Source organism: Athene noctua, chromosome 2 (genome assembly GCF_965140245.1).
Source record: "Athene noctua chromosome 2, bAthNoc1.hap1.1, whole genome shotgun sequence".
Taxonomy (NCBI): Eukaryota; Metazoa; Chordata; class Aves; order Strigiformes; family Strigidae; genus Athene; species Athene noctua.
The window spans coordinates 79,356,980-79,426,033 of record NC_134038.1 but is presented as its reverse complement, the minus strand read 5'-3'; the positions used below and the strand labels follow the sequence as shown (position 1 = coordinate 79,426,033).

Below are 69,054 nucleotides of genomic sequence, written 5' to 3'. Positions count from 1 at the left end.
GTTAAAAAAAAAAAAAAGAAAAAAAAAAAGGACTGTATTTGTCTTCTGGAATATCCCATTCCTAATAACTGTAGTATCATTTGAGGCATACAGTTCTTTACCTAAGACACTTCCATCAACTTCAAGTGAATCTTTTAGAGAGTTAGATATTTGTGTCATTAGATTAGAATGTTTTTGGTTTTGATATTTTTGCATACTCTCCTTGTTCTCATTGGTAATAGAGGGTGTGGTGTGAAACATATTACCATTGTCAAGCAACTGCTTATAGGTCCTTCTGAGGACATGTTGGTTCTCGTGTCTTTAAAAATCTGTGAAAATATCCTTACAGATGACACCAGTTAGGGATTATCCTCAATATTTAGCAGGAGCAATCTTACTTTTCCAGAAGACTTTTTTTTTTTTACCTTCCAGATGTGATTGGAGGTTATGATTGCCAACCAAATTAAATTGAACTCCTTAGGGCAGGGTTCAGTTCTACTTCATTTAAAACTGTGAGCTTTGCCAAAAAAGAAAACGTGTCTGTTGTGGAGAATGTTCCACATAGTCACCACAGATACTTTCTATGTTTCTGCCTGTGCTTCTGCTGCACTGACTAGGAGAGAAATACAGAAGGACTTAGATTTTTAATGACTTGTCATTACTTTTTCTGAAACATTTGCAGCAAAAGGAAAAAGGATGGCCAGGGAGAAGTGAGCTATGGTCTAAAGGTCAGAGTTACTACAGGTTGATCAGAGTCAGTGACCTCTATTTTATGAGGTTGTCTGATTTCTGTAGAAACTTTCACTTCACTGTAGCTTGCACACTGAGAATTTGGGCATAAACCCCAGTTTTTGCTTGCTTTCTGATGGCAATAACGTATTTGCTGTGTTTATGACCTTCAATGAGAGGTCAGTGAATATAGTGAAGAAACCACTGATGTCTAAAGAAGAGATTAAAATGCTTGTTTCAGTGAAGTAGATTTTCAGCTGGCTGACTGAAATGGAAAATCAAACACATTTACTACTCAAAATCTACATTTTCTTGACTCCTCTTATTGGATCAATTAAATATTTTGTTATACTCATTTTTTTAAATGCAGTCATGATGTCAGATGGGCCTCTGCCAGGGCCTCAGCCCTGGTGCTAAAGGTGCTAAAGAAAGAGTCATCTCACAAGGATGATGAAACACACAGAAATGGTAGTGCATGGCATTTCTTTCCCACAACCTTGCCCTCAGAGGGTCTGAAGAGTACCTGAGCAGCTCAGCCCAACGTCCCCGTTCAGCTCCTGAGAACAGTCTGTTTGGAATCCATCCTTTGCAAAGCAGAACATCTGGGAAAGTGTCTACCTTAGAAGTGTCTGTCTAGTTTATCCATACTTTAGAAGAGTCTTCTGAGAGCCTGTATTTTCTGATTCATTATCAGATGAATCCTGAGAACACAAATTGCTGCCAGAAACCTGTACAAAATTTTCCAGTCAGGACTTTCATATTCAGGTTAGCAAATGGGGTTTCCCTTCTTTTTCATTTTTCCCTGGATCCTCAAGTTTGATTCCCTTCCTCCTTTCTCCTCTTCTGTCACTGATTTTCTACCAGGAGGGAAAGCAGAGGTCTTCCAAGTTATTTATAACCTCTTGAGGATATGCATTATCTCTGCTTTCCTTACATACTCCTGGTCCCCCGAGTCAGTTCCTGATCCTGCTTCTGTGGAAGGGCAGGGGAGAATTTTATACAGGAAAGGGCAGGAGGTTCTCCGGGAGGCCTGAACCTCACAGTAGCTTCAAGGAAAGCAAAGGCTCATGGGCAACTCCCTTTTCCTCCTTCAATCTCACTCCTGATGGGGATAAGCTGAAGCTGGGCAAATAAACTTTCTCCTCTGTACCAGGGTCCTATTGTTCAGGGGTGTGGGAAGAACAGCCAGGAGCTGTACAGATGCAAAGCATGGTAGAAAGGATTATGGTGAATAGCATGGCCAAGATGAGTCTGGCAAGTCAGGAGGGGTGTGTGTACAGGTGACTGAGAGGAGAGGGGGAGAGAGACTAGATGAAGTCAGGAACTGGTAATAGGCAGAGGCAAGTGTCACAGCCATCTTCAAGATGAAGAAAGAGAATCCAGGGAGCTACAGGTCAGTCAGCCCAATCTCAGTCCACAGGAGGATTATAGAACGTGCAGTGAAAGAGCCTGATGGCAACAGAGACCTGGAGGCCAGGAGCAGGAGCACAAGCAGATCCAGAGAGGTGGCAGCTCTATGGGTGCCACAAGAGGTCACCTCTGCTCCAGCCCCAGAAGGTGGTTTAGCAACTTTGAGAAGAGGGTGGCAGAGGAGATGGAGCATCTCTAGGGCCAGCAGTGGGCCAGCCAGGCAGGGACCGAGGTAGTTATGCACCCAGCTGGAGCCATCTGGAAATCTGATGGGCGGTGAAACGAGCAGTTGCTGATGTTGGGAAACACATTGCCTCGCATGCTGCCACCTGATTAAGCCTATTACCTGAGAGGCCCCAGGGCATTTCCAGGTGTCTGAAGCCTTCAACATCAGAAGCAGCATCCTGCACAGCTGCCCTGCACCTTGCCAGCACTGGCAGCATCAGCAGCAACAGCAAGAGTGAGTCACCAGGGGCTTCTGATCTACTGTCCTGCTTCAGGCTGCCCTATCTTGCTGTATCTTCACCAGGTTAACCCTGGATCACATCCCACGACTGCCAGAACCCCTTGAGCTGGGTCAGTCATTACCTGTGCTCACCCGGGGCTGGAGGTGGTTGGGGAGAAAGATCTGGAGATTTAGCACTTCCTCCAGGAGCACCAGGATGATGTGCCAGTGTCTGGTGGTCTCTGCCTCCAGTCAGCTGCAGAAAGTGCGACTCCTTGAGTCCCAGCCAGGAGCAGTCCCAGCTCCCGCCCCAGGGACTGGGCCTCGTCTCTCTGCACAGGGTGAGGTGGGAAGAACACTCTAGGAGTATCTAACCTTACCTTAACGATGAGAGCCCAGGGTAGGGGTCACTCTCACCCCAATAACATTCAATGATTTTTTAGTTCAAGTCTAGGAAATTCTGTGCAAAATACTACCTGCTAAAATGTCCTTGTTGGCAGTATCAAGCAGTCCAAAGTCAAGAGGAAAGAGAGAGGCTTTAGTTCCCCACCAGGAAGGAGGCAGGGGGCAGGGATGGGGTGTGGGAGTGCTTCAGCACTGACACACCAAATGGTTTCACGTGAGGAGCCTGTTGTATGAGCCTGGCCATAAAGGATTGGATCTAGTCTGGCAGCATGTCAGCACAGTCCTACTGAGCAGCATGATGTGTGTGTGAATTGATGTGTTCTCACCAGCAGCCTTTATCTTGCGATTATAGGAGAAAGTCCAAGTAGGTCAAGAGAGGAGGGACCCAGAGCTATCTAGTTTTTCTGAGCAATGGGGTTCTGTGTATGTAGGTGAATTGGAAATCTGTACAGCAAAGAGAGTTTGCACTTTGTTTTCTGCTTTAGGTTTTCTCACTGCAGTCCAAAATTGGGTTTTGAAAATGCATGCTTATGTTAAATATGTTGATGTATTTATGTTAATAGATCTTTCATGATTATATACGAAATGTTCTTGGACCTGTAGTATACTTCGGATTAGCTTGTAGATTTTGGATGGAGAATCAATTCCAGATCAGCTATCATGACCAAAAAAGGGTTGAATTTAGATTGCCTCTGAAAGATGCATGAGAAGAAAGAATTAAAGACCTCTTTCTGGTTTTGGAAACTCATAATATACAGAGCAACAAACCATTTAGTAAAATCTAATTACAGTTCAGTGACTCTAACATCTATTTTTCCATCACACTTTCCCTACCTGTTATATTCCAATTGCTATATCGATCTCTGTCAATTTCTCAAAGGTATTGACTAATGTCCTACACTTTAGTATCTCATATAATCACAGACACTCAATAACATTCTTTGCCTACTCATTTTCAGTTATTTAATATGACCATATTTTAATGAAAGTTGGAAGCTGGAAGATACAAATTTTCACTCACCTGGATGTCCATCCTAAATCCATTGTACTTACAAAATTGCCACATGTATTTAGTGTTGCGTTCCATGGACAAATCAAAGTCATGCCTGGAGTCCAGGGAATAAAGTGAGTGGGGCCTTGGGAAAGTGGTGTGCATTGTAGGACTGGGACGTGTATTGGCTTGGCTCTTCAGAAGTTGGCTTGAGCTTGGCTTCTTCAGCATCTCAGTCATGTTCTTTTTTTTAAAAAAAAAAAAAAATCTGGAGACAGCAAGCTGGAAAAAACATACATTTCTTGTTTTCAGAAAAAAAAAAATTCTTTGTAAAATTTATATTTAAGATAAATGGAAAGCCATTTAGTATAAGAGAAAAGAAAGTTACAAGTGTGATAAGGAGGTTATAATTGTTAGCTTTCAGCTGCGGTTGGGAGATCACAGAAAGAAGAGTTCCTCAAAAAGATACTGTATCCAAAGAATATGAAGAATTCCTAAGAGCCTTTGAAGTCTGCAGATTCTCTGGGAGGTTTCCAGGAGTAAGCAACATGACTGCAGTAGTTCAGCTGCCTGAAAGATTAACATAAACACATCAAAAATTACTCCGAACTGTACCCAGGTGAAACGTGCAGAATCTAGTTTGCATTTAGGGAAACCAGTTGTTTCCCAAACTTCACAAAACCTTTTTATCTCATCAAAGCAGAAAACATAAAACAAGGCTTTTAACCAACCTATATTAAAAAAGCATCTTGAATGGTAATGAAGAGCCTTAATTACAAATGGCAAGGCAGGAGTCTGTTGTTTAGTTTCTGGCTTTCTATTTGCTTAATTCACAAGTTCACTGAGGAATGTGCAGTTTCATTGCTGTTCTTCTGAGTCATGCCATGCTCACTGTTTGCTTTCAACTAACATAATATGTAGTTGTCCCTGGGAATTCATCTAGCTCTCAGAGCTTTAAGTATGAAAATATTGGCATTTATGTCTTTTCTCACAGGAAAGAACTTATTATGATTGTTGCATAATATACGGAAATGGTGGTGCTCAGCTAAATTGTGGGTTTTGACTCTGAGGAATTGAAATGAGCTGGCTATGTTTTTTTCTAGGATAAATATGTCAGAAAAATCGACATGATCAAAATTCAGTTTTGGTGCCACTTCTGAAGAAATTTCAAGGGAAGAGATCATCAGCAGGCACCAATTTCTGCTTAAAACCAGAGAGGGAATGTTGGAATATCTGAGTATACTGGTATCGGGCTGGAACAAGTGGAATCAGGCTTCTGGTTTCTGCTCACGTGAAAATATAAGTGGCTGAACGAAGGCAGGATCTCTCAGAGAAGACAGAGGGTAAGAAGTATCCATGTCGATATGGCAGTCTCTTCATGAATGCGGTGGTGGAGCCGTAGCTTGGATATGGATTTCTGACCTAGCGTATTTATTTTAAATCTTCAAGGCCACACTGAGGATATATGTCTTGGATAGAAAGTCCTGGGTTCTTCTTTCAGGACCAGCCTATCTAAGACTTCCTCCACTGGTATGATTTCTATCTCCTTTATATGACAGTTTTATTTTTTTACGGACGTCCAGACAAATACTATCCTATTAATGTCAATCTATCACTCTCTCATGAGAAAGATTATGTGATGGTAGAGACAAACTGTGAATTCCTTCTGTGGAGAAGATGGCTAATTTCCCTTTTTTCCCTCCACCTCTTTATCCAGATAACAAGCTGGAAGATCATCCGCACGCTGTGGAACTTGTTTTTTGTTTGTATCTGGGCTTATGGGAAGGTTTGCTCTAGGAGGAAAGGAAACCCACTGGAGTCTGGCTTGGTGAAAGCACTCAAAAAAATGGATCTCAGCTTCCCAAGCAAACTTAGAAGCAAGCCGGGAGATCTGGGGAAGCTAATAAGCTGTGGTACAGACTGTTGGTCTCTTTGATGAGAGGCAGGTGACTGGGTATTTGATTCCAGCTTGCTGGGGAAGCGCTTCAGGTTTGAGTTGTTTTTTCCTCCTGAACCAGGAGAACAGGCTGTAACGAACAGACAAGCTTGGCCTGAGGTCTGAGCAGCTGCTCAAGAGAGGGCTCTAGAAGGGGCCTATTCCATGGTGGCTGCTGTGTCAAGTGCAGACAGGCCATCATCTCTACAGCTTCCTGGGGAAAAAAAGGAAAATCAAAGCACCTTAGAGAGGAACCTTGTGAAGGCTCAAATAAGGTGGCCCTAAGCTTTTTGCCTTACAGCCCATAACTTGTCAGGTCTTTGAGATCTCGTTGTGGGTCTGTCAGGCAACTGAGGTCCATTTCAGACCAGAAGGAAGCAGTATGCTGGAAACTGTCAGGAGTGGAGGTGCTAATATCAGCCCTTAAGAGCAAATCTCATAAAGCCTTAAAGTTTTCTGCTTAAGCTCATGCTTCTTCCTTGCTGAAACCTTCAGTCTGAAACTTACTAGTTTACAAACTAGCTGTGGAAGAGCGAGCTTGGAAGTTCACTCTTCGTTGGCATGGCTGCTTCCGCACAAATAGCCTTTGCAAAACTTTTAACTGTCCAGGTGGGCAGCGGCAGATGTCCAGGTGGGCACGGGGAGACATCTTCCACACCTCCACCTTTGACGGCCTACGCAGTAGATGTCCTCTCTGAACCAGGTAGGATGGGCAGTGACAGCAGTCTGGCTGGCCTCCTTGACCCAAGCATTCCCTTCCACACGTAATGCATGTGGCATGTGTGTATGCCTGTGCCTGCCCTGGGCAGCATGGGGGCAACAGACATGGCATGGCCTGGCCCCTTCCCTGCCTGGACCCTTTCTCTTGAGACCCTCCAGTATGTGTTTACTCCACCATACGCTCAGGGACCCTTAGAAACTGATTTTGTTAAACTAGCACAGACTGTAGGGTAGGTATACTCACTCCCAGCATAGACTCAACTATTTGCAGGATTACACTGAAATGTAATTTCTTTCTGCTAGGCCAAAGTTCATTATTTTGCTTTAGAAAAAGAGTAAGAACAGGTGCTCTCTGCAAATATATTTAATAAAGTACCTTGACTGTTCTGAATTGATTTATGTGTGGTAATTACCTTGTAATATAATTAGAAGCTCTTATGTTTACTTTTCCTTAAACTTGCTGCTTTGATGTTGCACTTGGGAGTCTGTATTTCTTTGTGGGATACAGTCCAAAGCTGCCTGGATCCAGTCCAAGATTAGTAATGCGTAGACATGTTTGCAAAACAGCCCTTTTAAAGTCGAGCAAACATGGGAAGAATGGGTTTTTTTCCTGGCACTCAGTTTAAAATTTTGGAGTTTAAAACACTGATTCAGCGTAATATTTTTTTCCAGAATTGTTGATTGATCAGTGACAGTAGCAAACATTTCCCCCTTTTCCAGTTAGGAAGAAACCCCTAAATGTTCATCTAGAAGATGTTTAGCCTACAGGTCTTATCATATGTAAGTGGAAAGTTTGGGGTCCTCTTGGCTTTAAAAAAGATCTCTTGGAAAATCTCAGCCAAATCAAATTGTTCAAGTGCACACTGGGAATTTACAGAGGAAAAGCCAGATTTCTACTCATGCAAGTTTCCTCTTCTGAAAAGTGGGGTAAATTCTACTGGTACAAGGTGCAGCTTTTTGTTGAAGGCAACTTACTTGTAGTGAAGAATGAAATTGTGTTTATATCTTAGTGCAAACACAGCCTCAATTACAAACAAACAAAATTACCCCCTTCCAGCTGATTAATGCCCAAAAGTTCCTGAAAAAAAAAAAAAAAAAAAAAAAAGCATTAGGTGAGTTTTGTTTGACAGGACAACTCATACCAAGAAAAAGAAAAAAAAAATGACCAAAGAAAAAAGAAATAGAACTTGTGCCCTGAGGCAAAACAGACCAAATATATGTATTTTTAAATCAACATTTTACGGGGAAAATTCTGCATACAAAATTCAGCTTTCAATGACTAAATATGTGGAATGAATTAATCCTTGAAGGTAAGAGTCTGAATAGTGTATAACTGAAAGGAAAAGCACTTTTTAGTCATTTCTGGATTCCAAATTTTTGTAGTTTTAGAGAAGACAAAATATTTGGTAAGAAAATATAATAGAGATATTCTTAAGTCATGCAGAAAATAGATGTTCAGGTTTTTAGATAAGGAAATAAGCCCTTAATCCATGCAATTATCCATGTAATCGTAATTTCCATGTGATCTTAATTCTGTTGCCTTGCTCATGTCTCTATTTATAGTGTTCAGTGCAACAACAATGATGCCTCTGATCCTGGGTACCAATTTTTGAGACATTGCTCCAAAATTTACTATTTTCCCTATATCTTACTATTAATTCATTATTATTTGTAATATTTGGAATCATGTGCCTTGTACTGAAATTCAACAAAAAGTGTTTTTTAATAAAGTGATGAGCTACTGAATAACCTAGAAACACCTGGACAGTGTTAGGTAATTTTAATATGCCTCTTTGCATGTCATCTGCATCATTAAAATAGTTTTCCAGTTATTGCTTTGGAGTAATTAAAGTTATACTCCACCCTTTTTCTATAAAGTTCACAAAACACACCCTCTGAAATCGCACAAGCTCTTTCAGCAAAAATAGGTAATCTGAGACTAAGCATTCACAGTTTATTTTAGGTAAAAATTAATCCAAACCAGTCATGAGAAACCCAGAAGCTGTTGAGTCAACCAGTTCTACATGCCAACAAGCAAATCAGCAACATACCTACTGAAAACATTTTTTTTTGCAGATCATCCTTCTGTCCCTGTGGTCAGAGCCCTACTTTTTGGGGAGAAAAACAGTTGTATGCTCCAAGAGCTGATCCTTGCCTACTCAGAGGGAAGACGGGACACTCGGAAGGACATTAAAAGGGACAACCAGAAGCCAGTTGACACTGGTGGCTTCGAATAACTTACGGAGATGTAATGCAAAGGATGGGAAGATGAGAGAGCAGAGAGGAAGTGGAAAGCCAGGAAAAGGGGCGGATGCAAGGGGGAGATAGCCAAAGGGGAGAGATGATGGCAGATTCAGTCTGTTATTTTTTAGCAGCAAGTAAAAGCACAGGGGAGTGGGAGCATGGAGAGAGATGCAAAGATTACTAACAAAGAAGCAGCAGTAGCCCTGGCCTGGGTTCTGGTGCTCTGTGAGGAACAGCGGGTGCTTTGCTCAGTGCAGGGAACACCAGCGCTGCACCAGATGAAGCAGATAAGGTCACTCCCACACAGGAGAAACTTCGGATCCTTTCTTCTTAGACACGGCGGAAAACATGGGAAAGAGCAGGGATATGGCTCAGTACTAACTAAATCAGAGAATTCCTGGAGATTTCTTTCAATGCTCCAGGCAAAGGCAGCCATGAACTCCAGAGTACAATGCTAGGTAAATGACAAAGAACAAATTGTAAGTGTGAGACTAGTTTTTCACTGATGACAGTGAAAGTAGCTGTACATGTAAACCTCCTGCCAGGCCTTGACAGGCAATAACAAGAGCTGGCTCAGTTTCCAAGGGTCTTATTCAAACACTGACTAGAGACTGAAGCCAGAAACATGGAAAATGAAATCTGATTTGTTAAACTTTATTTCCTCACTCCCAAGGGACGACTCTGTAGATAAGTTTAAGTACACAGCCTTTCACTGGATGAAGGGAGAGAAATCGGAATAACATACAGAAACAAAAGTCACAAACCCAGCTGCAAATTACAAGCCCACTAGTTAGGTTCTCTCTTTTCAGTGAATTTGTGTGAGAGGGACTAGCTGTGCTCCCCTCCTGTAGCCACCCATGTCCCAAGGGATGCCTCTTGCTCTCATGTCATGTGCTGGGTACTCACTGGCATTACAGCTGGCCCTGCAGAGCTGCGCTGTTCTGACCCCATCCCACCATGTCTCTCTGCTAACCCTTCCCAGAGAGCCTCTCTGCTGGTTTCTCACCAGGTACCCTCAGCGGTGGTAACCCCTTAACAAGGCTGCTATCGTTGGCAGGAGCGGTGCAACACAAGAGGGGAGCCTCACCACCCCTCTTGCCTTGTCTGCAGCTTCTAGGCTGTGAGTGGAGCACTCATCGTAGGTGCTTTAAACAGGTTTTTCACAACATAAATAAAACATTTGTAACGATTTCAAGTTTCTGACAAGTCTGTTGCTACCAGCAGCACTCCAAATACTGTACCAGGTGATAGCAAATTGGGCATGTTTAAGCCTGTCCATTGGCCTCTCCATTGGACTCTCACTTCTGCACTAGATGCCAGCAGAGTACTTGCCTTTCTTCCAGTAGTTGTCTGGGAGAAAATATCTTTCTATTTTGCCTCAGGACAGCAGGCTTGCATTTCCTAGGATCTTGTTACTTATGCTAACATACAGCTAAAAATGCAGCCAACAGCTGTGAGGATTTACTCAGGGGTTTTACTCCACGCCCATTTCTATACAACCAGGAGGAGCAATTGGAGGAGTATTGGTGCAAATCTTCAGGAATAAAAAAAAAACAAACCAAAAAAACCCGTATGTGTCTTTCAGGTGAAGGAGAAATTTGACCACTGTGTGTTTGAACAAGTGAATCTGTTGTGCTCATCCTAACCCTTGGCTGTCTTCCTTTTTTTAAAAAAAAATACCCCAAAACCTAAAAATAGAGATATTCACAGCAGCCTTAAAAAAATAAATATATAAGTTGCTTGAGACTGTAGGAAATATATATGTTCAATAAACTCCATAATCCTGAGTTCATTACAGAAGAGATTATATTTTATGGAGGAAGAGACAGTCTCGTCAAGTATGGGAGATCTAAATGATTCAGGGTTTGCAGTTCAAACATAATCATAATGTGCAGGCAAAGGCTTGCATTACAGCAGAGCGAGTCCTTTGCTCTCCTTTCACCCTAACCACCCCCAATTAGGGATTTTGGACATGAAGACAGGATTTACAGTCATGAGATGCATGTGGGATCAGATGTCTGGTTCTGCTGGCCCAATCTGTACCACAGGGAACCACACCTTGGACAGACACAAGTCCTGGGGGGGGCAAGGTAGGAAGACAGTCTTGCGGATCTGAGTACAGCAGGCCCACCCAGGTCGGGTTAGGCAAGCTCAAGCAAGATGCTATTAATATCAAAGTATAAACCAGATCTTTTCAGTGAAGTCTGCCCACTCCCTCCCTTGCAACACAAGTAATCTTTTTAATGGTTTCTTATACAATCCTGATGTGCAAAGCTACTGACAGGTAAGACAGGACAAACATCCTATGTCTGGTCATGACAAACCTTAATTCTGAGCTGTGTGTAGCTCCCACAGCACTCAGAGGTAGGACTCACCTTTCCTGACTGATGATGCACTCAGCACAGGAATCTACACCTGCACTAGGTGGGTAGGCTGCCATTAAACTCCAGGATCAGCACAGTTGGTGGCAGCTAGGGGACTATCCATTTCATTCTAAAGAAGACACCCATAGAGCGTGAATCATACCCTAAATCTTGATGACAATTGTGGGAGTGTAGACACCTTGCTGACATACAGACATCCTCATTGTAAATGTCTGAGGTTAGGTGAACTGAATCAAACCATCACCTGTTTCATATAGTCCTTAGATTACACAGTGGTCACTGCCACACAGAGTACTGCTGAGGATCTACAGAGTGACTGTGGGATTTATTTGTCATATACACTTAGGATCAAGATGTCTTTGATCTTTGACTTGAAATGACATTGCCATTTTCTTTGAGCTCTTTTGTCTCTCTCATTCCTCCCCCCTCAAAATGCACACACACCATGTGCACACACAGAGAAAATTAAAACTATAGTAGGCATCAGCCTGAGGGCTAGGCTAATGTTCCTTGTATATAAGGCCAGTATGAAAATAGGAATGGAAAATTTCAACAAGTCACCATCAATAACAACCAGCTCAGACTCAAATGTTTATAACTTGCTGAAAGCAAGTCTAATCAAACATAACCTGGAACACTTTTGGACTTGTTGAGAATACTTGTGGGTGTGGCTGTAATATGTTTAAACTGTGTGCTAGGGAGACTTCTATAATTTTTTTATGCTGCAAGTTTTCCAGGACAGATTCGTCGTAATTTGACAGAAAGTTCATTGAAGACATTTATTATGGACAGTAATAGTGCATGAATATACTATAAGAAAATGCATCTTTGAATCTAACAATGCATCAGCAAATGCACCACTGATGCTAAATGTCTCATCTCTAAATGCTGAGGTCCAAAGATATTGCAGTGTCTTAAATGGCTGTATCACACACATCATTTGCTTTACAGTGTACAAGTCTGGAGGGGAAATTTTCCCAGAAAACTTAAGTGTGCTGACAATAAGATTCAGCAGCCTTGTTTCAACTTCTCTATTTTGTTAGGAATCACACATATTTAGCGAGATGAAAAAAAAAAAGTGCAGTATAGTGTTTATGTGCATCTTGCTTTCTAAACTCCTTAAATAATAAATAAATAAAGGGTAGAGCAAAAAAAGGCAACTGATGTGGAGCCTGTTGCACCCTGCCTCTCTGCCTGATCTGTCGCCACGCCTTCCGGTAGGGATGACTCCTGTGCTAAGCCTCTCCTCCTCACCTCCCAATCCCAAAGTCTGCAGAAGAGGTGAAGAGGACCTGGAAACTGGATGGGCAGCAGCAGGAGCAAAACTGTCAGCAGAACTGGTTTTCTTCTTTTTGTGTTCAGAGAAATCTAGCTGGTATCTCACTGAGCAGAAGCAGCGAGCTGGGCTAAAACAGGATCCTGTACTCCAGGTATGTGATGGCAAACTGGTCCACAAAGACTGAATTGGCAGCAGAGAAAGGCTAACTACTTTTAACTGTTTTGAAAGGGAGAAATCTGAAATTGCTAAGCAATTAAATATAGCTCTTTGAAAAGGTATGAAATATTCAGAAAAAAAATACACCTTTAAAGAGAGACTTTTATTTTGGTTTCAGTAAAAAAATGCACAAAGACAAGTTTTAGGGAGCAGATAAGGTGGAGATAAAGGGTGTCAACTTTGGAAAAGACTAGATTTCATTTTGAGTCTTTGCTGCAAGCTGTGGCACAGCAATAGTTCTAAGGACACTGATAACCATTTTATGTCCATCAGTAGCAAGATCACATTAAAGGACCATAAGAATTTCTTTTGCCCTTATGGTAATGAATTCCCATTCTTTTCCTTCTTTGGTCCATTGGAACACTTACCATTGAAATAAATCATTGCTGGAGTTTAAAATGTTATCACTGGATCCAGGAAAAGGGCAGAGATGTCACATCTTGGCACCACTAGTCCAAGGTCCTGCCAAACAGCACAGCACGTTGAGATCACGTGCTCATACTCACTTTCTGAGAAATGGGGATTATCCTTAGGACTGTCTTTGTCCCTGTTTAACCTTGATTGTTGTTTAAAGACTTTTAGCCTCACCTTGCAAGTAGGGATTTGGTTTTTTCTATTGAAAATTAAGACTCAGCATGATTAAACCATGTAATTTGTTGCTTCCTAAAAATGTAGTAGTTCAGGTCTGTCCTACCACCAAGGGAGCCCACCTTTACCTTGTGATAATTGTAAATAACTCTCCTCAGTTTTTATGTTACCTGCATGAAAGCTGAATGGCTTACAGTATCAAGACATCCAAGGAAGAGCAGGACCACTGGTGAGAAGGAGAAGCTATAAGAAGTACTTTTCTTAATGAGCAGGATGACAGCAGACTCGTGGATATCAGTCTTTTTTCCCTGTTAGCAGCAGTCAGTTTTTCCCCTGTTCCTAGCTTCCCACCAGGCCCTGTATCTCCTCTGTGTTGGAACTCAGCGATGAGGAGCAGGGCGTAAAGGCGAGATGCTGCCTGCTTGGAACCATGTCATGGGGAAAGCAGGAAAAGGAAAAGTGTCATGGCGAAGTTGGTGGGAAGAGGGAATGAGGTGAGACAGGACAGGTAGGAAATATCCTGGCTCATTGCTTTGCCACACCATGTTGCGTGGGACAAAGCAGGCGGGAACAAATAAAGCTTCTGACTGAACAGGATCCCATCAAAGACTTCTAAGCAGTTCAGGTGTGGCTGACTATTTACTAACGTTCTCCACAGCCTGATGCCTGGAGGAGAGCCAGTTGGCTAGTATGAATCAAGATAGGCCAAAGAAATGATTTCTGGGCAGCATCCAACAGATAGGGAGTAGGCTGTTTTACAACTATTGCAAAGCTTAATGCCTCCTAAACACTACTTCCGTGAAGGGGACATCATAGGTTGTGCACTTCTGAACAAAAGACCTTAGTGGATGGAGTAAGACTGTGGCTGCTATCTCAGAAGCCACTGATGTTAGCTGTCTTTGGGAGCGCCTGTGAATTCTCCAGGCAGCCTCTTGCAATTCAACAAGCTCATTCATCTTAGGTTAAAAAAAAAAAAGAGGTAGGAAGCACTTTTGCATGAACAGACATCTCTCAAGCATTTGCAGGACTGTTAGGGGGGGCTTAAACTAGGAGATACTCTCCCATGCATGTTACAACTTCCACTTTCATATGATGCCAAAATGGAGATTTTACTTCTGAAGATCAGACAATATGCTTCCTAGCACCAACCCTGACATTCAGATGTTGAGAACAATTAGCAAACGTAATCAGCTCTCAGTTATCAGCACAGGGGATTACTCATGATGTGAGATCATCCGCTTCATGGCTATTTCTGAAGCTGCTTGATTCTATTGGTAAAACTACACTTGCCCAGTTCCTGTATCTCTACACCACACTCTATCAGCCAGGGGTTATGGTTGTAATCAAGCATATTTGTTCAAACTCAGTGCTGGCCCTGCCAGATCTGGTGACAGCAGCCCCAAGGTTGGGAGAGGATGAGGAAGAATAGTGTCTCTGTGCTATACATTGGGAAGGCTGATTATCTTGGGTATAAGGTAGTTTAAATGCATATAAAATTATTGAGCCTGTGTGAATCATGCAAGCTGGGAGTATAGTGTAGGCATAAGCAAGCGGTGAGTCTCTGTGGCATCGACTTTCTGTTCTTCATTCTGCTGGCACCATGGTTCCAAATGGTGTCCATATTGTCCAGGTGAAATTTCCAATTACTCAGTGAAACCTAGTTCTCTGCTGCTGTGGAAGAGAGTTGAGGAAGGTATACATTTTCACTAGAATTTGCTACTCTTGCCTGATGACTAGACAGTTTCCTGAAGTACATGTTACAACCCAAACAAAAGTAATAGGCTGATGTAGAAATGATGAAATGGAGACAGTCATAATGTATATACAGGTGTGTGTGCTGTGTCCCCAAGGACAGTTTCAAAGTCAGCAGAGGACAAGGAAATGCTACGATTAATACTGCCCCTGCAGACTTAATTGGATACCTTGTATAGACACATTATAACACTACTTTTAATTACAGGATCACATTCCACTTTTTGCACAGAGTCCATTCCAAGGTCCTGACACAGAGAGTCAGAACAAAGTTTGAGTTTAATCTCTGTAGCACAGCTTCTGTCTCATTGTCTGTAATTGCTATTTTTGGAGAAGGGACAAAACCAAACACTTTCAAGTATTTTGAATGAGATTTCAATGTCTGCTGCTTTTTTTTTTCCCAATCCCTTTCAAGGGCATATGCATCCAAGGCATTGGAATCTAATTTACATATTCATACTGCAGCCCTTCACCTACTGTGCCTGATATATCAGCTCCCAAAACAGCTGTGATGCTGCTACTGAAAGCACAGATCATTTAGCAGGCAGAAGCACTGAGAGAAGCACCCAACACTGTAGTTTTCTGCAGCGGCTGAGTGCTGTGGTCCTCACCCATCTCATAATTCAGAGAAACCAGCGTGCGCTATCTTGTGAAGACACACATAATGGCCCCATGCCTGGGGAGAGAGTGAGATCTGAAGCCATACTGCTTCACGCCAGTGCTGACAGAGCGGCATGAGAGAAAAACAAATGTGACATAAGAGTCAGGATCTACATGTGCAGGTTGCTTGTAATTTTATACTTTTGCTTTTGGTATTTCTCTTCATTTTCAGCTTAATAACACATAATGGACAAGAGCCATTCTGCACTGGAACATTGGTTTTGCTTTTTTCTACTTTTTCCTTTCAGACAAGGATGTCAATGTTATTTACAAAAGTTATTGAACTTGTATTTGCCTTTATTTGCCCTTAATAATTTGTTAACAAATTATTTTGACTTTCTTTCTCTCTCTTTTTTTTTTTTTTTTTCCCCTTCATTTTTTAGGTTTCCAAATGGCTGATCCTTTTCTGTATGATAGTGGAGAAAGAACTCAATATGGGTGCCTTGGACATGAAGTACAAATTGAGCACATCAAGGCATATGTTTGTAGACCATCTTTTTTCACAGACAAAGCTGTGATTGTTATTCATGATATATTTGGATGGCTGTTCCCAGACATTAGATACATAGTCGATTTGATTGCAGGTCATGGATACATGTAAGCAACTGTCTTTCCTCTATTCCTCTTAAATGCACTAATAGATCACCAGGCCCAAAGCTAAGCATGGCATATGATGTTTCCATACACAGAGGGCAGCCATATAATTTCAGTCAGCGAATAAGAACATAGAGGGACAAAATGGTCCCATGAGGCCACCAAAGCTACAGAAATTGTCCCATCAAAAATGGCTACCTGAGCACAAAGCCACAAGGACACTTGCCAGTGTTTGTACTCATGTGGCAGTGTGGGTGATTAAAAGATAAATGTTGGTACCTATTGTTAAATTGTATAAGATTTTCAGAACCAAACCTTTTGAATAGTTGCTTTAGCATTTACTAGCAAAGAGATATATATGTGTTTATATAGAATCAGGAGGGTTGCTTAATCCCTTTACTTCTGTATTAAGTATGTATAAGGAAATAATGAGAGCTTATCTGTGTTTTTTTTTTTCCATTACCAGAACAGGATGAGTAGAGTATGATTCAGATAGTTACCATGTAGAGGTCTACTCTGGAGTAGAAAAGACATTAGGAGACATTTAGACATCCACAGATTCTCCCTGCCTGTATGTGGAAGTTGACTTGATTCCGTGTCTCACACAGAACAATCTGCCCAGACTTCTTCAAGGGGACAGACCCCTGGAAAACGACTGATCACTGGGCTGACTTTGCTGACTGGATGAAAGATCATGATCCTACGAAAGTAGACAAGTAAGATACATATTTATAGTTAAACTTTAAAGAACATCCAGCAAACAATAGGAATTTGTATGAAACGTTAAAAGTGGCACCTCACAGCAGGGCAAGCTGGCTGCACATGCACAATTGCTTATTCTGGGCGGTTCTTCTGTGGTTCTGGGCACTGCCTTGGCTGGGATTTAGACAGGATCATCACTCTGCTTATCGTTCCCCATCTTGTTTTCCTGGGCCCTTTTCAAACTGTTTTATACTGGCCACAGAGGCTCATAGCGAGTGTTTCACAGGCTATGAAACACACAGCACTCTCACCCACAAGTGCTGATTCTGCCTCCAGTTCCTCAGGATAATGAGGAAAACTCTTCAACAGCTGCTCAAGTTATCTGCCAGTTGTCACTTACCCATCTTGCTTTCTGCTTTGTAGATAATGATAGGTGCAGATGGTATTCCTCTGAGCAGCACTAGATCAAAATTTGCAAGACTGCCCAGAACTTAAGAGACATCTGATCAACTATACTGTTTTTTCTCAGTGTGAAGTAGAGGATCCACTGTCTGTAGAGCCTAGCAGTGCCTGTAACAGGACTTTCCTGAATTTTGTGATGCATTACTGTTTCTTCAGCATCTATAATAGCACCACAGCCTAAAACTTCAGAAGATGATAGTGAGGCAGTGACACCCTATTACTCAGCTATCATCTTGTAAGCCACAGGTATTCTGATCCTTTCAAGAGGTCCAGGGGTCACAGCCTAACTTCAACATCTCTCAGCAAAGCTTTTGACAATATAGTTGCAGAAGTTGTGACTGATTTTCTTGAAAAGACGAATGACTAACACCTGTAAAAAATCCTACTCCAAAGAGTAAGCAGATACGTGGGCACTGTCTTAAACAATTAAGACCTCAAGGACGTGCCTGTGCCGTCTTTTGAGGGTTCACTTATATCTGGCCTACATTAAAAGCAATTTTCATGTTTTTTGCATTATACCTCATGCAATAGCCATTTTTTTAAACATAGCTACTGACAATTTAATTTTGAGTAATTGCTACTTTATTATAGTATTATTGCATGTGGGCTTGGTAGGATATTTAATATTAACTCATGCAACAAGAATGACATACTCAAGATAAATCTAAATAGGTGGACTCTGTAGAGATAGCACAGTGAAGCTTATCTATTCCTACAATCCATAATGCAGGATGTTGTTCTACTTGCAGATATGTCTTGTCTTTAGTTGTCCTGTCCTAGACAAAGTGACTCAATTAAAAATTTGCTTATTTTGAAAACAAAGGAGCAGGTCACAAATCAGGTAAGGATTTAAGTACCTACACCTGTACTTCCCTAAACTAGGACCAGAGACGTTAACTCCCATTTAAGAATAGAGGCCACTGCTTTGAGCTGAAATGTGTTTTTTAAGTATTCTCTGTTTTAAACAACTGGGGGTGCAGATGCAGAAAAATTCATGTATCTCTTTTAATTTAGTTCTTAAAATTGTGAAGTACTGATTCTGCAATAGATTCCTTAGTTTACTTTTGTTTATATGTCTTAGGGAAGCTGATGTTGTCTTGAAGTATCTAAAGGAACAATGCGGTGCAAAGAAGATTGGTATCGTTGGGTTTTCCTGGGGTGGAATGGCAGTACATCACTTGATGCTGAAAAATCCTCAATTAACCGCTGGGGTGTCCCTCTATGGTAGTGTAGAACACATGGAAATTATATGGGCTCACATGGCTATGTGTAGTTTGTAAGTCTAGTTATTTCTTTGTGACAATTTCTGTAAATACTCAACTCAAAGGTGAGTTGCAGATTTTAATTATGATTATTTCAGCAATATGCTATATTGGTATCAAAATTTAAGAATGGTGGAAACCAGAAAAAAAATTGTTTCCTTTTGCACAGTAATTTTCCATTCTTTCTTTAGTGCTTGGAGAGTGGGGAAATACATTTTTCCAAATGCTTTTTTCTCTATCCAAATAGAAAATGTCCTGGTCTAAAAAATGTACATAATTAGTAAACCTAAATAGAAAGTTTGTCTTTATTTGCCATTTATTTTGCAAGAATGTTAACCTCACTAACAGACTGTTTCTCAAAAACATTATAGGAATTATTAGGGACTCTGAAGAAAGATACAATTTACTAAATCCCACATTTTTCATTTTTGGTGAGAAAGATCACACTATTTCTTATGATCAGGTAAGCTGTTGTACTGGAAATGCTTTTTCTTTTCCCATAGTTCTTTTATCCCACACAGAAATACTAGCTTGTTAGAAACTGGTTTTGGATATGAAAAATCAGACAGGATGGGTTGTTTTGCTTACATTTCAACTTCCCCCACGTTTTGCTTAGGTTCCTTTGAAAGCTTCCTTTCTGAGGTGAGAAATGCAGTAAAGAGCAGTCTCTGAGTGGCCAGACAAGCAGAGTGTGAAACTGGGCAGGGAGATCCAACTGCTATAAGCCAAACATCTCAAAAACTTGGATACTACTGATATGGATGAGAGAACAGGTAGTTAAACCACTGAATTTGGACACTGAATGGAAAAAGTAATTTCAGTTTAGTAACTGAACTTCCCGATGATGTGGATCAATGACTAATTCATTTTGGTACAGGAAGACAAAATGAACTTTCAGAAGAGTGAACATGAATTTTAACTAAGATGATGACAACTTGTGGACTCTGTTTTGACTCCTGGCTGCCATCTATATTCTGATATATGTGTATCTGAGAGGTTGGATAAATAAATGGGTAGGAAACTGGTGCCCTCTTCTGTGCATAAATTCTTTCTCTTCAGTGACAAGGGTAACTACCACCTCTAGCATAGTTTGCGCGTAGGAGTAGGGTCTAACTGGGGAACTGGCAGTGTGCTCTGGGAATGAGGGAGCCAATCAGTATTAACTTCTTTGTTATTCAGCATGTTGATCTGTACCTCAGGTATGTGTCTCCTCCTCACAGGAAAACAAATCCTTCACTCTGTGCCCTCTTTTTATGGTGAAAGTGTCTTTTTCCCAGGGGTGCAATTTTCATAAATACACTTTTTTTCCATAGTGCACTACACATTGAAACTATATATTTTTCTCCGGAAGCTTTCTCTATGAGCTACCTGTGCAGATTGTGTAAGAAAAATCCCTGTGTTAAAAAAAATTAAAATCCTCAAATACATCGTTTTCTGCAGTGAGCAATAAAGGGCACTGTGGGGAAAAAAACAAAGTGAACACAAAATAAATCACAATACTGTCTAATCTGCACAATGGGTAGAACTGAGTTTGCAGGGGCAAAATAAGTGTTCATTCTCCTATCTACTGACTTTTTAATGGAAATGAGCACCAAAATGTGTCTACACATGTATACAGGTATGTAATCATATGATTAGTACTCTGTGTAAGCACGTGTGTACTTATCATCAAAAGATTGTCCAGGAGCAGTGTCTTTTTGTTATACAGTAAACAAAAAAACCACCCTGTGTTTTCTTAAACTCTGTTACTAAGCCTATCAAAATATTTTGGACTGAGAGTCACTGATGTTTAGGGAATACGTTCTCTCAGGATCAGAGCTTAAAATTAAGTTACAAGCCTAAGTCTCTGAATAGAAATGCACCTGTTCCTTTATAGGAATGAAATTTACCAAATCATCTTTGCAGTAACTGTTGAGGTTCTTACTCATCCATACTTTCAAAAAATATTTCAGTCTTATATTCTAAAGAGGGGTTTTCTCATCTGTTGAGTGACAAAACCTGCTTCAAGTGTGCCAATCAAGAAAAGACAAAGATGGAGCAATATGAGAAATGGCAAGTTTGGCAAATTTAAAAAGAACAACCCACACCATAATAGAAATATGCTTTCTTTTACAGATCACCTTATTGGAGGAGAAGTTGAAACAATACTGTAAAGTTGCATATAAACTTAAAGTTTATCCTGGACAAGTTCATGGATTTGCACAATTGAAGCCAGAAGATATGAAACCTGATGATAAACCTTATATTGAAGAAGCTAGAAGGGATATGATTGATTGGATCAAAATGTTTACTTGACAAAAACATAAAGTAACACTAGGCTTCAAGATCAGTGTATGATTTAATTCGAGAGAACAGCCAAGGGAAGACTATTTGGTTTTGAAAATTGTCACGAAGAAAAATAGGACCATTTTAATTTATAGTTCTTAATTATTTTTTTACAAGATTTACACAAGATTGTGGAATCAAAGTTGGACTGAGGGATGATTAAGCATTAAAAAGTTGTTTGAATTTATCTTGCTTTGTATTTGCTTCATTATTCTATATTATCCCATCAATAGTAATGATATTGTTTATCCATTTGTCTATGCTAGTGAGTATGACTTCATCCTGACTTTAGCTGAGTAGTTTAATGCTTTATTTTGGTATGATGATTGGTGGTCATAGGTGTTAACACAGTGACACCCTGGCTTTGCATATAGACATTTTTTTATTAACTACAAGGCATTTGTCTCAGATATACTGCTGTACCAAGCAGAATTTCGCATGCATGAAATGAACATTTGAGTATGTTCAGTAGGAAAAAATGATGTTGTTAGGCGTCAGCCTCTGGGTATTGCCTTGACAATGGTAAGAAAGGCACTTCTAGTATTCCTTCATCAACATCAAGTTAAAACATAACCAGTCCCTCCTGACTGCAGAAGTAACACAGGCATGAACCCTGTGGAAACAGTGAGTTTATTGTCCTGGTCCAAACTGTGGTGATGAGGCATCAGGATGACAAACAGGTACCCCCACTCAGTCTTGATGATATTGTTTGCTTTACATCATACCCCTTGTTCTGACTGTTTGTTTGTGGGTTTTTTTGTTGGTTTTTTTGTTTTTTTTTTTTTAATTTCATTGCCTTGGTAATGACTTGGCAACTTGTGTTTACTGAGAGATTCTTTAAGGGACCCATGTACCTTTTAATTTTCTACATCTGTCAGTTTCTCACACTGTTGCCTTGTTAATGTAGCCATAAATCAAGGCTAGCGATCTGCACAGATATTACTTTCCTTTTGATATCAGGAACGGTTGACCGTTTCACACATTGCTATCCTACCTGTGTAACTATACAGTGTCAGTATGCTGGTTGCCTGCATACCTTAACAGGCGATGTCAAACAACACGGCTGTGAGAAGTCATGCAGATAGAGGCACTGCACAGACTGCACGTTACTCAGCTCTCAGGCCCGCCAGTCAGTCTCTGTGTGGCCAGTCAGCGTGGCTGTACTTGCCTTTTGGGCAGTCATATCAATAGACTATGGAGCTATAGACTGTGGGCAGCCATGTCAATGTATGGCTATAATGTATGGCTATGGTGATGTTCAAGGGTTAGGATGAAACTTGAAATGGGAAGCAGAAGCATTGTGTTACAGCCAAGAGAGATGTCCCGTTGTGAGCAAATGGGTACCTCCAGTGCCTGCCTTTCTTGCTGGGGTGCTGTGCTTCTGCAAAGCTGGCAACAGCGGCCTCGTGCTCCACAACCACCATCTTGCTCCAAGCACCACCCTGCTGAAATAAATTTCTTCTGACACCAAGACAGAAGGATAAAAGAAAAATACGTGTGTGGGTTGGTTTTGTTTTGTTTTTTGGGTTGGTTTTTGTTTTTTTCTTTTTTTTTAAGTGCCTCCCTGGATGTGCTTTGCGGCTCTAGACCAGGTTTTAGGTGGTCCTGGCGGGACCTGAGGAAGTCCTACCAATTCCCACCACCACCTTTTTCACTCGCTGGCCTCGCCTCTCCCCCAGGAGGCCGGGGCCGCCGCCTCCAGCGCTCTTTGCTGGCAGCCATTAGCGCACCGAGCTCCGGGAGCGGAGCCCAGGCCGCCCAGAGCCACCCGTAACCCTCCGGCCGGGACCGCTCCACCGGCTCCACCCGGGAGGGCCCGCCTCGTCCCGGGAGCGGGAAGCCGCTGTTCGCCCAGCGGGGGAGAGGCACCTGCGGGCGGGCACTGGCGGCTGCCCAGGGCCCTCCCCGCCCCGGGTCCCGGCAGCCGGCGCCGCCCGCTGCACCCCCGGTAACGGCTGCGCCCTCCGGGGCGGGGGAGGCGCCCGCGGAGGGGCGCGGGTCGGGCCCCTCGGGGCGAGAACGACGCTGCAGAGCGGGAACGGGGCGGGCGGGGGCCGGAGGGACCCCGGGCTGCTGCCGCCTTCGCCTTCGGCGGGGGAGGTGGAGGGGGCCCTGTGAGGGGGGTGCGGGGAAGGCGAGGGGGCAGCAGGCGTCAGGGGAAGTGCTGAGCTCAGAGGAGGGGAGCGTGTTTGACAACCAAGCTCTGGAGCAACCTGTCCTGAGAAGTGGTGGCATCGTCTTCTTAGGAGAGTTTCAAAACCCCCCAGGGTGAAGCCTTGAGCAGCACGGTCTGGCTTAGAAGCTGCCCTGGCCCATGGTGAGAGGTTGGATGAGGTGACTTGTAGAGGCACCTTCAACCCTAAACCTCCTCTGACCCCCCAACATCCCCATGCTGACCTGGTGCTCTCTGCATGATAACCCAAGGCTGTGTTAGCCCCATGTCCCCAGATGGCCGTACCAGGTCACTGGTATTTTGTGTAGTCAAACATCCAGGTCCTGATGCTGCAGGAGCGCTCCAGGCCCCTGGCACCACTCCTGTGTCCTCATGTGCCTTCATGACCTCAGAAAAATCCTCCAAGTACTGTAGGTTTATGAAGGCAGCACCATACATACCGTCACTTTTGTGGTGGATGAGGGGTGAGTATGATGAGGCTTTTGTGAATCAGGAAAATACAAATCTGAGGGAGGTGGGAGAGCCATATTGGCTGTAGCTTGTCCTGAACTGAAAGATGCCAGTTGTGTTGTTGGTGTGAAAAACCCATCTGAAGCAGGCTAGAGACATGCATTGCATGTGCGACAGCTTTCTCCTGTTTGTTTTCCCAGATACTACACAGCTTCTTAAAAATAAACATTCGGGGGGGAGGCGGGAGCCTCCTTAGATGAAGCTAACGAGCTGGGTGTTGGTAGCTGTGGGCTAGCATGTGTGGGACCGAGCTGCAAGTTGTGTAAACACCTTTTGTAGAAGAGGTGTGAAAGCCTGCCTGTACTCTTCTCGAGTTGTGCTGAGTCTGGGACCTCAGGGCTGGCACAGTGTCTCCAGCCATGCTGGGTATCCAGGGTCTCCTGCCGTTTGCAGCACATGGCCATGGGTGCCATGGCTTCTGGGGCTCCTGATAAATTGTTTCCAGGCTTGGTTGGTCGAGCTTGGTGGTAGTGGATGCCCTGACCTCATTCTGGTTCATTCTCCTCTGCCCTCATTCCCTCTCCTCACTGTGCTGGTAAGGAGTTTGCAGGCAGCACGTGAACTTTGCTCCAGGTTTTTAAAAGCCATATTGAAGCAGGTTTCCTCACAACTGCAGAAAGGTGAGGATGCTTTGCCTCGAGAGAAAGAAAGGAGCCATTTTCTGCGCATAACCCCGAGCTGCACACCCGTGACATAACTCCAGTTTAGGTGAGATCTGATGCAGATCGCTGTCATAGCCGGCTTTTCAGCACTGCATTTAAAAAGCGTTGTGATTAACAGCTTCACAGCCATACTCACTCCAGGAAATGTCCACAAGATGGGGCCCCTCTCCGTGATTGTCTTGAAGAAGACTTTTAGGGGGTTTAGCTCTAATTACAACAACCAACGCCTTTTTATGGTCCGTGTGAAATCCTGCTGTAAAGGTGAGAGAAACTGTGAGAGGAAACCTCGTTCCCTACAAAGTGGGAAGCTGTAGCCAGCAAACCTTCTGAATGTTGTCTCAGCGTGCAGCAAGGCACTGCAGCCAGCCAGAGTATATGATAAAAGGTGGAGTGTCACCTCCTCCTTCGGACTCTAGTTACTCAGAGGGAGCCCTGGTTGTGATACAATATTGTCACACCCTGCATTTTATTTTGTACTACCTAATGTTTATCAGTTTATCTCCTGTACATGGCAAAATCAGATTGCCTTGGGATATCATTAAAACTTGATAAGCCAATGAGTTGGAAGAAGCATGATTTGAATTGTACCCTGAGGGTATTCTGTTTATGCTTGCTCATCATGAGTAAGATTTTTTTTCTCATATAAACAAATATAAATAGAGGTATACTGAGCTGCTTAAGGGAATTGTAACTGATAAACAGTACAAGGTCCAAAATGCTGAGTTAATCTCCTGCAGTTGTTATTTAAACTTGATTGGCTACATAGTGCAAAATCACATTAAAATGAATCAGCAAACAATAGAGAGGGGATGTATCTTAGGCAACCCAGATATATATTACTGAAGAAGTAGCATTCAAAGAATAGCAACTAGTAGATCTGAACTTCTGCCATCCAAGCACTGCTAGCGTTCATTAAAGGTAGGAGAAGCCTCTGCTATAGTAGGGACTATTGTGGAGACTGATTTTTCCAGTTTTGTGTCTGGCACTCCTGTCACTTGAGGATCAGAGTTCTGGATGAGGAAACAGGGAGCTGCTACTTTGATGACATGCCATAGAGGAAGCAGGAAAAGGGCTGATGAGGTGTTTCTGAGCAATGGGAAGAATAAGCAGAGGGATGGAGAAGGAGGCAGGGAAATCTTTCAGCCTAGAGCTCTTTTCAGACTTTTAACCTATTGCTGTGTTAATGGTGTAGCCCCAGGCTCACCACCGTGGGTGGGAGAATAGCACAGATGCTCTTGTGCTATGGCCCAAATATTAGAAGTTCACAGGTCAGACTCTGCCTAAACTGGATCTTACCAAAACTGTTTTGCTATTTGGCTTTATTTTACAGAGGGGTCTTATGTGATAGCCTAGATCTTGAGGCTGGGAAGGGTAAATCAAGGCAATGAAAATGCCAGATCTGGGCTGTAAATATGTCATGTGTGGGCTTGATAAAATGTGACAAAGTGTCTAAAACTGTGAGACTGTAAATTATAGCGAGTATTTTTTTTTTAAAAAATACAAGGCATGCAGCATTTTAAAGTCATGATGAAATTCACACTTCACAAAGCTTTCAAAGAAAAGTCAAACGAGATGGCAATGCAGCTGATTTCTTAGGTGGAGCTCAGACGTGAGTAGTTGATATGTTAAAATTCTTGATGTGTCAGAGCTGCGACAACTGTGAACTGTATTTCATTTGAAGTTTCACAAATGCAAAGACCTGGTCTAAATTGCAAATAAAACCAGATTCCTCAACTAACAACATTTTCTCATTAAATTTATAGTGACTGAATTACATACAGGTGTAAATTAGAATTCAATTAATAAGCAACTTTTAAAATCCTAGGTTCCTGCAATTGTTATTTAAATGTATTTTAGCTGTGCAGGGAGAAAAAAAGTGTTTTGCTCATGGTCTGCTCAACAGTGCTATTTGTTAATCCCCTCAGTGAACTGTTCTTACCTACTTTTGAAAATCTGCATCTGTTCAGTTTAATTAGTAATTTTTACCAGCATTCACTCCGTTCAGAGAAATGTTATGTTGTGAATGTTGGTATGTTTGCAGAGATAGCCTCAGCAGATGATTTACCCCTTTCTGTGAATAATTCATAAACACCCTTCAAGTCATTATGGTTTTTTTAAAAAATTATTGATGCAGCATGTTGTTTTTGTTTATTAAACTTTGGCAATATTATTATTTGTGTTAAGACACAGTTTGTGTTTTAACATGTAGTTTAAAACAGATTTATTTTAAAAGAAACAAGTCTCACTTAAATAGAAATACATTTTTGTTGGCTTACTGCTCAGATGAATTGCCTGTGAAGGAAAACAGTCAGCAAGCACGGTGGTAGGAGAGTTGTTCTGAGTCTGGTCAGTTATACTGAGTGTGTTTGAAGTCTCATGCCTTTGCTTTGCCTGAGATATGGAAAAGGTACTTCTGCCTCATTGTAATGCTGGCAAAGCTGCAGTCTAACTGCCAAGTTAAACTCCAGCTGCATCTTTTGGAGATTATGTGGTGCTTGATTGCAGAAGATGAGGAGATGAGCTTTGTTCAAAAAAGGCACTGTTGAGAGACATCCTTAAAGGGGGCTGGTTCTAGGTGCTGGGAACCTCTCCATGTATCACCCAAAGCATATTGTCCTGTGAAAAGAGCACAACTGACGTACAGAAGCAGGATTTGGGGTAATTTGTTTTGTTCACTCTGTTTTCTTGATTTGTTTTTACCATTTACATGTTACACACATTTGTAGCAGAGAAATTGATGAGGGGAAGGAGTATTGGAAGTGTATTAAAGATCTTATTTGACATCTGTTTGAATTAGTTAGAAAATCTAGAAGGGGATAAATGGTTAAAATATATTCCTAACAAAAAATAGTTAAGCATTGATTTTTATTGCCAGTATGCTGCATTTCACTTTAGTAAGGGAACCAGCCAGACCAAGGAATATTGTTCCAGTGCATGCTCTTGTTAATAAGCAAACTGTATGATTTTGATTGGTTAAGAGTGGCAACCAGAGCTAGGTTAAACAGCTTCTCAGGTGAGAGTAGAAAAAAAGCTCTGTGTATGTCCACCTGATGCTTGGTGGAGGGGGAAGAAGAGGGGGCACCAAAAGTTAGTTGGGTTTAAAAAGGTGAGACAGTGGCCCATCTCCAGTTCAGAGGAGCAAGAAATTAAACTGAGCTTGAGGGATTCTTCTGAGAAGACCTTTCAGGCCATAAACTCTTCGGAAACCTTTCTTCACTAGAGGAGAAATAGAGTAGTTTCCAGTTTGTCCTTTGTTGCATATCTGTGAGGTATGAGATATGTTATATGCACAACACTGGTGTACGTCTCTCTATTCCCCTGACCACTCTCAGTTCAGATTACATAGCGTGCAGCTCTCAGAGAAAACTCCCTGCTGATTTACCTTATTTGAGTTGATTTATTAGAACTTTTAGAGATGCCAGTTAATGATGGGTTCCCTGGGAAAGGGCTGTATGCAGCAGGGGTTACAAGGGGCCATCAAAGTGCATGTAGACAGGAGCAGGAGCCTTGGATTCCCCATGGAGGAAGGGAAAGGAGACACACACAGTGAAAACGTGAAGGGAAAAAGTAATCAGAAAAGTGGCATGCTGACAAGGGGTCTCACAGGAGTAACAGCAAGAGGTTACAGGTGCCAGCCTGTGAGGAGCAGCTGCGAGGCCGTGAGAGGAGTTGTTATGAAGTGCAGCATGTGGAGTCATCACATGGAAATGTAGTTATCACATGCTGGATTGCTCCAGGCACAAAGCTAGAAATGGTGGACTGACCCAAGCCCTTCTTCTGGCCTTACTGCACTCCTGGGTTATGCTGACTGACCTGAAATTCATGAATATTTATGAAACCAGAGAGGGCTGGTGTCAAGAGCCTGTTTACAGTAAACACCTGAAGCTTTCACTTATAACCTTGCAGTATCAAGGTGTTACTAGGTGTCTGATGGGGACTGTGGGGATTGCATGAGGATTATGACCCATAATTGCAGTCATGACTGCAAATAAATTAATTATTTGTTGTCCTTTTTGCTTTCCTGCAGATTCCTAGATGGCTAATGAATCAAGGCCCTGCCCATGTGATATCGGAGACAGGTTTGACTGTGAGGGTTGTGGGCAGGAAGTACAAGTGGAGCACATCAAGGCGTATGTTTGCAAAGTTGCTGCCAGCACAGACAAAGCTGTGATTGTGATTCATGATATATTTGGATGGCAACTCCCAAACACCAGATATACATGGCTGATATGCTTGCTGCTAATGGATACATGTAAGAAATCTTTTCTTCTCCAAGAAATCCTGCTCTTTAGTATTTCCAGCCTTATGTTAGAACTATTATTCCTGTACAAAAGAGGAAACTATTACCAGGTCAGTTTGAGGGATGTATTTCCATAGTACAAAACCACAAAGGAACATTGCTGTGAAATGTTGCAGAGTACAGCATGCTTCCTTCATACTTTGCTGTTTATAGAAGAGGTGACTGCACACACAGAATGTGTAGAATATTGAAAACACAATGCAGTAAAAATGCTTCTGATAATTTTCCCAGCAATGTGACATGGCTTTAAAAAATAGTGTGTTCTGAAACAGATGTGTGTATTCTGTTTTCAGAAGTATTTTTAAAATCATTAAGCTGAATTATATGATTGGATTTTAAAAAAATGTCACAGAAATGATTGAATGTCATATTTTGAATATGCACATTGAGTATGCACATTGAATATGTACATATGAATGATTCATATGCACACATGAGGTATTAAATACAATCCCCATCCCACCTGCAAATCTTTCATGCTCATTTTCAGTGCCCTATGTTATAAACTGACTTCTTAAATTTGGCTGAGTCAGAGTTTTATTTAGCAAGCGGCAACAAGCAAAACAGCGCTGGGCGGCCGGGGAGTCTCCTGCTCCAACAACGGCCCGCAACCCCAGGGCATTTTGTTTCAATCTTATACTATAAAGTGTTACATAGTCATTATACACTTATGCATATACATTACTTGGACCCGCCTATTCCCGCTTCGTATGGTAATTAGCTTATCAGTCTTTTACGCTTGCGCAGAAGCTGTTAAAAATACGGGTAAGGGTCCCCAAATTATGGGTGGTGGTCGTTTGGGATGAAGGCCGTAGGTCCTCCTCACAGTGTACTTTTCACCTTTTGCCTGGAATGTGATGATCCACTAAGTCTGCAGCGTCCTTATCAGCCTAGGCCCAGCAGTCTCTTTGAATAAGGAGATTTATGGTCGTGAACACTCTCTTGTTTGCTTAATTGGGCATCTGCAACTCTTCACACCTTTTGAAGTGCAGATGCTTCTTCTCTTGTTGTTCCCCCCCCTTTCTTCCGGTCACAATTCACACTATCATGTTAATTCAATTAAACATTTGCTGTTAGTCTTACACAACATACAATAGTTCATATGACAGTTTGCTTTTCTATTGTCTTCTTACTGGATTTGATGAACAGGCGATTTACTACCTATCACAATCCCCCCTTTTTCTTTTTACCATGTTGTTCATCAAATCTTTCGAGTGCCTGTTGGCTCAGGATGAAAGTTTCTTCCAATTTCGGTGTTCCCCCCAAAGGTTCACACTTAGTTCCCATGATCATTGAATGAGCTGTTTCTAATCTATTCTTAATGATCTTTACTACCCTGTCAAATATACAAGGACCAAAAGTTAAGGTTAAAATTAAGAGGATAAGTGGCCCTGCTTCTGGTACCCAATCTGAGGCTATAGTTTCGCATCCCCAATACTTACAATAGAATTGGTTAGGATAATTGCAGTAGCTTTTTCCTGGGTTGGAACTGGGGCAAATATAAAATCCTGAGTCCTGTGTGCAAGGCATTACGGGCACAAGTGTACACAGGGAACTTACAAATGATGGTGCCCCTGATGTTATTACAGTCTGCATTTGCTTTTGGTTACCCCTTTTAGCAGTTAGGGTCCATTCAAAAGGTTGATGGGGCTGGTGGTTCAGTCCAGCCCGTGCTTGTGGCATGTGTGTTATGAGTAGTATGTTCAGAATGTATTGAGAAGGGTGGAAACTCCATTTCTTTGTTATCCAGATAGTCCAATAGATCCAATAGAAGGTTGGTAGGATTCTGAAAGTTTTTACAACTTTTATAGAAGGAGGGCATTGCTCCTGTAGAGTCAAGGTGATTTGCACCCCTTCCTGGCCTTTGCTTTTAAGGAGCCTTTTTCTCTCAGAGTAGGGCTTGAAGTTTTTCCCCACTGGTGTACGTCTCTGCCTCCTCTGCCTACTCTGTTGCATAGAGCAGCAGTGTGCTTCATCTTCTCGGCAGCAGTCGTATTCTTCAGGGGTACGTTTTACCTCTACTCTGGTCTGCATAGGCCTCCCAGTTTTAGCTTCAATCTCAGGCCCTTGACAAGGATTTTGACGTTGGAACTTTGTAGGCCAGTTAGGGTGAGTGTGTGTGTGTGTGTATATATATATATATATTTTTTTTTATTTTTATATATATATTTTTTTTTTTTTTTTTTTTTTTTTTTTTTCCCCCTTCTCTGTTGTTTCTAATTTTAAGGCCCAGTTAGTTAACCACCGTTCTAGTCAGTAATCTTGATTACGACTAGATCGGAGGTTCGCCTCGAGTGTATTATGAATCCACCAGCCTTCTTTACATGTATTGTATTCTATATACACGAAAGGGAAACAATTATGGGTTTTAATTAACAAAATATTAACATCTCACTCATTGAGTTCTTTTGTGATGTCTTGTACCTTGACTTTCACAGTGTTCGTTTAGGTCTTTCGAAGAGTGACTCGCAGATCTCCGGGAGAGCTGGTCACCTGCCAGGATGAATCTCGTATAGGTCCTTTCACACGACTGGCATGTGTCCACCCCTTCTCAGCAGTTCGAATAGCAGTTTCTGTAGTGATAAGAACAACATAGGGTCCTTCCCAACGGGGGGGGTTAAGGAAGATTCTTTCCACGATTTAATCAATACTTTATCTCCTGGTTGAATTCAATGCATTGTTATGTCCAAAGGAGGCCTTTGTACCACCATCCCTCGGGCTCGCAGCTGTTTTCTCCTTGCCATTAGTTGTATTAGGTAGGATATTATTCTTGCATCTTTAATTTGAGGGTGATCAGGGGGCATTTCCAAATCATAAGGCATTCCATATAACATTTTAAAGGGAGATATTCTAGTATCTGTTTTAGGCTGGGTTCTGACATTTAGTAGGGCCAGAGGTAAACATTTAACCTAGGACATCTTAATTTCCTGTGAGTGTCAGGGTTTTCCCATTCAAAGGCAAAATAATCTCTACATTCCTCTTTAAGAGGGCAGGCCCAAAATGCATCGTTTAGGTCGATGACACTATACCATTGATGTTCAGGGTTCAATTGGCTTAATAGCTTGTGAGGGTTTGCTACTACTGGAACATAGTACCAGTTCTTTTGTTTATTTCCCTTAAATCATGCACTAATCTGTAACTCCCATCTGCTTTCTTAACGGGCAATATTGGAGTATTAAAAGGCAACATACAAGGTTCCAATAGTCCCTTATTAAGGAGTCTTTCTATTTCAGGCTTTAAGCCTTTCTTGCCTCCTTGCGGCAAAGGGTACTGTTTGATTTTGGTCGGGATCTCTGGGTTCCTAATGGTTGTTTCAAAAGGAGGTAATATCCAGTCTACCCACTGTCTCTGGGGTATACCATACTTCTGGGTTAATCTCTTCTTCATCCGCAGCTGCAAGGGGGCATAATCTGACTTTGAGTTCTTTTTCTTCCACTTCCAAATTGACTCCTAATTCTATAATCAGATCCCGTCCAAGCAAATTATAATCTGCTTCTGGTATTAATAAAAATGTTCCAATCACATATTTACATATTGATTCAATAATTATATTATGAAGAACGGGGACTTCAAATGGTTCACCTTTAGCCCCTATTACATTAACTTTTTCTGATGATACCTTACAACCTGGAAGTAAAGCCTGAATGGTAGATCTTTTGGCTCCTGAGTCCACAAGGAACTCTACTTCTTGTCGCTGAGGACCCACTTTAAGTTTTATTAAGGGCTCTTTGTTCTTTGGGGTCCCCAGCACATAGAGCCCCTGACCCCACTAATCTTCAAAGAATATTTTCTCATCTTGGATTCTCTTTCAGCAAACCTTCTTCACATGCCCTTTCCTTTTGCAATAAAAACACTCCACTTCCCTTATATTTTTTTTTTTACGCTCTAAGTCGGAGGGATGACTGCCTCCTTCCTAGGAGTGTCTCTCTTTTGTTCTCCGACAGGCCTTCCCATCGCTGCTAAAGCTCCTCTCTGTCCCTCTCTCATGGCCATTGCCAATACCCTCGTTTGCTCTCATATTTGTTTTCTCTGGTTTTCCTCTTCTCTTCTAACATAAACTTTCTGAGCTTCTCTCAGTAATTCATCCATTCCTCTCTCTTGCCAATCCTAGATCTCTTTCAGCTTCTTCCTAGTATCTACCCAGGACTTAGCCACAAACTGAGTTTTAACAAAGCCTGCCCCACAGGGGTGGCAGGATCTACTCCTGAGTATAACTGTAAGCTTTTTCTCAATCTTTCAAGCCGTTCAGTAGGTGTTTTATATTTCTTCTGTTGTTCACTAAAAGCTCTATTAATATTCTGCCCTCAGGGACTGATTCTTTTATACCTTGGACTACAATCGTCTTCAGGTCTTGCATATGGCCTCTATCAATTTCATTCTGATTATTCCAGTTAGGTTGAATTAGAGACCGCTCCATATCTGTTGCCGGGCTCTGCTGATGTTGTTGGTCCCAGATTCTCATTCCTGCCCTCCTGATCATGTCTCCTTTTTTTTTTTCGGCAGTGAATAATATAGCTATTATGGCTTGCATTTCATCCCAGGCATAAATATTTGGTCCTAAAAATTGATCCACCCTCTCCGCCACACCTAGGGGGTCCTCCCATTGCAACCTCCCTTAGGGGGTACAAGTTGCTGTTGCCTTGTCCTGCTCTAGTCTGACTCCCGGTTACTCTTTGCTCCCTCAGGGAATTTGGTGGGGAGTCTGAATCTCCTGGGTATTCTGGTGCAGTTGGGGGAGGTGGAGGCTCCCGAGGTGGGCAGGGTGATTTCCTGACTGGGTCTGTCCCATTGCAGCAGGATCAGAACCACCAGTCAGAACATCATCAATATATTGATATATCTTGACCCTTTCCCTAGGAGGGATTTGAGCAAGCTCCGACATTAGTGCATAATGAACAATGGTCAGTGGATGGCAGTATCCCTGGGGGAGGTATGTAAAAATAAATTGCACACCTTCCCATATAAAGGCAAAGCCATCTTTGTCTGCCTCCTGTATTGCAGTCAGTTTAGCTATGTTAGGTACTGCAGCTGTTGGAGGACCTGTATGGACACATAATTGCTGATAGTCAACTGTCAGTTGCCACTTCCCTTTAGCTTTATGGACTGGCCGCACTGGGGAATTATAGGGTGAGTGACTTGGAATGATTATCTCTTGTTCCTGCAGCTCTGCTGTTACCAGAGCAATCTCCTCCCTGGAACACAACGGTAAGGCGTAAGGTTTCACATTAACAATTTTAGAAGGAGGAAGTGCAGGCGCTTGCTGTAAAAGTCTTATAGAGGTAGTTGGGGACCAAGATTTCCATTTTCTTTCTTTTGAATCTACCCAGGCTTGTCCCTTCAATAGGTCAAGTCTCAGGATGTGGAATTTTTTTTTTTTTAATTTATTTTTTTTTATTTTTTTTTAGAATTATAATAGTTTCTGTTGCAGTTTCATCCCCAGGTAACCAGCATTTCAGCCGAGCAGTTAGCTGTGGCTTAGAGTCCCCGAAAACATCTGTAACCCAAATCTGCTTTTTGCCAGGAATTATGCTATTCTGCTTGGTAATATCAGTTTGGAGTGCTGAGACCTGAGCACCCGTATCTACTAGAAAAATAACTGGAGTTTTAAGGGAGCCAAGCGGAAAAGTAATCAATAAGTCTCCCTTAGTATTTTCTGTGAGCCTCCTTAAATGGACCCACCCGCCATCCCCCAGCTCACTTACTGGGGATGGCACATCCAGTTTCCCGACCCTAAATCAATCAAGTCCTCTTCAGGGGCAGTTGGTGTTTGTGAAGCAATTACCACCATCTCGTTAGTTTTCAGTTCTGTCCCTCCCTTCCTCCAAAAGGTCTGCTCGGCTGGGGTGGAGGCAGCTTCCTTCTGCCTTTCCAGGCTCGAATGAGCTTTTCTAAAACTGTAGTAGGCAGACTATCCATTAACTCTCGGGGAATCCCCTGTCTTGTTCCCTCAGTCCACAAGAGGTTTCTCTTTGCTCCTAAAACTTGTGGAGTGGAAGGGGACAGATTTTCCTGCTTTTCCATTTTGCATATGGATGGCTTAGGTTTACCTGTTCCCCTGATAAGGCCCATTCTTCGGCCATAATTTATTAAGTCCTGAGCTATCTCTTACCAAGTCATGGGCTCTCCCCCCTGCCTGTCTCCCCCCTTGTGAGGCTAATACATTCCACAAACGATCTTGTAATTGTATTGCATGTGATTTCAAAGAGTCCGGCAAGCCCCAAATCAGGGGAGTCATTTGATCGGGATTATCAATTAATAGCATCGGGGCAGGCTGCTGATTTTGCCAGACTTGTAAATTCCTGTTTGCTATTCGGAACAGAGCCAAGATCTGTCCGGTTGCAGGTTTCTTGTTCATTCATCCCTTTTTCAGACCGTGAGATGATTTTTTTAAATTTTTTTTTTTTTTTTTTTTTTTTTTTTTTATTAAATTTGGTTTTCGGTCTAAGGCATCTAAGAGCTGGTCTTTTTGCCTCTTGATTAGCAAGGTTAAACCCTCGTTTTAGAGGGTTTAGCCCCCTCTGGTGTAGATAAATGTTTAAAGTTTGGCAAACCCACTCTTCAAAAGACCCAAAACCAGGCCAATAGAGATGGTCTCCTCTAATTTGTTTGCCTCCCCAAACTTCCACACAATAATAAATCATTTTTACTTTGTCCTTACCCCGCCTAGAGGGGTAATTTTCCCAATTAGTTAATATCAATCCTAAAGGGCTATCTGGTGGTATCTGAGGGTACCTCGCCTGGGTTCCCACGCCACCCATGGGATCAGAAGGCTTGCTCTTCTTCTGTCCCATCTTCTGGAGCGTCTGCACACACTCACACACTCTACTCCCCCTTTTCGTGGCCCAGTCCCTCGCGGGATATGGGAACCGCACTACCGAGGGGTCCGCACTCGCTTCGCCCTACTGGGCGTCTCACACACCACGCTCCAGGCAACCCAACCCCAACCGAACGGAAAACCGGCCTATACTCACGCAACCCTGTGCGTCTTCGTCCGGGACTTCGTGCACAAAGATTATGGGGTTAACCGGTGTTCTTTTGTTTGTTGCCGAATTTTAGGGTTCGTCGGTCGGGGCTTCGGCGGAGCAGTCCTCAGGCAGGGGCCGCCGAAATTCAGCGGGGCGCCTCCCCTGTATGGGGCTCCGCCTGGAAACCGCGATCCGAGTCACGGCACCAATTTGTTATAAACTGACTTCTTAAATTTGGCTGAGTCAGAGTTTTATTTAGCAAGCGGCAACAAGCAAAACAGCGCTGGGCGGCCGGGGAGTCTCCTGCTCCAACAACGGCCCGCAACCCCAGGGCATTTTGTTTCAATCTTATACTATAAAGTGTTACATAGTCATTATACACTTATGCATATACATTACTTGGACCCGCCTATTCCCGCTTCGTATGGTAATTAGCTTATCAGTCTTTTACGCTTGCGCAGAAGCTGTTAAAAATACGGGTAAGGGTCCCCAAATTATGGGTGGTGGTCGTTTGGGATGAAGGCCGTAGGTCCTCCTCACAGTGTACTTTTCACCTTTTGCCTGGAATGTGATGATCCACTAAGTCTGCAGCGTCCTTATCAGCCTAGGCCCAGCAGTCTCTTTGAATAAGGAGATTTATGGTCGTGAACACTCTCTTGTTTGCTTAATTGGGCATCTGCAACTCTTCACACCTTTTGAAGTGCAGATGCTTCTTCTCTTGTTGTTCCCCCCCCTTTCTTCCGGTCACAATTCACACTATCATGTTAATTCAATTAAACATTTGCTGTTAGTCTTACACAACATACAATAGTTCATATGACAGTTTGCTTTTCTATTGTCTTCTTACTGGATTTGATGAACAGGCGATTTACTACCTATCACACCCTACAGCAGTTAAATTCCAAAATGCAGCAACATCTTGCAACAACTGGATATGCTACAAAGTACTCCATTTGCAGTATACATTACAAACATTTCATCATATAGGATAGGAACTGGACTGCATTTCAAGAAAAGCAAACCTCCATCTAATTCTGAGACGCTCTAGTTTTGAGAGGTGGTGCCTTTAATGCTCCTAGCCTACAGACCTTGAGGGGAGTCAGATGTCAGCAGACGGTTGTCATGTGGCTGAGATCTGTCTGTGGAGCTGAAAGGAGCTCTGTGTCTCTGCCAGATAAAGATACTACGTCTGTGAGGACTGGGGTTTTCTTGTACGCTGGAACAGTGAATTGGTTCTTGATCCTTGCTACTGTCTTTCCTGAGAATTTGATATCCCCCCCTTTTGCTCCATGATTGGAAGTATATTTGTCTTGTGATGAAATGCAATCCCTCTGAACATGAGACTGGACCTACACCTTTCATGCTGTGCAGGATACTGGCAAATCGCTAGTATGACAGTGTGCTTCCTTACTCTACTCAGACAAAAGTACCCAGTGTTTGGTGAACTGGTATTTCTCCACAATACCTTACTTCCTATAATTTTCCCCGTGATTCCATGTCGTACTTCTTTTTTGTAATACTTTCTTTCCCTCCTCCTGTACTGCTAATACTGCAGTGGTCAAGGGGAGCAGGCTGGAGGCTCTAGGCAGGAGGAGAGCTGAGAGTTTTCAGACAGCAGTGTCTGAATGAAGAGAAGCCATCTGTGTCTTCCCTGATTGCTGCAAGATGCTGCTGAGCTGGTGCACTGATGTTTTTTGAGAGGAAAATAGCTGGATTTTTGACTAGTGCAGTGTGGGATAAGGAGCTATGGGAGCTGTATTTCAGCGACCATGTTAAGACTGATGGCTTGTAATGTCTTATCAGGCTAGTTTGAGTGGGGAAGAACCTGTTCTGTGTGGGCTTGGGAAGGTTCACTGTCAAAGCAATACACAGCTTTTTTTGACAGGTACTTACCCAAAGGCTGTGTGATTTTGCCCATACCTTCCCAAACACAAGTGTGCTGTGAATGTAACTTTTTTTTAACAGAAATGATCAAACACAGTGGAAAAAAACCCTCTTGCAACATACTTTGGCCTGCTTTAGGCCAAACTGATCTAGTAATTTCACCACGATCATTAAGATACATAGGGTGTGTCTGCGGAGGGAGAGAGCCAAAGGCATTTAATAAGTGAAAGGTGATTGCAGGTTCCCAGGGATCACATTGCTTCCTTTTGGGCTGTGCTTGGGAGAAGACACAGCAACATCTGGGAGTGACCTAGTGATGGCAGCCTCTAGAGTCCCTGCTTGTTTCCTTCTGCATGAAGAGATTCTATTATCCACTAGTGACTACACTGTCACAACCCTGCTGCTGGTCATGCAACACATTTCAGCCGAGGTCATCGCAAGCCAGGGTTTGGGCACCCTTGTGGTGCAGGAACTCTTTAGTACTGAGTGGACTCTTACTGTACTTCTCCCTTTCCAGTCACCAAATGATGTCTGCAGTAAAGCAGTTCTCCCTTTCTTCCCACACATTTTCCCTTCACTTCTTTGCTGACCTCAGTCCATCAAGTGTTGTTTTTTTCTTTTTCCAGAGCTCATAAGTAGGACTCATGATGTGCTCTGTAGTAGTAAATAACTATTTTATGTAGTTGTCTGTGTTTAAATGGAACCCATTAATGATGGATTTATGTTAAACAGTATTAAGTTGTATGCAAAATCTAAAATTGTTGTAATCAATACTTAGTTTGATCGTCTTCTACAAGATAATCTGTTTTACTGTGTATAGTTTAAAATTGTGTACTCAAGCCAGGTAAAATAGTAGGGAGAAAAATATTCATTTGTATCACAATTTGTATTATGTGGTTCAGTCATTGAAAAAAGCCTATGTAGAAAAAACCCTGTAAATGAAAACATAAAGGTCATAGGCATTTCTGTAGAATAGTTAACAACGATATCTAAAAACATTACTTTTTCAGGAAAAAGAAATCAAAACAAAACTATGCCTGGATAGAAACTTTCCATGCTATGAAGGGCCAAAAAAATCTCAGTGTTTGATTAATTCATTCAGTTTTGATTTTTTTGTGTCTGTCTGTGTGTGCAGAGCCATCTGCCCAGACTTTTTTTCAGGAGGAGAAGCTTGGAAGCCTTCCGATGACTGGTCCGAGTTTGATGATTGGCTGAAAACTCGAGATGCCAGGAAAATAAACAAGTAAGGTACCAGGGAGCTGGATATCACATTGCCACCTGCTGTCAGATACTGCTTTTTTTTTTCTTGTTTTGTTTTGTTTTGTTTGAGATTGGATGCAGCTATTCTACCAGTGAAGGTGGCCCTTTTTATAATTACTCCTTAGAAGTGGATGGAATCAGTGAGCTTTTATTTTGCCTTGTACAGAGTTCGAGTAAAACTTTCAGCAGTGGCTTAGTGAAGAGTTCTGTCATCTGATGTTGATAACATAGAGTGCTTCTTGCTTCCTCTGCCTCAAAAAGCATGGTTTAAAAATGACCAGTGACACAAGCAGTAAGAAAGCATAATTCTCAACTTGAGTCTCACCAAATGGAACAGACTGATACTTAAGAGGTTGTATGGAAAGAACAAAAGAGGTTTTGATTGTGCTGTAGTACTTGCCCAGCACGGTGTGACTGGCCCCAGGTAGCTGGTGGCTGGATCATCTGTTGTCAGGGTGCAGTGAGGGCTGGCGGCTCCCTGGGGGACAGGGTGCTGGCAGCCAAGGGGAGTATCGTGTTTTCCCCTCCCCTGTGCAACACCGCCTGAGCATTTGTCAGCAAAGACCTGTCACTAGCAGAGGTGCTGTGCTGCCTTAGTAACACACAAGGAAGCTGTTGGCAAGACAATACTGAGAAGGGGTAAGACTAATTAGAGACCAAACTAATTACATTCCTGAGAGAGCAAATACCTTTCTTGAAGGGCTGGGAGTAGCTATGTTGAAGGTTGATGGGCTTAGATATTTGGTGAGAAGGTTATGGGAGACATAACTGAATCATTTCCAGAGGGCTCTGGTCTCAGAGGGGTCAGTTGTCGTGGAAACTTTTTAGGTTGTAATCTGTCCCCTCTCTGCTGCAACGGGAAGGAAGGCTTGGGCTCTGCCTGGCATTTCTTACAGGCGATTCACAGGTTTCAAATGTCAGCTCCAGTGAAGAAAGAATTTTTTGGCACTTAATTTGCTTCTGTGTGTGTTTGCGTGTTGATGGATAATGTGGTATTTGCGAGATCGATGTATTGACAGCATATATAACTTGCGTGCCCCAGGGGATGAGGAACTGGGGCTGAAAATACAGTCTTGAGGTGGTTTAGAGGACTTAACTGCTATCTCTCTCCCACCAATATTTTCTCTTTACTGCCTCTCCATGGTGATAGCTGCTTCAGGGGTAAATGGGTGTTTTCAGAATACAGCATCTGGGTACGGTGTATTTCAAGCTCAACTGTAAATTCCGAAAACATCTACCATGTTTGTTACATTGACATTCTTGCAGCAAATATCTCAGACTCTATCCTACAGTTATTGTCAGCATTTTGACTTTCTAATGAATAGTATTCTCTAGAGAGGCTTTTATTACTTTTTGTATCTACATTTACAAAGCAAAAATTCATTCAGCTTCTCAGGGAACGTTCAGCTTTCTTAACTCTTCGGTAGATGTTTAATCAATTACCTACTTTCCATCCCTTTAGGTTTCCTTCAATGTATGTTACTCATGTTGTGTTTTTGTTTAATTCCATTCAGTTGTTTTTTTTTTTTTTTCTCTTATGATTTCAGATTAGAACTCCCTAATATTTGTCTGAAATAATGATTTATTTAAAATATGTGAAAGAAAATATAATAACAACATGATGTAGGGACAATTATATGCATCTCTGTATTTTCATATTTTCAAATACTGATTTTACTATGGGTGCTTAATTTGCATTTGCTTATATGTTCCAGAGAAGCTAATGCTGCGCTGAAATATCTAAAGGAACAGTGTGGTGCAAAGAAATTAGGGGTCGTTGGTTTTTGCTGGGGTGGTATTGCTGCACGTCACCTGATGATGACATACGCAGAATTCAGGGCTGGTGTATCTCTTTATGGTAGGTAAATACAAGGGTGTAATACAAGCAGATACACATGCATATGTATATTGTGTGGCTTAAGTACTTGATATAGCATTATTTCTTCAAATCAAGCTGTTAGCTGATGAAGAGAGATACTTTCAGCAGAGTAGGAAGGATATTATGCAAAGAAGATGGTGATGAGAGTATTTGTTCCTAGTTTCAGAATATAGCAGCCATGTATTTATTTCAGGACTGGACAGACTGACATGTCCTTTGGTCACCTTCCCAATTTAGCTCCCTTTTCCTCTTACTACTACTCTGCATGCTGCAGAGCTATAACGTCACTTGGGAGCAGAGTGTGTTATTTTTGTTCTAGCAACCCTGTAAAGTTAGATTGTGGTTATTTTAACACAAGCTTTCTTTTTATGCTCTGCTCAAGAAGCTGGAATAGCTAAGCTGCCCTGTGCTAATGTTCTCAGAATGTAAATTTTGGACTAAAGCATTGACTTTCCTACTCAGTTCGAAAGAACTCAAGCTTGTATGCACAGAAGGTATCTTTCAAGTCTTACTAATTCAGAAATTTAGTCTGTATCTTAAGAAACTGGCTTAAATAGAGTTTTAATCTAGGAAGATGTTCTTCTAGGAGCCATGGTTACAGTAGCTTGAAAGTAAAGCTTGTATGTATGGCTACATATTGCATGAGACATGAACACTTTTCACTGCAGAGGCAGAGGGCTGTATTGGAATCTGGATTTCACCTTAAAAGTCCATTGAGGAGTTTTTTTATTTGTTTAATATTTTCTAGGACTAATCAAGGATTCTGATGACATATTCAATCTTCTGAACCCTACATTTTTCATTTTTTACTGAAAAAGATGACTTCATTCCCCTTCATCAGGTATGCTGAGAACCTCCACCTTCTTTCATTTCTGCATGTTTGATTTTCCATCCTGAATTGGGAGTCAAAATTCAGCCCCATAGTAGTGCTTGAAGGTCAAAAAATAAGCAGCAAAATTGAGCTAGACATAGAAGGGCTAATGTAACCTAGGCAAAGAATGAAAACTAGATTTTTTTTTTTTTTTCTTAAATCTCTTTTGTAAAAGTATGGCTAGTAAACCAGCTAACAAAGTTTTATCAAAATCCCATTTTGGAGTGCTCTACTTAGGGAGCTATCCTTTGCTGTATGGTGCTGTTTGCTATTGGTCCTAGGAACCCACAAACCATGTAGGATAAGCCAAATTGCATCCATAGGTGTCTGTTAGAAGCTTTTTGTTCAGTTGTAGTGTATTTAGGATTGTCATATATTTCACATATTTTTTTATATCCATATTTTTGCAGATTGTTGGACCTGCCTTTATATTCTAACAAATTTTCTAGACCCTTACTGCAAAGGTGGTTCTTCTTTACATAATATTACTTTTTGTTTTGCCCATACGGAGCTTGGTTTTTAGTGTCTAGCCTGAATAATAAATTAGGGAGTTGAATTATGAGTAAGATGAAGAGTGGCAGCATGGAATATGGCTTTATTAATATAGCTACTACTACACTCTATATTACAGGTCAACTTGCTGAAGCAGAAGCTGAAGAAAAACTGTAAAGTTGATTATGAAGTTAACATTTATCCTGGACAAACTCATGGTTTTGTACATAGCAGAAGATATCAATCTCCAAGATAAGCCTTATATTGAGGAAGGAAGAAAGGATATGATCAGCTGGCTGAATAAATACATTTAACAGAAGAGCAAGTAACTTAATTTGTAATACAATTAGGTAATACACTGTGGAGGTTTTTGATAACACATTTTAGAAAATTGGGGGGAGAGTTTGAAATAGAAATTGAAGAAATAAGCAAACAGAATATTTTGGACGTTTTTGTCAGTAGATTCTGATACTTTCATATTACGTTCTTTTGAAGAAGTCTCAAATTTCACCTAGCAGTGTCATGTTTTAATATGCTGTGAAATATTCTCCAGTTCCTCGAGATTTATCTTAATGTTTGAAATAAGTTAGACTTATTTATGAGACTAAATTAATCTATTTGTGTATTATGGCACTGGTCATCTAAGTTCTACATAAATCATAAGCCCTAAATTTAGGTACACAAATATGCTGTTTGGTGAAGCTCATTTTGAGAGAATAGGCTTTTTCGACTTGTATCCTGGTGGCAGATGTGTATTTAACATGTGACTTAAGTGGGTCATATCTTGTTTTGAATTTTGTGGTTAAGGTTATTCAATGGGGTACTACTTTCTCAGGTTGTTTTTGGTTATGTGAAACTCTACAGATGATTTCCTGGTCGGTTTAGGAATTCGAAAGTACAATGCAATCTGCAGACAGGGCATTTTGATGTGTGGTTTACAAACCATGCTTGCTGCTTAAAGAAATATTATATGTTTTTGCATAATGTACCTTGTTACATAATTTTTCCGTCAACAATTACAACAAAAATCTCTGTGTTGCATCAGCTTAAGATTGCATCTGCCCCAGCACGCAGCCTCCGTCAGTGGCCAGCAGTGGCTGCGGAAGGAATTTCCCCTCTCACTCTGCATCCTGACAGCCAGCCAGCCATTCAGGGGATTTCTGAGCTGGATGTGGCCACTGGAGCAGTTGTTGAATGGCCGCTGATGGGCCGGACCTCGCCTCTGTGGGTTTGCCAGTCCCTTTTTGAACCTGATTGAAATGCTGACCTGAATCTTATGACAGTGACTCCCACAGTTTAATTATGCCTCGTGGGCAGAATGGGCTTGTGTTCATTAGTTTGAAAGCAGCTGCCTTGTATCTTCACTGGGTGCTGGTACTTCTAAAGTTGTAAGGAAAAAAAAAAAGAATGTATGGCTTTTTTCACCTTCTCAGTGCTACTGATAAAGACTTCTATGTGATTTAATGGGGAGAAAATGTAATTTAGGAAAGTCTTAATTTTGCTAATTAATTTACTAAATTAAATACGCTGTCAAGAAATACACATTGTAGTGTGTCTCATGTAAAAATAGCAAGAGTATTAATTAACCATCTCTCACTCAATGGGATTTTAATGTCTTTCGCTTTTTCTCATCCGTGTTTTCCTCCTTTATGTGCTGCCAATGGCCTTTCCGTGGGGAGGTCTTCAGAGAATTCTGGCCTATGACTGCTGATTAACTGTTGCTTTTCATATGACACCATCTATATGTAATATATTAATCCAGCTGTTGCCTGGGTGATACAGCTATCATAACACATTTTTCTAGGAGAAGAGTGTAGAGGTCTGGAACTTTATTGTACATTAATTACCCCACTGTAAAACCTGAGTAACTCCACATTAATGAATTTCCATTAGCATCAGAAGATTAGTTGATGTGCTGCAAGAGGATGGTCAGGTCATATATTTAGAGAACAGCAGTCATTCATAAATACTGAAACGGCATGCGTGCTGTAACACTAACGCCATGACTAAGCAAAAAAAAAAAAGATGCAGCATTTGTTTGAAGTGAAAGGGTAGCTACGAGTTACTACAAGTACACTGTACCTTCATGATAAAACGTAAGTCACTGAGTAAGCTGTAAATGCGCAATCCAGAACTATGTGTTTATAGTAAAAAGAGCAACCAACTGTGTATACAGAGATCATGAATGTGTTGAATTAAGCTTTGCTTTCTAAGCAAAAAACCTGCATGGATTGCCTATCAAGAAACACTAAATGGCTTTTCTTTCCTGTTCTTTTATTTGTCAAGTTTAATGTTAATATTAAGGTAAAGGGGGATAGTCTTATGTGTAAAGAAGAATTTGCAAAGCCACATCACTGTGACTTAGGGAGTGGAAATGTGATTAATCAGCTCCAGTGGAGACAAGGTTCTGCAGGCACTGCTGTCCTTTCTCTTTTCTAGGAATAACTTAAACTGCCAGTTTTTCTTGCATTTATTTTACTGCTATTCTTTGAAGTTGCTATGGAGTATCTAAGCTCCCTGTGTGCTATAATTTGCTATTTGTAGTATACAAGTGGGAAGAGCCAAAAAAATCAAACCAAACCAAACGTTTTTTGAACCTTGTAACTTCACCCTGTAATTCTTTGGTAGGCTTTTTAAAATTTGTTTGACTTTATTTTAGGAGTTGTAAATAAATAGCATTGACAAAGTTATTTAGAATATGAGAGAACAGCTTATATAATGAGGACTAAATTGTAAGGCCAGTTGCCTTCCCAAAGGCAAAAGTGTGGTAGACTAACATGTGCATTCGGTGCTATAGATGTGCCTCAGAGGAAACAGTGAATTTCGGATTGCTAGTATTTTAAGCTAAAGCTCTTTAAAGAATAATCCTAATAATCCAATAAAAAGAAAATCCAGAGAATGGGAGGGATACAAGGATCAGGCAGTCACTTTGATTCAAAAGGAAAAAAAAGTGTAAAATGTCCTATCACAGGATAAAAATGTATCATTATTTTAAACACTTCTAATGATATGTACAGCAATCTACAAAACTGTTACCTTTGTACATGTTAGTTATTTTCACTCTGAAAGAAGGTATTTTACCTGTACTATATGTTTTGTCTTGTATAGAGCTTTGAAATGATGTTTATACTACCTCGTCCTGCTGATGACTTTAGATATTTCCTTCTGATGGAGGAATAGTCTAAGGAAATAATAGTAATGCCAACATAGTGTTTAAAAGTGGTACTACCACAATCTTTAAAAAAGGAACACCCTTTAAAAAAAAAAAAAAAAGTTTTGTCTAAATGAATTACTCAGATAAGTCAACATGTTTCCTAAGCTGAAAAGAAAACACCTCCAATGCTTAATACCATTTTGTGTAAGTTAAAAAGAAGGTTTGGTACTCCGTTATAGCAGTACTCATCACAGTAGCACATGCTGCCTACACTAGCAATAAAATTAACAGCTTTAAAAAGAGTGAACTTTAAACTTTGTGACTCTGAAGTATACAAAGATAAAGGCAGTCACTTACGTAACTCTTATTTGAAGAAACCTGATCCTTCCACTCACCCCTTCCATTTTGTGAGTTAGCACTTTCTTTTGGGATCACATTCAGTGCAAACTGTCCACACTGAGCTCTTGCGACTTGCCTCTACTATCTTGCACACTTGCTGTACTACAGGTATGTGTGGGTTTTGTTGGGGTTTTAAACTTTCATGGCTTTTCCTCCTGAAAAAAGTAAAATAAATACATGCTGAGGTCTGACTCAGCATGTTCAAGGGGAGTTTCATTTTATCTATGTGCTTTTTTAGAGAGTGCATGCTGATTTAAATGCTATCAAGGTCTACTTTCTTCCCTAATTATTTAAGATGATGGTTCAAAAACCTTTTATTTTCCCTTCTGAGGTGAGGAAGACCTCTCAGGAAGAGGACTCAGCAGAGTCTGTTGGAAATCAGTCGCACAGCAATATCTTTATGTTTTTCTGGTTGTAGGTTCGAGTTTATGAAAATTAAAGTTATTGTTTGGTCTTCAAATAAATGCTGAGATGCTTGCAGGTGGAAATGGTGGAACACCAAGGCTGTGGGTTTACAGACCCCTTACAGAATAGCTTTGATGCATGGAAGAGATGGGGATTAATTTTTAAGGAATGTTGCATTAGCATCTTAGAAATGGAAAAGATACTGTTTGTATGTAATGCATACTATGGTGAATATGGAAACATTGAATCATTTTGACTGAGCTACAAAACTTTCAAGTCTATATGGTTTATAAACCATACAAGCCAATGTTACCCCTCACAGACTTGTGTCTGGAGCTCTTTTCTGCATCTTTAAATATTTCATGTTTTACATATTGCTTTACATTTTATCAGGTAATGTGAAATGTTTGCAATTAAAGCCTTTAAGGATATAGTGACTGGTAAGGAAATTGTGTCTGTGTTTCTGGAGTTCTGAAATGTATTTCTTCAATATTCAATTCCTGGTTTTGTTGTATTTTCTGATTTTAGTCTAATCAAAATGAAATAGTTTGTGAATGGAAAATTAGTTATCAACTCTTTCCTGTTACATATTTAAACTGTATTTTTGTCTTATATGCTCATCTATTAATTAATTTTCCCAGGTAGACTTATTTTAAATTAGAAATTCTTATATGTGCAACTACCACTTGTGAAAAACAACCCACCTATGGGTGGGTGTGGCTTATCTAGAAAAAAAGCAAAGGATTAGTATAAATGTGTGCCCAGGGTTAATACAACTTTCAAACAAAACACAGCTTGTCTTGAACTGATCTGTGAAAATAAAATCTCACAGGATCTGCAGTCCTAGCCCTGCTAACACTGGGATATTCTTAAATTTTAAAGCCTGCAAATTCAGAACCTGAAAATCTGTGCAAATCTCCTGGCTGTAGGGTTGCTTTTTGTATGTTTGCTATCCTAAAGCTGTCCCTTTAGTGCTACAGCTACTTAAGTCCCTCTAGTTCAGGGACTGTTCAGTAACCTGCTCTTTCCAATTTCTCTCTGCAAGTATATTTGGCATAGTCAAGTTTGAATATCCTTGTTTCTGTACTAGCAAAGTTTTCTTAGTACACACAATTTATCTGTAGAGAGACTGAGTAAAGCTTTATCTAAATTCTCTCCACATTCTTTAATAATTTGGAGATGTTCTGTGCATTTTCAGATAAGTTATTCGGGTCATTTTGCAGCAATATGAAGTCAGCTCATCCGATTGGTTGACCTAAGGTCAATGGCATAAAATCATTAACTTGATGCCAAAGAGCTACATAAATCTGCGTTAGATTCTGCTGGCATTTTTTGACCTTTGTGAATTGTTTATTTTCATTTAAGTAACAGTTTTTAATATTAACCATGCCCTGCTGTTACCTTCTTGATAAAACATTTGGCTCAACTTAAGGAATTTTTCCTTATGTTCAGTTTTCTTTTTTCCTGTCTTGGAGTTTAAATGCATTCCTTATTTAATATTAAATAAATATGATTTTATACTCTGGATTTCGCTGATATATTTTTCTTGGCACCCTCTTTAACCTTCTTCAAAAGTCTGCTACATCCGAGGCTAAAGCTGGTTTAGAAAAAAGATTTCTTGACACTGAAAAAGTCAGCTATGGAACATTTTAAATCTCTGGAGGAAAATATCATGTTTAAGTGTAATTATGTCTTTCTACACAGTAGCTGTGGTTTGTTTTTTCTTTTCTTCAAAATGCTAAGTCCTGTATTAAGCCTTTACTGTTTATACTAAAGCAAATTATGCATTCCTAACAAGGACATACACACGATGAAGAAGAACTGGTTTCACCACTATTTAAATAATTTGTGGTGGTTGCCTGGCTGATTGGTCATAACTTTATTTTTGTTGTATTACTTAGTGTAGGGCATGGAAGTCCTAGTTATGTACCAGGTCCCTGCTGAAGAGTTCATAACATAAGTAACTCTAACAAGTTTATTATTTATAAAAAATTACCCAGTGCGCTTATTAACTAATGTGGCATTATAGATTAACAGTAATCAGCATGTTCACAATGTTATTGTAATGATTCAATAATTCAGCAGTCTGTGATGCCACTGTATTTTGATCCTTCTCAGTATGGTGTGCTGTGGTATTCACAACCGGGTATTTTTTGTTCTTTAGTATCACACATGGCTAACGAATCAAGGCCCTGCCCATGTGATATCGGAGACAGGTTTGACTATGGAGGCCGTGGGCAGGAAGTACAAGTGGAGCACATCAAGGCGTATGTTTGCAAAGCATCTGCCAGCACAGACAAAGCTGTGATTGTGATTCATGATATATTTGGATGGCAACTCCCGAACACCAGATACATGGCTGATATGCTTGCTGCTAATGGATACATGTAAGAAATACTGCTGTTTCAAAGTGTCTTTTTAATAAGAAATTTTGTTGAACTAACTCCTTTTTTTATATAAGCCATGCAAACACAAATAATTTCATAGGCTTCCCTTACATGTTTCTCTAAAGAGTTTCCTGTTAAAACAGTGTAAGAAGTCTAAAATAGCTGAGTAGTCATACTGTAATGAGATAGTAGGCAAGCACGGGAGAGGGGAAACAGAGAAAAATCTTATTCTGCATCTTTCATTCTCCATGATCCCAAAGCAGCCTGCTTCCTTCCTCCCAATGCAGCATCTGTGCAACTTTGCTGTTACAGTAAAAATTCCAGAGAAGCTGAAAGTCATTCCTTGAAGGTAAAGTGTACCAGCTTGTGCCAAAGAAAGAAACAAGTTCTCAAATATGTGAAAAGCATACTGAGTATCCTCTTTCCTGTATTACTGGGTTAACACTCCTTCTAGTGCAAAGGTACATACCATGTAAATTGTAGTTGTGGGGTGGTTTTTTTTTTAATTCGGTAGGAAATCACTAAAGATTTTCAATTGCAGTTAACAATTTGTCAACTTAATTAATTAATTTTAACAGGGCAAAATGTATCTTGAAGTTATGATGTCTCCTTTTTAGACATAAATAATAATGAGGGTTGCTTGTATAGTGCTTTGATGTACATTAAATTCTGTGCGTATTCAACAAAAAGAATTTGCTGTATAGTACACAGGACTTCCCTTTAATCCTTTCTCAGTATTATTTCTTGGCCATAAAATATTTTCATTTCTCTTGCAGAGCTATCTGCCCAGACTTTTTTGTGGGACAAGAAGCTTGGAAACTTTCTAATGACTGGTCATCTTTTGATGACTGGCTGAAAACCCGAAGTGCTGGCAAAACAGACAAGTACAACCATTGTTCCTTGTCCAACAAGTGGACATCCTTCTTTCATAGGATTTTTTTCCTCAATACAGATGCAGGATTAGTTCTTAAATTATTAATGAATGAAATACAGCCAGATGTCCACAAAGAGTAGTTTCATGCAGCTTGTAGGTCAAGCTTATAGTTACATGAGGGGTGCATTTTGGAGTAAAGTAGAACTTTGAACAAGAATAAAACCACCCACTATTTACCTGCGCAGAGTAGAAATGAGATGAATGACTCCAAAGAAAGAACCGGCAAAGGCTGGAAAATGCAGCTCCCGCCTTCCACTTCAGTTTGATTTAGATCCTACAGGCACGCACAACTTCCAAGGATTTCAGATGGGGTGCAAATGCAATCACTAAACAGTATTTAACTAGGGAACATTGGTCCTGCTCCCCATCACATCCCAGCTCGTTCAAAGTATACTACTTTCCCATTCTTCTAGCTCTATTTTTCTGATTTTTATCTGGCACATAGCTTGATTGCATAATATTAGTTCTGAGTTTGAAACGACGATTTCAAATTTACTTACGTATTTACAAATATTCGTCTCCCTGATGGGAGATAGTTTACCTATTGTCATATTTGTAATAATGGGGTGCTCTGGACTGGCTGTGTGTCTCTTAAAGTTTCATTTGTGTTAGCCTATAAAACAGCTATTGCCATTTGTGAAATAAATTGGACTGCTGCTTATAAAATCACCTTAGCTTCTAGTAATAGTGATCTTGGAAGACTGATTTTCTCCTTTGTCTTTTCTCCTGGAGTTTTTCTGTATTTTAGAAATGAATAATAGTAAACTAGTGTTGTGGGTTGACCCCACTCAGCAGCCAAGCACCTATACTGCCACTCACTCACTCTTCCCAAGAGGGATAGGGGAGAGAATAGGAGGAACAAAGCAAGAAAACTCATGGGTTAAGATAAAGACAGTTTGATAAGTGAAGGAAAGAGAAGAACCGGGAGTTACGCACAGTCAGTCACTCACCCCCTCCCCTGAGCAGAGAGATGCCCAGGCATTCTCTGAACAGCAGCCACCTTGGAGGCCAGGGGAATAGAACTAGAGTCTTACTTCACTTTCATTTACATGTCTCAGAGAAGTTGATGTCATCTTGAAGTATCTAAGGGAACAGTGTGGTGCAAAGAAGATTGGTGTCGTTGGGTTTTGCTGGGGTGGAGCAGCAGTACAACATCTGATGCTGAAAAATCCTCATTTAAAGGCAGGGGTGTCCCTCTATGGTAAGTCTCAAATACCTACTATGTTCTGAGCAGACATGACCTATGCAGGAACTTATTCTGTAGGAGTATTACTGTAACAAAATTTGGCATGACATCTTATGGAAGAAGGTGATTTTATTATACAAAATCTTTAAGAAATTTGACTTTGTGCAAGTTTTGTACTTAATCATAACCATCAAGATCTATTGTATTCAAGTGGCATGGCCAGGAATACTTGTACAAGGGACACCAAATGCCAAGGCCTCACTATGGCTCAGGTTCCTTTTGGCTACCAATGACAAAATGGTTTCTGGGAACATCTTTTAGATATTTTAGGAGTCAGCAGCTACTGTGTGATAGATCTTTGCCACAGTATATTGCTTACCTCTGTCTGCATAAGTCGGGACAGGTTTCTGCCCTCTGGTTTTCATTGGGAAACTTGTTTGACACACGTCTGTACTCCATTTCCCTGTTGGGCTAACAGGGAAAGACATGACAGTGGTGATACACTGCAAGCTTTCTGCTGTCCTGTTAGAGTGCAGGGCCTTTTGCTGATGTCACCTGGGCTGGGGCATGCACAGGCTGCAGACCTTCAGGTCACAACTTGAAGAACTTAGTTTTCAGTGTTACTGCTGACAATGGTCTCTCATTACTAATATCAACCATTTTTAAACTCTCTGTTTTAACCCTTACACTCTCATACTTACATTTTTAATGCATTTATGTTACCTTTAATATTTTTATGATTGTCCTGGTTTGAGTGAGTGGCAGGGGCCCTCTGAGCTCAAACCATGACAATTATAAACCTCTGTACTTCTACATCACAGAATCATAGATTGGTTTGAGTTGGAAGGAATGTTAAAGATCATCTAGTTCCAGCCCCTTCCACTGGATCAGGTTGCTCAAAGCCCCGTCCAACCTGGTCTTGAACACTGCCAGGGAGGGCGCAGCCACAGCTTCTCTGGGCAACTTGTTCCAGTGTCTCACCACCCTCACAGGAAAGAATTTCTTCCTTAGATCTAATCTAAGTCTACCCTCTTTCAGTTTAAAACTGTTACCCCTTGTCCTGTCACTAGACTCCCTGATAAAGAATCCCTCCCCTTCTTTCCTCTAGGCCCACTTAACCCAGAACAGTTTATATTCATTTGAGGCAAAAGGAAGTTGAAGGTATTTTTCCAGAAAGTTTATGGGGACTGTTTTGCTACACTCATTTGCGGATCAGCTGAGTCAATTCAACAATGCTACTTGCTAATGTTTTACTTTTACACTGTAGTAATTTCAGTAATGAAAGGAGTGGTCAGGGTGGTAGCTATTTAGTTTTACTGTTACCTAAGTTCAAATATATTTGAATAGTCAAAATTACAATATCAATTTGTTATGAATTTATATCAGTATAAATATATGTACACTGAAACCCTAACCATGTATCTGGAATGATGTATATTTATAATTATCTTAAAAATTGCCATGCCAGGCTAGAGGTGAGCTGCTCTGAAGTGTGCATCTCTCACAGGACCCTGTCTCTGACACTGGTCAGAAGCAGATGCCCAAAGAAAACCACAAGAATGGGGCAAATAACAATTCTTCCCTGACTTTTTCAGAGATGGTCTTTCTCTCTTTAATGACATCCCAAATCACAGGAAGTTCTCACAACAAAAGGGACTTTTAAGCAAAACATGTTTAATTCCATTACGAACTGATCAGCTCTAACTGATCAGAACATCTTTTATTTTGACTGTGTAGCTTTGGTAGAGATTTAACCAACTTAAGTAGCATAACTCATTGTATATGCCTCTTTTTCCCTAGGAGTGATCAAGTTCTTTGAGGACAGATGCAGTTTGCTTCATCCAACCTTCTTCATTTTTGGTGAAAAGGATGACATCATCCCATTGGAGCAGGTGAGTTTCCCATCAGAGATATTTGTCTTTTTATTGCTTTTCATGCTTGTTTTGTGTTTTGATATTTAATTAAGAGAAAGTAGAAAACTTATTTGCATTTTTCTTCCTCTTTCACTAACTCTTACAGTAGTTCTACATAAATTTACGTTGTTTATGCCCAAATCAAGAAGTTTTGCAGTGACACTAAAAATGTTTTCTCTTTCTGCTGCAACACATATATATGAGAGTTGTTAGGAGGAAAAGGGCAAGAATCCAAAGAAAGTCTTCTGTCAAATTTAAGATAGGAGACCCTCTTTAGTCAAACTGATGGTGCATAAAATCAGCAGAAAGGTGCCACCTGTACCGGTGGAATCACTAGTTTCAGGAGAATGAAAAAATCCTGTGACTATCCTTTTCGTTCCCCCACTGTCCTACAGACCCTCTCCTTTTTGGTACTCCCTCAACAGCCTTCCTGGGGAGCACAGGTGGAGAATGACCGGAGAAAGATGATTATCTACCAAGGGGATCAAAGAGGAAGATACACTTTCTTTGAGTGGTGTTGGCTTTAATTTTCCTGGCAAAAATTCCAGTAGCTTTGAACTGTTGATTTTGCATCTGTGCCTCTCCTCCTTCAATTTCAAATTAATTCAAAATCTTGCCCCATTTTTTTTTTTTTTTTGGTGAGGTTTATCAGCAGTAACTTGTACAGCGATCACTACATGTTAACCTTTGCATGACACTGAGCAACAGGTGTTTTTACCTTTATAGGTATTATTACAGTAACCCATATACTTTTTTGTAGTTTATATCGTCACATGCTGTTATTTTACTGGAGAAAAAAGTCTAGTTAAAGAAAGAAAGTGTAGTGATAGAAATGCATTTGGGTATGAAATGAGTAGAAAAGCAAATGATGACAAGGGCATACTGTGTCTGTCTCCCAGGTAATCAGAAAACCAGGACAATTTGAGGACTGTAAATATATAACATGTTAACTCCGTACTCAACCAACATGGAACATTTTGTGTTATAGGTGACCCTATTGGAGCAGAAGCTTAAACAAAACTGTAAAGTGGATTATGAAGTTAAAGTTTACCCTGGACAGACGCATGGGTTTGTACATCGCAAAAGAGAAGATATCAATCCTCAAGATAAACCTTATATTGAGGAAGGAAGAAAGGATATGATCAACTGGCTGAATAAATATCTTTAGCATAAATAAGTGCCCATAAAATAAATCAATTGTATGAAATCAGAAAATAATACAGACTATATTGATTAAAATGTTCTTAAAACCATCAAAATATTTTGTAAAACTCTTTTGCCATAAAACTACTTATTTGCACTTATTTTCTTAGTAGATGGCTTTTCTTAGAAATGGCTTTTCAAATTCTGAAAGATATAAATCTAAAACAGATTTTTCAACTTGATCTTGTGTGTATTAAAATTGTTAGAACCTCATGGGATATTTTCTAGAATCTGAAAGTTTCACTTTTATATATCAATATGTATATATATATAATATATATATATAGCATGTATATCAATGATAAAAAATCATTGAAACTGCCCACGCTTGAGAAATGCTCTCTTAAAAGCCGTGTTTAGAGTTGTTGAGCTGTGAGATTTTCAGCTCCATGATTTTTAGCTTTGAGGTAAATATAGTTCTGGTTTTGAAGGCTGGGACGTTTTCTTGGAAACAGAATATCCTCTTCAGAATTCATAAAAACAGAGCTAGAAAGAGGGAAGGGGAAGAACAATGGGAAGGAATGTTTGCAGGCTGAAAGGGGGCTGCAAAAGGTTGGGAACCATGACTGAAGTGAGGAGATTTAGAGGAATGTGCAGGACCAGAGAAGGACATGAACAAGTGGGAAGAGGGTAGGACACAAAAGAGACTGTGAAGAGCAGGAAAACTCAGAAGAGAAAGAACAAAGTAGGAAAGTAGGAATAGGAGACTGCCATCAGGCATATGCAGAGCATAGAAAGAAAACATGAGCGAAGACTTCCAATCCCTCTTCTTCCATTTCCAGACTGGTCTAGCAGGGGGAGAGCTCAGGAGGGCAGGAATTTCTTGCTGGCTGTTACCTCGTTATTTCCTTTAGCATCTTATTATATTAGTCTATGTATGATAGACTCCATGTCTATCAACTGACTTCTGGGTAATCTGTTTTCATATCTTTCAGGCATTACCAGTCGTGTAAAAGTGCTACCAGTGCCTTCCTTTCTTCCACAGAAAAGCTGGCCTCTGTGTTTGTCCTCTTCCAGTCCCAGGGGACATCACACTGTGCCGGTGCAGTCAGAGACATCATGGTTTATGGTTCACAGATGTGCTTAAACTCCCTGAAGTGAATTTCAAAACTGTCCACATCTGGTTATTTTATTCCCCCCCCCCCCCCCCCCCACACACACACACACACACACACAGACAGAGCTGTACTCCTGTTTCTGCTATAAAATTAATTTCATTCAGATTGTGATTAAAATTAACTTTTGTGAAGACTGAACCAAACGGCTCTGGGCACTTCAGTGTTTACCAGACTTTATGGTATTAGTTCCCCTTCCTGCTAATAGCCAGCACTTTCCTTTTGTCCTTTTCTCATTTTTGATGCATTTACAAATACTTTTAGTTCTAGTTCTGTGCTTCTTGATAGCATGAAAGCTATTGAAAGCTATGCTGCTGCCTTAGCTTTTCTATGGGGTGTGTTGTTTCTTTACTCTTGTCCTCAGCCTTATGCCTGTATTTCCTCCCTTTGTAAGCTCCTGTTTGATTCTGAAACACTTGCAGACATCTTGATGCAACTGCAATGGTCTCTTGCTCTGCTGTCTGCCTTTCCTCCACATTAGGATTGTGCGACATTTAATGACATCTCTTTCACTAAGCACCGCTATCCTCGACTACTTTCTCCCTCCCAGTATTTTCATCAGAATCCCCAGGACCAGCTGAGTTTCTGGTGCTGCTCCTTCCTTTTTTTCAGGAAAGTTCATCGCATCTGTTCACAATTACCTCAATGCAATCCTGTCATCTTGCATGGTCTCAGGCAGTTGCCCTACCCTCTGCCCCTCATTCAGAGTTGAATCTAAACCAACCTGGATGACAACATTACTTCCTCGCCTCCACAAATCTTTCCAATATTATCAGGTTTCTCTCTACTGTGATTTAATTGGATATCAGGATTGGTAAGGCACAGCCTGTCCCTAGTGACTAGGGGAATATAACTGTGTTTCAGCTCCTTTGGTCATCTTGGTGTAATTCACAGTAATTATGTGGTGAGGTCTTGCCTTCATCTGTGATGCTGAGGGAATAGATGTGGCTAAAATATCGTACTAAACACAGCCCAGTTTCTCACTGAAATACATGTGAGCTCAGGGAGCTCTCAGCTTTCACAGAATATTGCCCTTCAAGGTGCAGCCATTGTTTCCGTTGCCCTACAATATTTTTCTTTTTGCAGTTGCCTTTGCCAGCCATGCCTGGCAGCTCCCTCCTGCAGTCACCTTCCCTCTGGCTCCCTCCTAGGTGGGGGCCTGTGCCAGGCCAGCCCTAAGTGGTCTGAGGTGGAGCTGCAGCAGCACATGTGTCTTTGAACTCCACAGTGCCTCTGCTTCAGAGTTTCCTGCCAGGTGGGTCCCACCTCAGGTCCCACGTCCCCGGTCGTTCTTCAGCCATCCCTCCATCTCAAACCTCTTGTTCACATCGCTCCTTCCACTTCCTCCTGCAATGGACTGCGTATCTCCTCTGAAAAGATAGTTGTCCCCGTACCACACTGAGTTAATATTAAAGACACTGTCCTGTCTCTCAAAAAGATTTCATGCAGACCTCTGAGGTGAAAGTGCAAAATCTTCCCTTGTTCCTTGGCTTATGCCCTCGGTCAGTGATTAGTGCACTCTCCTCTGATTTGGGCACTGCACATCGTGTTCCCATCTTCTTACTGTTTGATGTCAGGAGAGAGGAGCCTGTTTTTAGTGGGTCCAGCCAGCACAGGGAAAGCCTCTGAAGGTCTGCAGGGCATTGTTGCCATGAGTCATACTGGTAAAAATAGTCCTCTACATTGGAGGTGAGAACTACCATGATGCCCTCCCCAGTCCTGCCCTTGGGCTGGATCTGTGCGGCTTCCCAGTGACAAAGGGAAGGGCTGGATGGTGACTTCTGTGCTTCCTGCCAGTCCTGACATGTTTCTGGACTCAGCATACAGAAGAGAAATGGTTTCAGTGGGTGAACTGAAGACACCTCCATTCACTGGTGCAGGCACGTCTGATGCGTGTGTCTGAGCAGTAATGAGAAGATAACAACACGCAAACCTGCTCAAAAGAAAGCAATGTGGGTATGTGGTTCAGATAGTCTGTAAAGTGTGAATTCAATTCCCAGCTATGGATTCATGCCCAATTTATCAGGGTTGCTATGAGAACAGACAGAGACGATGAAATTAAACTTCCTGCAACTATTGTCTCACATGGATTTTAAATAAAAGAGCCTTGGTTTCTCAGAAGGTAGTATCTTGGCTGGCAAACCATTCCAGCTTCGTTTTTTATGTGGATGAACAGATGTCTCAGGGAATTGGGCTAAGCTTTGCCAAATTTCTCTTGAGACAGGGTAAGACTGTGAAACAGAGGAGTATTTTGTCAAAATTCATTGTCCTTGAAGGATTCAGAGTGGCTTGTTGTAGGACAGGTATTGAATTTCATTATGTATTTGTTTTTGTAGAAATACAGCATCTAAGATGAAAAACTCAAAATTTTGCCAGCGTTAACGTTTACTTTACTAAAAAACACACACACACATTCTCAAAACTCACATTTGAGAGTATCCTTTGTGTCTAGAGAGCACTGATATATAGGCCTATAGGTCAGACATTATAAACTTGGGTTTGTAATGCTGAATTCTACCGAACCTAGCAGCCTTGATATAAGGTAAATCAGCTGCATAAAATCACTGAGGTAGACATAGTAGACATGTAAGGCCTGATCAGGGGACCTCATGCAGATGCTTTTGTTCCCATGGGCATTGTGCTGTCTTGTCAGATCTTTCCTATTAACTTTAAAGCCCTTTGGTCAATTCCAAATGAATTTGACATAACAGCGAAATCCTCGGTGCTATTTAGTTCTTCAGTGTTTCTAGGAAATCTGGACATCACAGAGGAGACAGACTCACTGCACTGAGCAAAATAGTGTGGCATGGAGTCATCGGTTCTTTGTATTACTTAGGTTGCTGGCTGGCTGGTCAGCACATAGAAAGCCTGAACCGCTTGTGTAGGGGTTGTCATAGGATACAAGAGCGAAGTGGACTAAAGATTTGTGGGGGGCAACTGAGATGCAGGCCAGTAGGAGGGAAGAGGGAATGGGCTGAGGGTAACTCCGGGGATATGGGGAACTGAGACCCTGTACATGGATGAAATGGAAGAGATAACCTAGAAGACTCCTAATGTTACTTTTTGTAGACTGGGATTTTGGATTCTGAGAAATATGTTATATGGAGGAATGCTCATGGCCTGCACACAAGGGATCCTTGATGCCTGAGTGAAGAAGTTTGCATGGACTAAAGCAAAAGAGGTCTCCCAGAGGAAAACCTCATGGACTGGAGATAGATATGACAAAAGAACATGGTGGAGTTGAGAGTCCTAAAGAGCAAGAACACATATCCTGTCCACTGCCAATAATCTCTTCACAAGAAGATTGAGGTATTTTATACAAAAGAAAATACTAAACCACAGCTTGAATCTGAACCACTGCATCCTCTGCGTTCTCGAAACTTGAATTCCAGGTTCTGGTTTCTGCTCTCTGGCACAAATATTTTGGTAGCATCTGTTATCTTTGATCAGTTTAATACTACACAGACTTAACTTCTAGTGCTTCTTCATTTGCTTGCTTTTTTTTACACACTGAGTGGGAGCTCTTTTATGGGTTTTCAGTTTAACCTTTATGGCAACAATTTTGGTTTAATCTTTATAGCAACAAGATGACTCTTCAACTCTACTCCATTTTCTGCATTCCTCTCTGTCAAGTTAGCATTTATGCGTCTATTGGTTGCTTGGTTTTGTTTGTTTGTTTGTTTGTTTGTTTTACTGTGGTGTCTAAACGAGACAGTCACTGTTTTACCTTAATAATTTTTCTCAGTTTTTTGACTCCTTAACTCCAAACAGGAATGGGCTTTCAGTATACAGGTCACAGTCAGCAAGGACAAAGAAAAGCATTCCCCCCCCCTGCCCTGTACATGCACATGCACACATAGCAGTGCCAAGTATTCCCATAATGTGCACTCAGTATAAAAAAAAAATCGAATATTTTCTGGCCTACAGGCATGATGGCATCTATACTTTATGGTATATTATAAAAGACTGTGCACTTGCTTTAAAAGTATGTCCCTCTGCACAGCACCATCTGTACTAGTGTAAGGACCAGTTCTCCTTCCTCAGCTGCAACCTCTGGCTCCAAGGAACTGTGTTGCTAGGTCTTGGAAGGGTTTTTTGTCTTTGCCTTCTCCAGAGCAGGCCCTAGGGAGGAAGCTGAATGATTGCTATGCTGGATTAGTGAGGCTTTAGGGCTAGAGCACCGATTAAAAGTTGAACTTGATGGAACTTGAGGAATTGATGGAAGACATGGTAGAGGTGACTACATCCATAGATTCAGCTTCAGTCCACCTGAGGGTCTTGTTGTAACTCATTTTGGCCACATCCACAGGCATACTAAGATTGTTATTTAGGACTGTAGTTAAACTGCAGCCTACCTCACGGTAGGTGAGGTTTTAATCAAACTGGACTTCATACCTTTAACTAATGACACTTCAAGGTGCAGGCAATGAGTGGTAGCCTAGCTTCTAGAAAGGTGTAGTGAGGGGACCATTTCTCAGGTAGGTAGGTTTGTCAAAGGGACACAAAACAATCCATCTTAATTTAATTTAAGATGATACATAAAATTAAAGGTAGATCCACAAAGAGTACTTTGTTGCAAAGCTCCCATGGGAAGAGTGATGGGAATTTGGTGCCTACCTCCTCTTCATGCCTTCAGAAACCTCCCTCCCTCAGCACATTTTACTTATTTGCCTGTTTCTCATCTTTGGCACTGAAGCATATCAAAGTCCAACAAATAACAGAATGCTGAATTTCAGAAAGCAAGGAGTGGAATGGGCTAATAAAGCTCCAAAACAAAGTTTCCCTTTCAGACTCTTGGAGCAGATGGTGGCACCTGTTTTCTTTCCTTCCCTTCCTGCCACTGCTATATTAAGAGCTGGTGAGGAAATTTTGCATCTGGGCTGGTAGTTTGCCATGGACTGCAGCAAAGCTATGGTAATGTTATTTGTTAAGGGGATTGCAAATTATTCCAGCTGCTCTATTAAACAGTTCTTTAGTTTTTCTTCCAGGTGTTGAGTTTAGAGATTGTCAAAAATTTCTTTAAGGTTCTTTCTTTTTTTCCAGAATCCTTAGAAAATCAAGAAAGTTGCCAAGGTACCTCAGATGGGTGGCTAACCACAAGTAAAACCCCCATGTCCTTCAGTAAAGACAAAACATTATTACTTCCTCTGACTCTGCTGAGCAAAAAGCTGAAGGTCATTTTTAGGCACTGGTGTTTGCAGGCAGGAGATGCAAGGGGAGGGGATAGTTTGCGTGTTGTTCTATGTATTTGCAAACACTCTACTTTGTAGTGCTCTCTGATGTTGCTTTAGAGAGCAGTGAGCTGTGAAAACTCTCCCTGTCAGTAGGACTGTTGCTGCGAGTAGCTGTGTGCAGCAGCTAGCAGCTTGGGGTAGGTGGGCAGAGCAAGGTAAGGTGATCCCTTCAGATGTTTTGAATAGAATGAGCACTTGTTATTGTCCCAGCTTTTCCTTGTTTTGCTAACCCATCTGGTTTAACTCTGACTTTGCTCAGATTTTTTCTTTCTCAGAAACACAGAGATAACCTGGGGCAAAATTAAAGGGGCAGGCTCACTTGTGTCTGTTACCCACTATAGGGTAAATCAACTTATGGCTCCACAGGGTAAGGCAAAGCAGAGCTCACCTCCTGCTCAGGTGTATTCCTGATGCATCCTTATGCATAACACCAAGGCAGAGGGCAACACTGTTGTGTTTGGCATTGTCAAGGCTGTTGCAAGCAGCCATGAACTTGTTCCACTCGCAGCCTGAGCCAGGCTAAAGCTGCATAGCTTTGTCAGAAGGGTACTTTGTTTAAACAGTCTTAGCAGGTTATGTCAGCTTGAAATCATTATTCATAGCCAAAGGCCTTCCAAGTGGGACTGGGCTTGTTCTGCAGTGGCTGGCAACACAGCTAGACTGCACATAATCCTGAGGCCCAGCCTTAAATATCAGTCTGTATAACATCCCACTCTCACATTTTTCTCACATTTTGCAGACTAAATATCTGCAAGCACCCACCTATGGCAAGTGACTACAAGCAGAGCAGCAGAGACCACAGAACAGGAAGAAATGGCACAACTTTAGGGTCTTTCCTGTAGAGCAGGAAAGAGGGAGGCACAAAGAGTCTTTGATGAAACTGGAACAGGCCAAGAGTGAAGAGTTACCAGGTGGGATGAAGAGGGAGCATATGGTTGGCTGTGAAAAGGAAAGGTGTGGGAGATGGGCACTGAAGAGAGCAGAGAGTGGTACTGGTTGCTAAAAATCAGAGTTGTGGGAAAATTAAGGAATTCAAGGACCTCAAAGAGAAGGAAAAGAGACTGTGAACAAGAGAAGAAGAGATCTGGGGCTGACCCTTGAAGATAACCTTTACTAGTCCACGTACATCTTACCAGTGCAGATTTTTTTTTGCTTGCCAAGGATCTGTGAATGTCTTGTCTTTCTGTGAGGACAGAGATATGAAAAAACAAATAGGCAAGTCAAAGGCGTAGGAGGTGGTAAGGCAGGACGTGCAGAAGTGGGATGTCTGCGTGGGGAAAGATACTGTCAGTGATGGTGTTTCCTGAAAGTCATGGGTATCCCATGCCTTCTCCCCATCACTCTGACTTAATGGGACAAGAATCAACCCTGGATGAACCATAGATAACATTAGCAGAGGTACCTTGGTTGGAGAGGAGCAAAAAGACAGCAGTCCTAAGTGGAGGTACACTCTCTCTGTGGAGAGAGATAAAGGGAGATCTGCTTCAAAGGAGAGGCAGTGAGTCAGCACTGTAGAGGCAAGGCAGGGGACATTTCTATTTCCAGATGCCCTAGAGATCTGAGATAAATACGCCTCACTGTCACTAAGCCTTTCTCCATCACGCTGTGAGCAATGGCACTGTAAGAGACAGGTGGTCCTGTGTTGCTTCGTGGCTGTTGCTGGGTGATTTGTAGATCTTGTGCCAAAGTGCAAAGTTAAATTCCCAGAAATTGCTGAACCCAGGATAATGGCAGGAAGCATAAAGTGAAGTTTATGGGATGATGGAAGTTAATCCTTAGTAGGACAAAAGCATCTTGGGGAAAAATGGTCATTGGGGATTTTTCTGGGATCTCACCCCACCCACCCCCTTCTCTTGCTGAGTCCTAATTTCACTGCCTTTCCAAATGTACTTATTCTGCTGGGCTGAAGTCAAGTGGTACATGCAAAGTGTTTGAAAAGGAACATGTCAGGATATTTCAGCAGAAAGATGAGGAGCTAGAAAGCAATTCAAAGGAGAAGGAAATAAAACAGCAACGCATAAAGTGGAACAAGTTTTAAATATTAATTCCTTTTTTTCCCCAGGCAGATTGGGGAATGGTGAGTCTGAAGGAAGGAAAAGAGCTGGAAGAGAAAGATGCCTTTACTGTTTCATGCTATACCAGTAGGAGGGAGGTAGGGAGGGTTCAGCAAAGATCCCTACAGGCTGATGGTGTGGAGAGGGGACCATCCCAAGAATTATAATTTTCCATCTGGCTCAGATTGCTGGTGTTTGCTATTCCCATGATATCTTTGATATCATCTGTCTGATGTACTAATGATGAAATGCTCCATTCACCACTTAAGAGTGGGATTAGGGCTCAAATTGCCATTCCAATTTGTCACTCACCAAGGAATTAAAATCTTCTTTGAATGTGGAATTTACTGACCCTGTGGGAGAGCCTAGGACTAAGGAAATGATGCTTTAAACATGAGATCACTGGAAGAAAATAATGCATTAGCTGGAGAGCTTTCAGCTTTCCAAGCTGTGGCTGAGAGCCACTGGGCAACATTGCACAGAGGCACCTAATTCATGCTCCAGCCAGATCATCGCAAATGATCTGCCATTTCCTTCTCTGAAGGAATAGCACAGTATAGTGCAGGGACCCCAAGAGATGGATAGTTTTTAAGGAGTTTACGTGGCCAATATGGAAGATACTTTGATCTGCGTCTTTCCTAGTGGAGAAAAATATCTATTTATTCTCCTGGTTTTATTACTGACAGCTGGCCACGTTCATGAGTCTGGGTCAGTGACTGTGGAGAAAAGCACTTTGAATTTCATCGGAGCAAAATACTGATGCTGATATTGATGACTTAAGTGAACCTATATAGATGTGCCCACATGGGAAGACCAGCTTCTTGTAGTGCGGGCATGTGATCTCTGCTAGCTCAGCTGTGCCACGAGATTTTTCAGCTGAAGTGAGCAGGTACTGAACTAAACATGCACAATGGTAAAGAGCAGCAGTGTCACTTATCTCAGGAATCTAGACTGTTGGACAATGATACACAGTCACTTTGGGTACTCCAGGTTCATCCAGAAATTACTGGCATTTGTGGTTTTATAAAGTCTGTGGACACCCCTGGTGCCCCCCATTTAACAAAAATGTAAAAGTTTTTAGATGTGTCCAAGTAATAAAATAATAATTTTTAAAAATGATCCTTGGATTCAAGTTCTTACTCTTTCGTGTTGGTTGGGGTTTTTTAATTATTATTCTAGGCCCAGTTTCTGTTCATACTACACATAATTTTGTTGGAATAATTCTGAATTTATCTCCGTTGGAATATAAGTGTTATTTGAGTCAAAATGTGCTGCAAATAGGAACAATTCTGTTGCAGTTGGTGGAGTTACTATGAACTGATGGAGGTACAAAAGAACAAGATGTTACTCAAGACCAAAACTCTTTTTCTGTTTCCTGTTTTTCACGGGTTGGATAATGCATTTTGGTTTATCATCTTGGTATGTCCACTCCTACTGGCCAAGCCTACTCAGGAGTTTTCCAAACCTGTTCAGTACGTCCTTCCACAGCTTTCTGTTTGCACTGCCACATGTCAGAAATAGTAATATGTTACTGATTCACATGACATCTCTGATGTTCAGATCTCTAACTACAAGCAGAGTTTTGGGGACCAGCTAGGAACCACCAAGGGCTGAATCTGAGAAATGCGGAGCATTGTTTGCTGTCTTTGCGTCTAGTATGCACTGTGACTTGCTGGCAGCTTTGATGCTTAGTCTTGGGCTGTCCAATGCAAGGAGCCAAAACTACAGACTACTTCTTTGAAAAGATAATCTTAATATCTGAGCTCCCCGGTAAGGAAAAATCATTAGAGAGAACTTTCCATTACATGGTAACATGAACAAGATGACAACTTGAATGTTTTATGACACAATAGGACGAACGTGTTTATCCTGGACGTATCCCTCAGTGATTCAAAACTGAGGATTAGGAGAGAAAGGCCTCTCCACAAAGTGTGGGAATGTTATACCATGTATATGAGGTTGCTGGAAACTGGTGGGGCCACCAGCTATGACAGGGTATAAAGGCAAGGTAGATTAGGGTCAGTCCGGAGGACCAGTTCCTTTCATGTCTGGAACAATCCCTGCTAACATCTCTGCACCAGCAGCTCTCTCTGACTCTCTGATGAGAGAGAACTCTGAACCTCCCATGAGTGAAGCCTGTTTTCATGTGATCACAGTCTGATGAAATATCCTCTCTGGAAGACTTAATCTGTATCTGAGCTCCCCTAGGGATGGAGCACAACTAGGCATCCTATAGCTTGTGTCATGCCTGTAGATCATCCCTCAGAGGGCAGTTCCCTGGATGAGCTATGCAAACTGAAATATATCCAGAGACCACAGCAGTAGACAGGTCCTACAGCTCCTACATGGCAGGATGTCATGAAGGTAAACCCAGGCTAGCAGGGATCAGGGTCTGCCTCAAGGCAGCCACAATTGTCCTACCTCGTTTTTCTGCAGAGAAGAATTGTGGTAGCAGGGATGTTGAAGGTGAAATCCCTACCCCCACCATGCATATCCATCCAATAACATCTCAGGAGATGTTTAAGGAGATTTTTCTACCTCTTTTGATTCTGCTTGCATATTTGCATGTCTGCACCCTATTCGTTTTTGTCCCAGGTCCTCAGCCATCCATATATCTAGGTATTAACTTAATGTCATTTTATACCAGGAATGGATCATTGGACCACAGCAACCATGAAAGCTGTAGAGCTCAGACTCTGGAAGGTCTCCAGTTAAGAAAAATGAAGGCTTGAAGGTCTTAGATGTAACAGATCATTTCTATGGAACTGAATTTCAGAGCAGCTAAATGAATCTATACAATGAATGTACTTGTCCTTATGTTAGTATCACCCCCTAGTGTCACTTGGGTCCAGTTTCCACATGTTATATTTTTCTGCACCCATCTTGATTTCTTGCATCTGCCCTTCATTAGTATCACTTTGCAGATGCAGCAACAGCCATGCTGGCAGCCATGCTTCTGGGAAAGTCAAAAGAATTCATCTCGAGTGATGGATATGGCCAAGACATCAGACCTCCAATCTTTCTTTCAGTGAGTTCAGGAAGCTTTAAAACTCCTTTCTTTTACGTCTGTCTGGAGAGAAGCCTTGGGATACAGTTGATTCTTCCACCTTCCAGGAGAGGCGTGCCTTGTTTTGTGGGGAGATTTCCTCTCCTCATGCTGTATTTGCAGTAGATTGGTCAGAGGAAACAGCTTAGTTTGAAGTAAGACCAGGCAGATACTTTGAATGTTAATAAGTCACTAGGAGTGCATAACATTTGCCTGCAAGTCCTGAAGAAATTCAAATGGGGAACTGCAAACTTCTGGCCAAGCTGTATAACCTGTCATTAATGTCTCTGTTCCAGAGCACTGCTGCCAGTGTAACCCCCATGCTATAAAAAACAACCAGTAAGTCTGTCTTCTATGTGTGGTAAGAGAGTGGTTTCTATATTAAAAAGTAAGACTGATGAGTATGTGAACAACAGTCTGTTGAGTCGGTGTGAATTCTGTAAAGAGAAATCCTGTGTCATTGCCATGCTGGGTCCTGTGAGGGTCTCAGTAAGTACAGGAGAGGGAACCAGGAGACTTAACATATTTGGTCTTCCAAAAAGCCATTGAGAGGTTCCTCACCAGAAGTTATTGAAGGAATTAAGTTGATACAGGGTTGGAGGAAAGCTCCTTTTATGGAATGAAAGCTGAGTAAAGGACAAGAAGAAAAGGGTAGGGTGCATGGGACACTTCTCAGGGTGCAGAAGAATAAGCAGTGAGGATGGAATGGAATGGAATGGAATGGAATAGAATAGAAAAGAATAGAATAGAATAGAATATTTCAGCTGGAAGAGACCTACAATGATCATCTAGTCCAACTGCCTGACCAGTTTAGGGTTGACCAAAGTTAAAGCATGTTGTTAAGGGCATTGTCCAAATGCTTCTTAAACACTGACACCATTGGGGGTCACTGACCACCTCTCTAGGAAGCTGTTCTAGTGTTTGAACACCATCTCGGTAAAAAAATGCATCCTAATGTCTGGTCTAAACCTGCTCTGGCACAGCTTTGAACCATTGCCATGTATCCCATCAGTGGATCCCAGGGAGAAGAGCTCAGCACCTCCCTCTCCTCTTCTCCTCCTAAGGAAGCTGTAGAGAGCAATGAGGCTCTCCTCAAAGGATAGCCCAGGGATTGCTCCTGGGACTAGTTTTATTCAGCATCTTCATGGATGACCTGGAGAAGTGACTGAACTGTGAAATCTGAGGATGATTCTGACTTTTCTTGGGTGGTCAAATGCTGTTCTGATGGCAAGGAAGTTCAGAAGGATCCCACAAAACAAAGTGGTTGGGCAGAGAAGTGTCAGATGAACTTCAATGTAGATACATGTAAGGTAATATTTTTCAGGAAAACAATCTAGCTCATTCCTACATGATGCTGAACTCAGAGCTCAGACTGCAGTTGCAGATTAGGAAGGAGATTCTGGACTTGTCATTTGTTACCCTATAAATGGGCTTATGCATCTGCAGCCAAAATAAATGTTGGGCATCTCTGGCAAAAGTATTTAGAATTAGAAAGAGGGTACCATTTTAGCAGTATATAAGACCTCCATGCATCCTGATCTTGAGCAGTGGTGGCAGTTCTGGTCTCTGTATTTCAAGAAAGACATGGTGGAGTTAGAGAAGGCACAGCGAAGTGATTTATGGAAACAGACTCTGTAACTTGGAGAGAGTTATAAAGCAGGTATGTTTACTCTGGCACCAGGGTGCAAGGGGATCTCGCCACAAAGCTTGCACACCAACAGCATATTTTACCATAAAATTATAGGGTGTGGCTATACATATTCATTGGATTACATAATAAAAATATACATATGCATAAGTAGGGCTGGGTTAGTTCAAAAGGCTGGTGTCAGCAGTTTATGTTCTCTTTGTGCCTGCACATTGCCGTTGGTGGTCGTCTTCGGGGGTCTTTGGGAGGAAGGCTCACATTCTTCTTCAACTTGTACTTTTCCCTGGAACATGTGCAGATTCTCTTGGCCAATTTCTTGAACAACAAGAGTGGTTCCAGCTGGTTTACCCCCTCTATCTTATCTAAAAGCACTAGCATATTAGTTTCCACTGACCATCTATGGCTAATCTGCAGTCTACAGAGACTCAACTTGTTAGAACACATCTGCTTTCCAAGGACATGTCTCTTATTTTTGCTGAACATTGTAGTTCTTGGTAAATTTCCACAGAAAACTGCTTTTTTTTGATGAACACTGGAGTCCTTGGTAAGTTTCCACAGAGCAGTCTGAGCAAGCATGATTATTAAGCAATATTCAGAAATCATTATAAGTTGCTATAAGTAAATAAGTTGCAGGTGATCATTTCCCTGTATCAGAAGGGCAACTATAGCAAAGGGATGGAATAGTTGCTTTATGAGGTACTACGGAAAAGGCTGCAGCTCTTCAGTTTGGAGACAGGAAGGTGGAGGGAAGTTATGAGAGATTTATAAAATCTTGAAGGTGGTTTGATAAATGAATGCAGATCTGTCTTTCAGAAAATTCTGCAACATGAAGCTGAGAGCTTCCCTCAGTTACCAAGTAAGAGTTTTCTAAAAGGCTGTCTCTCTGCCAGCTCCTCTGATAGCATCCCATAGACAGAGGACTTCACAGGTGGCCCTTGAAGAGAAAGGACAAATAATCAAGGACACTGCTGCTTAAGGCTGGCATCCAGTCCTTCTCTGGACATCCTCTGTCCTGTGAGGTCTCTGTTCCACCCACAAGACAAACTCCCTCCCATTTTACCTCCATGACCTGTCGCCCTGACAGGGAGAGACTGTAAAGGTGACAAGCTAGCCCAAGACAGACAGCCACTAGCCAGCTATTTAAACAGCAGGTATGGGGCTGTGTTGGGAGAAGTGGTTGCAGCGCAGGGCTGTGGAGCTTCTTGCCTTGCTAGCTTTGCCCAATGGGTGCGGCAGCACACCTCTGCCACCAGAGCATTTCATTAGTGGAATGAATGAGAACAGCTGAACCAGATCAGAATAAAACAGTTTAATGCTATATCCTGGTTGTGAGATTGTCTGGTGGCAAATTCCCTGTGGAAGATATAAGAGCAAGGAAGTATGCAGTAAATACCCCAAATATTGTCCTAGTCTCCAGCAGTCTGAGACAGGTTTTGAATCTTTGTATTTAATTGTGCTTTTCCTCTGCAGTGTCTCCATCCAGTTATTTTATGAAACCACATAAACATTTATTATCCACACTCTCCTGAGGCAAGGTGTCCATGGCTGAAGGCGTCCTGCATGAAGAAGCCATGTGTTTGTTTTGGACCTGCCTCTAGTTCTTGTGTTTTGTCTTTTGAAGAGACGGTGAGCAGTAATTTATTTTCATCTTATATATCCCCCTCAAGATTTTATTATACCTATTTATTATAGCTATTACAGCCTCTCTCCTCTGTCATTTTTTCTTTAGAGAAGAAGGCAGTTTTGCAGGCAGCAGGGACTCTATGTCACTGGATGTCTTGCAGAGAAAATACGTCAAAACTTTTATCCAGGAATGACCTTGGCTGAAGCAGCCCTGGGGTGAGTGCTGGGAAGCACAAACTGGCCTTGAGAGGGGCCTCCTGGCACTGTGATGCTGCGATGCCCCTGGCCAGTGCCAGAGCTCAGCTGACCTGTGTGCACCAACTGTGCACCCATGAGTGCTCCCAGTCCCCCGGCCACCCAGACCTGTCAGAAAGCAGGGACATACTGCTGACACCCCGTGGGGGACATATCCCTCCCTCCCAAATTTGTGGACAGTCCCAGGAGAGGCCTGTACAGTGACTTGACGTTAGATGAGACCCTGATGCTGGGGGGGTCCAGCAGCAGTGGTCCCTAGGGGCTGGTTGGTGGAAGATGCTTTGCAGGGCGCTGGCCTGCTGCCCTGTGAAGACAAAGCTGTAGAAATAAGGTGAGGTAGCACAGGAGGGATCAGCCTTCCTCAGGGAGTGGGAGCATCCTTTGCCTTCCAGCCTCTTGCTAGAAGCACACATGAAACT

General features: G+C 41.5%; 3 protein-coding genes across 3 annotated transcripts; all 3 read left to right on the top strand.

Moving 5' to 3' along the window:
* The first annotated feature begins 16,129 nt into the window (after nucleotides 1–16,129).
* On the top strand, nucleotides 16,130–21,053 carry LOC141956674 (carboxymethylenebutenolidase homolog). The gene is made up of 5 exons (XM_074897479.1): nucleotides 16,130–16,335; nucleotides 16,941–17,048; nucleotides 18,578–18,720; nucleotides 19,130–19,221; nucleotides 20,874–21,053. The coding sequence occupies exons 1-5, from the start codon at nucleotides 16,130–16,132 to the stop codon at nucleotides 21,051–21,053; spliced, it is 729 nt and encodes a 242-aa protein (XP_074753580.1).
* A 7,410-nt stretch (nucleotides 21,054–28,463) lies between these two features.
* On the top strand, nucleotides 28,464–42,393 carry LOC141956946 (carboxymethylenebutenolidase homolog). Its single transcript, XM_074897842.1, is given in 8 exon segments — nucleotides 28,464–28,643; nucleotides 28,646–28,680; nucleotides 38,713–38,820; nucleotides 40,553–40,695; nucleotides 41,465–41,520; nucleotides 41,522–41,557; nucleotides 42,219–42,307; nucleotides 42,309–42,393. Coding segments are annotated over 8 exon segments (732 nt in total).
* A 5,816-nt stretch (nucleotides 42,394–48,209) lies between these two features.
* CMBL (carboxymethylenebutenolidase homolog) lies at nucleotides 48,210–53,676 on the top strand. The gene is made up of 5 exons (XM_074897841.1): nucleotides 48,210–48,424; nucleotides 49,201–49,308; nucleotides 50,417–50,559; nucleotides 52,345–52,436; nucleotides 53,446–53,676. Exons 1-5 carry the CDS (start codon nucleotides 48,210–48,212, stop codon nucleotides 53,623–53,625), a joined length of 738 nt encoding a protein of 245 aa, XP_074753942.1. The 3' UTR covers nucleotides 53,626–53,676.
* The last annotated feature ends 15,378 nt before the right edge of the window (nucleotides 53,677–69,054 follow it).

Bases quoted from the DNA above. Each gene is read 5' to 3' on its own strand.
- LOC141956674 (XM_074897479.1), top strand. From the start codon at position 16,130: ATGGCTGATCCTTTTCTGTATGATAGTGGAGAAAGAACTCAATATGGG. The intron at 16,336-16,940 runs GTAAGCAACTGT...TGTCTCACACAG, and splicing joins ATTGCAGGTCATGGATACAT to AACAATCTGCCCAGACTTCT. The intron at 18,721-19,129 runs GTAGTGTAGAAC...AAAACATTATAG, and splicing joins CGCTGGGGTGTCCCTCTATG to GAATTATTAGGGACTCTGAA.
- CMBL (XM_074897841.1), top strand. From the start codon at position 48,210: ATGGCTAACGAATCAAGGCCCTGCCCATGTGATATCGGAGACAGGTTT. The intron at 48,425-49,200 runs GTAAGAAATACT...TTTCTCTTGCAG, and splicing joins CTTGCTGCTAATGGATACAT to AGCTATCTGCCCAGACTTTT. The intron at 52,437-53,445 runs GTGAGTTTCCCA...TTTGTGTTATAG, and splicing joins ACATCATCCCATTGGAGCAG to GTGACCCTATTGGAGCAGAA.